General features: G+C 36.5%; 1 long non-coding RNA gene, 1 other non-coding gene and 1 pseudogene across 3 annotated transcripts; 2 read left to right on the top strand and 1 right to left on the bottom strand.

Annotated features, from left to right (window-relative positions):
* Nucleotides 1-868: 868 nt before the first annotated feature.
* On the top strand, nt 869-1,008 carry LOC132185981 (small nucleolar RNA Z247). Its single transcript, XR_009440667.1, has one exon. It is a non-coding gene; the product is annotated as a small nucleolar RNA Z247 (small nucleolar RNA).
* Nucleotides 1,009-34,196: 33,188 nt separating this feature from the next.
* Nucleotides 34,197-58,829, top strand: LOC132185690 (uncharacterized). 2 transcript variants are annotated; one of them, XR_009440626.1, is made up of 3 exons: nt 34,197-34,522; nt 43,622-43,844; nt 58,612-58,829. It is a non-coding gene; the product is annotated as an uncharacterized LOC132185690 (long non-coding RNA). The 2 variants fall into 2 exon arrangements; XR_009440625.1 differs by lacking the exon at nt 58,612-58,829 and having other exon boundaries at nt 43,622-43,876.
* LOC132185689 (major allergen Pru ar 1-like) lies at nt 45,302-46,186 on the bottom strand (annotated as a pseudogene).
* Nucleotides 58,830-72,089: the final 13,260 nt, after the last annotated feature.

The raw sequence follows: 72,089 nt of genomic DNA, 5'->3' as shown, positions 1-72,089 counted from the left end.
ATTAACATATGCGAGTTAAAGGGTTTGAATATAGTTTAGGGGTACTTTTTTTTTTTTATCAAATGGACCTTTTGAGTGTTAAATGCACTTTTAAATAATGGATCACATGAAAATAAGCATGAAGTTAGAATTTGAAATGAAGATAAAGTCTTCGATGAAGATAAAGTTACAGATCAAGATAATCAAACAATTTTATCATAATCCCTTTGTAGCAATAGAACAATAAGACTAGATTATGTATTTGTATTAGATGTAGATATCTAAATCAATTGTATATCCTATGAGATTATAAATACAGCAACTGCACTACGTATTCAGTAGGCAGCAAATACACCAAACATAAAATCGTATATGGTATCAGAGCTTCAAATCGACTAATGTCGTTCATCTACAATGTCTACATCTAGCTCCTCTTCCGCATTTCTTTCCAACCTTCATCCCTCTTCCCACTTCATACTCACCCGCGACAATTATCCATTCTGGAAAGTACAGATAGTTCCCACCATTCAAGCCCATGAACTCTTTGGTTATGTTGATGGCTCACTCGAATGCCCTACCAAAGTATTACCTGATTCCACCACAGGTATCATGAAGGCAAATCCTGCCTATGCCACCTGCTATCAAAAAGACAAGGAGGTTCTATCCATCCTCATCTCCTCTCTCACCGAAGAGACTCTTGCCCATGTTTGGTCTTCACAATGCTCATGCAGTATGGCAAACTCTGGAGCAGCACTTTGCCTCACAATCCCAAGCACGTCTCATTCAAACTCGAGTCCAGCTAGTAAACCTCAAGAAAGGTTCTTCCTCAAGAGCTGATTATTTTCAGCTGGCTCAAAGCCTCTCTCGCTCTATGGCTGCTACCGGTCACCCCATTCAAGATGAAGATCTTAGTGCATACATCCTTTCAGGACTGAGCGTGGAATATGATCCACTTGTCACATCCTTCACCACTCGAAATGACTCCATCTCTCTAGGTGATCTCTATGGGCACTTACTATCCCATGAACTGCATTTGGAACAGCACCATACTGCAATTGATCTGTCTATCTCCTCAGCCAATGTCGCTTAGTGCAATCAATCTAGCTCTTGCAAATTTGGCCGAGGCTCAACAAATTCAACTAGGGGCTATGTTTCGCAAAACACAAATCGCAACAAAGGCAAAGGATGTGGCCGTGGTGGACACTCCTCTCAGTCTTAAGGATCTAATCAAAATGGATCTTAATGCCTCATCTGCTAGTGTGTCAACGTCCAGGACACTCGGCTGCCACATGTTGGCACCGATTTGATCATGCGTACCAATGTGACATATCCCAACTTGGTGCTTTCATGGCATCTACACAACAGCCACCTAATCATCAATGGTATCCCGATACTAGTTTCACAAGCCACCTCAAAAATGACTTTCTCAATCTCAACATAAGAGTTGATGAGTACCTTGGCAGTGAACAAATCCGAGTTGGTAATGGCCAAGGTTTGTGTATTCACCATACTGGCCTTCCATCTATTAAATCTCCTCATAATACTTTTTATTTACCTTCATTACTACATGTTCCTGCTATATAGAAAAACCTCATCTCTATCCATCAATTTACATCTGATAACAATGTTTTTCTTGAGTTTCATCCTCATTTTTTCTGTGTTAGGATATCCCCACTGGTCATCTACTACTCCACGGCCCGAGTAAAGAAGGGTTGTACCCTTGGCCTTCCAAACACTCCCCTCCTACGTCTGAACTTGCTACATTCGTTGGTTGGAGAGCATCGGTAGATCAATGGCACAACCGTCTGGGTCATCCTACCTTATCCATTGTTCATCAAGTTCTTGCTTCCAATAAACTGCTCGTTTACTTCTCCTAAGCCACAACCGTGTGCTCCTCCTATCAAATGGGCAAAAGTCATCATCTACATTTTTCAAATTCGTTGTCTAGTTCTAATCGTCCATTACAACTATTATTTCTTGATGTATGGGGTCCTTCTCCGATGCCTTCAATCAATAATAATTGATAGTATCTCTGCATTGTGGATGACTACAGCAAATACACTTGGCTTTTTCCTATCAATATGAAATCTTATGTCACTCATGTATTTTTATGTTTTAAAACTATGGTTGAAAATTTGTTCTCATACAACATTGCATCGGTTCAAAGTGCCAATGATGGAGAATTTCTCCCACTTCACAACAAACTCACCTCCTTTGGAGTTTCCTATCGTTTTAGTTGACCTCACAGTTATCATAAGCATCGCCATATCGTGGCCTAGCTCTATTGGCTCATGCATCGGCACCTCTTTCTATGTGGGATGATGCATTTCAAGCATCCTGCTACTTGATAAATCGTCTCCCATCCCCTATCACCAAAAATAGAACACCATTTGACATCCTCTTTCAAAGTCCTCCTGATTATCAATTTTTGAAAATATTTGGTTGTGAGTGCTGGCCATTCCTCAGGCCTTATAATAGCAACAATTTCTCTTTTCGATCTAAGTCATGTGTGTTTATTGGTTACAACAAAAATCATCATGGTTATAAGTGTCATAACATTAAATTTGGACGTGTTTACATTGCTCGTTAAGTCATATTTAATGAATCCTCCTTCCCTTTTGCTAAATCCACTCCATCAAAATCAGCTCCATCTCCAACTGTTATCATTCCTCCTATTCCTTTAAGTAGCATTTCCGCAAATTCCACATCTACCATGTCTGATCCTGTCGTCAACTCTAATCAAGATATAGCCTCCCCACCTCCATCTCCCTCATCTGTTGCTTCCTCGGACTCTCCATCACTGCCAGTGGGTCAGCCACGTGTTCACCCAATGACTACACGCTCATAAAATCAGATTTACAAGCCCAAGTCATTCTCTGATGGAACTGTGTGGTACCCAGCCCCAACAGCCTTAACTGCATCTCTCTCTAAGTCTGAAGTTGAGCCCACCTACTTCTCAAGTGTAATAAAATATTCTGAATGGAGAACAGGCATGAATAAGGAGTTTATGCCCTCCTTCAAAATGGAACTTGGACACTAGTTCCCACTTTTCCCTCTATGAACATTGTTGGGAGCAAATGGGTGTTTCGCATCAAACGGAAAGCTAATGGTAGTATTGAGCGATACAAAGCCAGGTTTGTTGCCAAATGGTTTTATCAACAACCTGGAATAGACCTTGATGAAATGTATAGCCCGGTTGTCAAACCAATAACCATACGCACAGTGTTAACCGTTGCCTTGACTACTGGCTGGCCTATACATCAAATTGATGTTAGCAATGCCTTTTTACATGGGGTTCTTCAAGAAGATGTTTACATCTCACAGTCACCAGGGTTTGCTCATCCAAAATTTCCTAATGCTGTTTGCAAGTTACACAAAGCTTTATATGGCCTTAAACAGGCACCTCGGGCTTGGTTCTCTCATCTAAGCACACGGCTACATGAGTTGGGATTTCATGGGTTGAAGTCAGATTCATCTCTGTTTATGCTTCACAATGCTACACTAGTTATTTATGTTTTAATCTACATTGATGACATTATCATTACTAGTCCTAACAGTGGTGCTATATCTCAGCTAATACAGGATCTCAACTCTGAATTTACTCTAAAAGATTTGGGGCCTCTTCATTTCTTCTTAGGTGTTGAGGCTACATAGGAAAGTAGAGGTCTTCGGCTATCTCAACAACGTTACATCAGTGACTTGCCCAACAAAACCAATATGTCACACACCAAACAAATTGGCTCTCTAATGTCGTCATCTGCAATATTGAGCAAATTCATGGGCAACACCATGACTAATCCATCTCTATACAGAGCACTGGAGGATCCCTCTAGTACCTCTCCTTGACACAACCAAATATCAGCTTTGCTATAAATAAAGTCTCCCAGTTCATGCAAGATCCTAGGGATGTTCACTGGTCTGCTGTAAAAAGAATATTAAGCTACCTAAAGAGCTCCTTTGACCATGGTCTTTATATTCACAAGAAATCTACATCAACCCTTGTTGCATTCTCCGACTCTGACTAGGCAGGATGTCCAGGCGATAGACGATCAACCTCAAGGTATTGCATCTTCCTTGGCAGAAACTTATTGACATGGAGCTCCAAGAAACAGTCCACTATATCTCATTCAAGCATTAAATCCGAGTACAAGGCCCTTGTAAGCACAGCCGCTGAAGTCATTTGGTTGCAATCTCTCTTTGGTGAACTTGGAATGCCCCTTTCATGTGCTCCTATCCCCCATTGTGATAACATTGGTGCCACATATCTCACATCCAATCCTATGTTTCATGCTAGAACGAAGCACATAGCGATTGATTATCATTTTGTTAGGGATAGAGTTGCAGCAAAATAGTTGGAAGTTCAGTTCTTATTCAGCAAAGACCAAACAGCAGACATTCTCACCAAGCCTCTTGCAACTCTACGATTCACTTTTTTCAAAACCAAGCTCAACGTTCAACCATCCACATTGAACTTGAGGGGGCGTATTGGATCACATGAAGATAAGAATGAAGTTAGAATTTCAAATGAAGATAAAGTCTTGGATGAAGATCAAGCTACAAATCAAGATAATCAAACAATATTATCATAATCCCTTTGTAGCAATAGAACACTAAGACTAGATTATGTATTTGTATTAGATGTAGATATCTAAACCAATTGTATATCCTATGAGATTATAAATACAGCAACTGCACTATGTATTTAGTTGGCAGGAAATACACCAAACATAAAATCGTATATTAAACCCCTCAAATACACACCCAAACATGCCTAAATATCATTTCTCAAGAATCATTGGCCATAGTGCTATCCAATCCACACATGTGGTGTCATTTGATCTTTAATTAGAACCACACATGTGCTTGGGCCATAGTGCTGCCCAACCCACATGTCACCCAAAATCAAAATTTTTCAAGCCCCGGATCAATTACATGTTTGTACACTTTCTAATAATAGCAAAGAATTTTTCAAAACCGATTTGTGGGACCGAAAGATCAATCCCACAACCCCCAAACCAAATTTTTAATTCAAGCAATCAATTCCTATATATAAGTTTTAAGAATTTTGGGTTCATATGAAATTGGATTTTCGAGAAAAATCATGTACTTAGCAATTGATTTGATTCGGTTGCATAAAGTTCATAAAACTATTTTAAAAACTCATTTTTGATCCATTTAATTTATTAGATTACTGGCCCAAAAGGCATTTGTAGTTAATTGAGCTCAAACTAGTTAAGTGAGTAATTAAACCTGAGTAAGCGTTTTTTGGGCTTTAAAAATTAATAACTAATTAGGAGAAGGTCCATTTGGTCCTAGGAATAAATTTAAGAGTTTATGGATTTTCTAGAAGTTTCTAAAATAAAATATACTAAAAGCATTTGTCTAGAAGGAAAAGGTTTAAAAATCGAGAAAGTTCTAAACATAAGTTTAGCAAAAAGAATATTAATTCAAATAAAACAAATCATTTTTGGAATTATTTTCCCAAGAAATAAAAGCCGGTTTTGAGAAGAATTAAACTGTTGAATCCGGCTATTGACCATCTCATCTAAAAAACAATTGGTGTCCAATGAGGGAAGCCAAAGCCTTTTATGGCATTCGAAATCGCACCACGCAAGCCATGTTCTAAGAGCTGTCCAACAAAGCAGAGCGGTATTATTCAACCTCAACAATCCCTCCCTCAACATGATGCTCCCGCGACTCGAACCCATGACCTTGACTCTGATACCATTTGTTGGATTAGACCTTTGACCATCTCATCTAAAAACCAATTGGTGTTCAGTGACGGAAGCCAAAGCCTTTTATGGCATTCGAAATCGCATCACGCAAGGCATGTTCTAAGAGCTATCCAAGTGAGCAGAGCAGCATTATTGAACCTCAACATAAACCCTAAGCCTATTTTAGTAAAATAAACTATTTTATAAGGATGAGAAACCAAGAAAGGTCTTTTGTTAGGGCCAACTTCCAATTAGCTAGGACTAGAGTCGTAGAGTTTGACAATTACGGTTGACATGTTGGGTCTTATGACTTGGGTCCTTAGAAGCCGATCAACCTATTTGCAATGAAGAGGTAAGTAATTTTCCTTACACCTTCTATGTTATGTTTTATGATATGCTTTGATGTTATGATTCACTCAAGTTAGATTGTGATCCCTTGAATTTTCGAGAAACCATCCCAATAATTAACCATTTTTGCTTAAGCCTAGGAAGTTATTGTTAACCCCCTAAGGTATGCTTTAGCCAAAAAACAAGCCTTCACTTGAAATTAGCCCTAAAAACCCTAAAATCCCTAAAATCCAACTTTCTAGCTAAACGTTCAGTGGGAGACCACCAAACGTTCACCCCTTTCTTTAGTGCAAACGTTCAGAAGGGGTCCAAACCAAACGTTTGTTGACCAAAATTTGATCCACTGGGTATTGACCAAATGTTCCACCTGTAACCATAGAACCACTATGTAATAGTACACCGAACGTTTAGCTATAGTACCAAATGTTCGGTGACAGTTTGAAAAGCATTTTTAACCAATTCTCCACCTCTGCAGCATGAGACATGCCCCTCAACCCCATAAATGCCCCCATCTCGCCCCTCAGCCACCCTTGACAACAAAAACCCAAACCCTAAAGTGAAAGGAGAGTTATAGAGAGGAATAAGGAGGCTTTGAGAGAGATTTTTGCCATCTTCAAGGTAACCCTTGAACTTTTACTGCCATTTCATGATTTCTTGTCATTATATTTAATTCTTTCATGTTTTGAGAGATGTTATAACTTGTGAACATTTTTCCTTGGATGAAAAGAGAGGTTTTCAAAAATGTTTTAGAAACACTCACTTTATTTCTAGTATTCTCGTGTGTTATGCTTCACTATATATGCATGAACTTGCTTAGAGCCTAAGGTGTAGCTTTAGCATGGTAACCTTAGAATCGAAGCCCAAAACTTTGCATTTTTTATTTTGCCCAAACGTTCTTCAACTCTAGCCGAACGTTCTCCCCATGTCCGAACATTCGCCTCTTGAACAGAACATTCGCTCAAAACATAGAATGAGTGAAAGTAGGGCTTTTCGGCCTTTTAGCTAAGAGTGATCAAGTAGGACCTTTTTGTGCCATTAGTGAACCTACTAGCACTGCGTATAACAATGGCCATGTTTCGTTATAGTAGGGGTTCGAGATGTTGAACGACTCAAGTGGCCGTGCGAGGTAAGTAAACACTTACAACTTATTTCCTTAAAAACATTTAATATGTCAGCTAACTAAGTATGCTTATGATATAAGCATGCCAACTTTTGTATAACTGGGTAACTGTCTTAATAATTGGTTGATAAGATGCATCATATTACATGGTACACCGGTATGTGTAGTATAATGGCTATGGGCCAACTATATAAACTTGATTCTATAGTTGTTGTGCGAAATACTACCTAAATTAAAAGATAATATTTAGTACGTTTTACTCGCAAGTGCACAAGATCAAACGATAGTATAGTGCAGCAAGTACGAGATCTATCCCACGGAGATTATTGATTTTGTTTTAGAAGTAATTAAAATACCAAACTTGTCACGAGATTGATATTGATACTAAGGAAAAGAAATAAAGATAAAGATAAAGTAAAGGTAGGGCTTTGATATCCACCACTAATCATGCTCAAATAATATAACAATATGCCAATGATCCAATCATATTATGAATACCTAATGTTTACCAACCTAAGGGCATGGGTCTATACTCCTTAAGCTATTGATTTTCCTAAGCAACAGTTAGGCATGGGTGTATACTCTAACTCTTTTCTTTCTCAAAGGTTTTAGCATAGGTGTATACTAAGTTGTTCTTCAAGAAAGCATAAATCTATGGAAATCAACAAACACACGGAACCTAGGGCATAGGTTTATACTCCCGGTTTTCCATGTTGATTAACCAAAGAATCCGGTGTGAATTTCTTTTGTTACTCTTATTAAACCCAGGACTCGGTCATCCAAATTGATTTAATTAACTAATCCATACCACATGCATATAATGGCCAATCACATACATATGAGGAATTCAAGAAAACATAAATTAATCAAGTTAAGCAACACAATATGATTATCACAAAGGCGTCAATATTGAAATATTAAATAAACATAATTAGGGCTTCAATCTAGCCCTCCTTAAGAGTTAGTTACACATAATTAAAATAAAACTAAAAAGAAAAGGGAAAGAAAGAACCGAAAACCGCTCCTAGAAGTAGTCTCAAATTCCTCTCCCCAAAGTTGTCTCCTTGAAATTGTGTATTGAATTGTGAGGCTTAGAGGTATATTTATAGGGATTAGGAGAGTCCTAGCAGCCCTATTAATCCTAGGAAATTCGGATAAAGAAAACCTAAGTCCAAATTGGAATAGGATTCGTCCAGAATTGCTTTCCTATCTTGCGGGGTGATTTTAGAATAGCGACGCTCCAAATTAGGAAAATGATATTTCACAATTATTTGTTTAATTTTAAGTTATCTTTCCAATGCCACTTGAATCACCTCAATCGAATACCTGAGCTGAAAGTTATTATCAAAATACCGAGACATATGCATAATCCAATTTTCAATCCAATCCGATTTTGACTCCATTTTAAGAAATTTCGATTTAATCATTTCCTTTATTTGATTAAAGGGAAAATACAGTTTACCCCTCTGAAGTTTCAGGGATTTTTCAATTTTAACCCCAAAGTTCAAAAATCGGCAATCTACCCCCCTGAAGTTTCAAAAATTGGCAATTTCAACCTTCCGTTAAAAATTTCCGTTAAATTGGACATAAATTTTTTTAAAAAAAGCCTGAGGGTAATAATATAATTTCATAGATTTCCGTCCATTTAGACGGAAAAATTAAACGAAGGGTTTAAATTGCCAATTTTTGAAACTTCAGAGGGGTAGGTTGCCAATTTTTGAACTTTGGGGTTAAAATTGAAAAACCCCTAAAACTTCAGGGGGGGTAAACTGCATTTTCCCTTGATTAAACTTAATCAAATCTTCTAGGTCTTCCCAACTTGCCCTTTAAGCTTGGAACTTTTTCGGAAACGCTTTCTTTTGTTTCATGACCTAAAAAACAAAGGAAATACAAAAAGGAAATAAAATATCACAAACTAACAAAACTAAGGAATTAACAAATATAAATTTAGGGGCTAAAATACATATATTTTAGTACTTATCACACCCCCAAACTTACATATTGCTAGTCCCTTAGCAATACGAAACTAAAAACAAAATGAAAAATAGAAAATAAAAAGATAAATCCATCTTTCGTGGGATGTATGATTGCATTTAGCATATGCAACAAGCCTTTTAAACTCCTAGGAATTTCCTAGAGGACGAGTGAAGTCTCCTGAGGGTTTTCCAGGAATGTTACCCACAAACATAATGCAAGAGTTCATGTTACCCAAAAATTAAGATATCACTCAAAACCATGATTTTCATTCATTAGCAACCTTAGAAAGATAAACTCCATCTTCACAATGAATTGGAATTTTAAAATTTAATTACTAACAAAAGACATGCTATGGCATCACAAGTTCAAAACAATGTAAAGTGAACTAGCACATAAATATGAAGCTTCCAAGTATTTCCAATGTGCAATGTCTCCATATCTCAAAGTTAACTGAAATCCCTATTAGAATGAACAACAATGGCATATTTTTCTTTCTCTTTTTTTTTTTTTCTTTTTTTTTTTTCATCAGGTTGTGCAATGTTTGGTTCCTTTAAGCTTTATAATTGACTCATGTAACGAGTGTTAAGTCAATGAATCCCAAACCAGGTGGTTTTAGAGCATTAGTTGTAAAACACCCCCTAACGACTTACTAACTCGAGTCAAAAAGGCTACGAAACCAACTAACCATGACATTAACCAAATCAAAATTTTTCACCTTTTGACGTGAACACTCAATGCTTTGAGGCAAGAGGTCCAGTTACTTAGTGAAAAGCTTCTCAATGATCATATGTTTCTCTCTTTTTCTTTTTCTTTTTCTTTTTTTATTTTTATTTTTATTTTTTATCACATATATATATGCCAAATTATCCATCTAATAAATCATCCAATTTCACCCAAGACTTAGAAACACACACATCAGACTTCATGTCATACCTCACAAATTATATGTTAATGTGCTTGTGTAAGATCAGATTAAATATGTGAATTCTCAACTATCCTAAGCAAGTAACCAAACCGAAAAACTTAATTATCAGATTATGTGTTCAAAATTTTAAGCTCACCAATGAAATCAAATCACAATTCTTAAGATCAACCAAAATTCTAAGGCAAACATGAACATATATATATATATATATTCTTTTCACAAACAACACAAATAAAATAAAACTGGGAATTTTTTTTTTTAATAAACATTAAAAATAAAAACAAAATAGAACTGGGAAAAGTGTGTGTAAAGTGTTTACCATACCCCCAAACTTAAATTACACATTGTCCCCAATGTGTCTATAACATGGAAAGAATTTATCCGGGAGATGGATGAACTGTTTGGAATAATATGGCTCATAGCACACCCCCAAACTTGAATTGAAGCACACTTGTCCCTACAAAACACTAAAGTAACAAAGGAAAACAAAAACAAAATAAAAAATAAAAATAAAACAAAACAAAATAAAAATAAAAATAAAACAAACAAACAAAATAAAAAGGATATGCAGTGGGGTGCCTCCCATGAGTGCTAAGTTTAACGTCTTCAGCCAGACTATTGCACTTTAAACTTGAAGCACCAGTCTTTTCTTCTCTTGCACCAAAGGGAATGAATCTTTTCTATTGCAAGGTGATTCCAAATGTCTATAGATCGGGGAGGACCACTTTGAGTTTTCTCAAATAGTTTCTCATTCAGTGGGGAATCATGAACTGGAATAAAGTGGGAAGGAAACTCAGGGAGCTTCTCTATCTTGATGTCCTCAATTTGCTCATGTGGTAGCTCTAACAGACTTCTCTCTTGGGCTCTTGGTGTTTCAGGAATAAGAGCTAACGATGACAAAATCTTAGTGCTTTCTTCTCTTTCCTGATGTGGCTCCTGTGGAACTTCGGTTTGCTCCTCCTTCCCCTCTTCCACTTGATTTTCAGCCACCTCTTCACTCCTCAATGTGAGAGCTTACTCATGATAGTAGATGCACTCTTCCTCAATGTTGTGCTCATTAGGATTGGCCACCAACTGACTTTGACACTCTTCTTCTTTGAGGATGTCTGATATTTGCTTGAGATGAGCCTCCATCCTTTCAAATGATTGCATGCGGGAGTTCTCCCTCCTTTCAATTGATCGATTTCTTTCCTCCATTTGGCTAAGATAAGCTGAGATTATTTATTCTAAGCTGGCATGCGCTTCTTCTAAGGCAGGACTCACTTCTTCTCAGGCAGACCTTTTTGGAGAAGGTGGTTCTTCTTGGTATTGTTGAGGCCAATCGATTGGAGATAGCACCTCTTCATGATAATGTTGAGACCAATTGATGGGAGATGGCTCCTCTTCATGAGCTTCTATCATGAAAATGATTGCCGCAGACTAGGGCAAAGACAGGAACAGGAATGATCATAGAACTGTGAAGATGACTCTTCTTCATGATAGCATATACTCTCTTCCTCCATATAATGTCCATGAGGAGTGGGAACTGACTAACTTTGAGACTCTTCCTTTTTGAAAAAATATGTTCTTTGTGTACAGTGGGCCTCCGTCCTTTTAACTGATTTCAGATGAGAGTTCTTTATCTCTTCAATTGCTGAACTGATCATAGCTAATGTTTTCTCAGAAAACTCAAGATGAGGTGGTTCAGCTTGATATTGCTGTTGTGGAGCTAATTGAGAGGAGTATGCATGATCATAGAATTTCTGATATAAGTGATGTTACATTCCATGAGCTTGTGGAGCATGAATTCTGGGAGCTTGAGCTTGCCATGAGAGATTGGACTGTTGGCTCCATGATGGGTAACAGGAATCAAATAGCGGTCGTTCCCCAGTCTAGAGAATGATGTGTTCATGTACCCATAAGATTGGTTAGAAGTTTGTCTCATTGTAGGACATTCTCTAATATGGTGATAAGGGTCATGGCAACATGAACATGGTCTAAGGAGTGTCAGAATGCCACCCCACAAGTGTGAAAACAAAAATAAAATAATAAAAAGAAGTTAAAATTAAAGGGGAAATAAAAACAAAATTAATAATAAAAACTTACTAATATGCAAACTCGAATGACCCTGCATGAAACAAAAGAAAAAAAAAAATCAGATCTATAATTAGTGCAGTAACTGTGCTGCTCTTTGGATGTGTGATCGATCGCACCGTGAGGTGTGCTCGATCTCCCTGGTTGGGCGTTCGAGCGCACCTCCAGAGGTAGAACAGGAACTGCATAAAAAACTAGAAAAACATGAAAATTTAAAACAAAAATAAATTAAAGGAAAAAAAATTCCAAATAAAATCAAACAATCCCCTGCAACGGCGCCAAAAACTTGTTGTGCCAAATATTACCTAAATTAATAGATAATATTTAGTACGTTTTACTCGCAAGTGCACAAGATCAAACGATGGTATAGTGCAGCAAGTACGAGATCGAACCCACGGAGATTGTTGATTTTGTTTTAGAAGTAATTAAAATACCAAACTTGTCGCGAGATTGATATTGATACTAAGGAAAATAAATAAAGATAAAGATAAGGTAAAGGAAGAACTTTGATATCCACCACTAATTATGTTCAAATAATATAACAATATGCCAATGATCCAATCATATTATGAATACCTAATGTTTGTCAACCTAAGGGCATACGTGTATACTCCTTAAGCTATTGATTTCCAACGAGTTAGGCATGGGTATATACTCTAACTCTCTCAAAGGTTTTAGCAAGGGTGTATACTAAGTTGTTTTTCAAGAAAGCATAAATCTATGGAAATCGACAAACACACGGAACCTAGGGCATGGGTGTATACTCCCGGTTTTTCATGGATTAACCTAGGAATCAGGTGTGGATTTATTTTGTTACTCTTATTAAACCCAAGATTCGGTCATCCAAATTGATTTAATTAACTAATCCATTATACCACATGCATATAATGGCCAATTACATACATATGAGAAATTCAAGAAAACAGGAATCAATCAAGTTAAGCAACACAATATAATTATCACAAAGACACCAATATTGAAATATTAAATAAACATAAGTAGGGCTTCAATCTAGCTCTCCTTAAGAGTTAGTTATACATAATTAAAATAAAACTAAAAAGAAAATGGAAAGAAAGAATTGAAAACCGCTCATAGAAGTAGTCTCCAATTCCTCTCCCCAAACTTGTCTCCTTGAATCTGTGTATTGAATTGTGAGGCTTAGAGGTCTATTTATAGGTCTTAGGAGAGTCCTAGAAGCCCTAGTAATCCGTGGAAATTTGAAGATTTAAGTCCTAGTCCAATTAGGATAAAGAAAACCTAAGTCCAAATCGGAATAGGATTCGTCCAAAATTACTTTCCTATCTTGCGGGGTGATTTTGGCATAGTGGCGCTCCGAATTAGGAAAATTTTATTTCACAATGATTTGTATAATTTTAAGTTAGCTTTCCAATGTTGCTTGAATCACCTCAATTGGATATTGTAGCTGAAAGTTATGATCAAAATACCGAGACATATGCAGAATCCAATTTTGAATCCAATCTGATTTTGACTTCAATTTAAGAAATTCCGATTTAATCCTTTCCTTTATTTGATTAAACTTAACCAAATCTTCTAGGTCTTCCCAATTTGCCCTTTAAGCTTGGAACTTTTCCGAATGACCTATAGAGCAAAGAAAATACAAAAAAGGAAATAAAATATCACAAACTAACAAAACTAAGGAATTAACAAATATAAATTAAGGGGCTAAAATACATATATTTTAGCACTTATCAATAGTCAAATGCATGTGGATGTGATATATGGGCCTTGGATCCAATGTTTATTTCATGATCGGCACAATCTTAATTGGCAGGTCACTATAGGACATACATTATTAGTAGCGTAGGCCACCCAAGGTCGGACTCAGTCGGGCTGCTAGTATATAGATGGTAGCGTACAATAACCGAGGCACCGGCATTGTATTACAGGCCCCTCAGGATAGCGCCAACCCTACTCAGAATGGGTAATATCTCGGGTAAACCATACATGATAGTTATGACCTACTAAAGCATTAGTTTCCTGCATTAAAACTCTTAGGTGATTGTCGCTAGAAGTACATCCCTTATTGCAACAAAATGATACTTTTATGGTGTATTAATAGAGACAACACCTCCTTTAAAATTCTTGTCAAACTGCACGTTTATTTTCGCTGCTTAATAATTGGCTCATGTCATACTCAACTGTAAGGTTTACTTACTAAGTCTTTAGACTTATGTAGCTATTACATCTGTAGGAAACTTCTTTCTAGGAAGAGAATAGTGACGAGATTGCCACTTCGGATTTCTTAAGTTGAGACGGAGATTTACGTGTTGTTATCAGGTTTGATCAAATTATTTGTATTTCTATTTAGTTGCTCCATGTCTATACTCGAGGATAATATATGCATTTATGGTTATTAGATTCCTCAGATTTATTTCACCATCCTATGCATTTACTCTGATTATGCATAGAGGGGTGATTCCCCAGTTAGCTACTTGTTAGCTGAATTAGAGTAGTTGTCAATAACCCTACTAGACTGGTTAAGGCCGGATTTGAGGTCGTTACATATATTGCATAAAGTTATCGTGTTATATATACTACAAGAAAATAGGTCTTTATCAACAAAAAAAAATGTCGTTACTAAGAGTCCAAAAGTCGTCGCTAATGACTTTTAGCAATGATACCTCGTTGTTGATAAGTTCTTGCAAAATGTTTGACCTTGTTGCTCATTAGCGACGACTTTAGGTCATTGCTAATAACTTCTTATCAGTGACAACTTTAGGTAGTGGCTGATAACTCCTTATCAAGAACGGCAAAAGTCATTGATGATGATGTTTAGAGTAGTCGCTAATAGATTCAGAACCCAAAACGAGATGTCGTTGTCAAAAATAAGTTATCAAAGACAACATTTTATCGTTGCTAATAATTCCTTATTAGTGACAACTTTTATTGTTGATGATAATGCTTAGCATTGTTGCTAATAGCTTCAAAAAAAAAAAACAAAATGTCATTGATGACAGCTTATTAGTGACGTCATCACTAATAATATTTTTTAATATTTATATAATTGCCATTGCTAAATTTTCCATTAAACTCCTAAATCATACAAGTATTCCACACTATATTCTATTAAAAATATGAGTTACAAGTATATATGTTCAAGCCTAGTAACTAAAGTTCACATTCGACATAAATTACACTCATGACTACACCTTATTCCACACATTGTTTGATAAATACTTACTTCTTTTCTTAGATTATTGTACTTGCTTTCTCGTCCTTAAGAGTTATCTATAAAGTAGAAGAAACCACACTTTAGGCAACTAAAGTATAGATTTCTATGCATATATAAAAAATTATTATGATACCAAAAAAATCAGGCACACACACCAATCAACTCAAGTTAGAATCTCAATTGGAACCTTACAATAAACCCTGAGCAGATGTCATAAATAATCAAAATGAGATAAAACACAATATCAACACCTCTAAAAGAATTAGTTCAGAGTTCAAATAAAAATAAACTTGTTTCCTAGCATATTTCATTTAAGCCTTCCTCATTGGAGCAATTAAAATAATACTTAATGGTAAAGGAAGAACAGGCAATACCTTGATTAGAAGTGGATTCACTTTTCTTTCAAGTTGTTCAAGTGCATCATTAAGCTCCAACAGCAAACCAACTAATTATGAGGTAGAATTGTAGGATAAAAATATTGTTAACCAACCATGAAGAAGCGTATGACATAAACTTCTATTGTTGATACAAAAAATAGCATTTCCATAAAACATGTTTATTACTTGTGACTGTGTGACTATTGATATTTCTGTTTTTAATACTCATTTATTATTAATCATGTAGTTTATAGTCATTAACTAATAGGGTAGGAATTTATTAACTAATAGGGTAAAAACATGTAATTTCTACCCAATAAAAAATATAATCAAGCATGAAAATATTGAGTAACTTATGTTTATAATCATGTACTTTATGTCACTATAAAGTTACGCTTAATATGAAATGTAACTTCTACTTTAGTAGCATATACTCATTAGCTCTTAAAAACATGTTTTTTACTTGTGACTTTATAGTGATATCACATGGTACAGATTTTACATGAAGAATGTGTAATTCAATTTATGGGCATTAAAAACAATTAACAAAATTAACATTCTCATATTCATGACAATAATAAAATAAAGTAATTCAAACAAATCAGATAAGAATTGTATTTACCATCAACATCTCGATGATGGCGAGAAAAACCAAAGATCTTCCCATGCGCATCGGGTGGAGGAAATGTCTGAAGAATGGAATCAACAATAATAGATTCATTAAATGTTATTTGAAAACAATGAGGAAAAGCAAATAGCAGCAAGTGTAACAAAAAATAGTACAATCTTGAGGCATTTTTTTAAAATGAAATACCTAAGACCCCAAGACGGAACAAGGTAGAAGTTAGAAGATAAAAACATGACATAAAATCGTGACTGTGTGTGTTTTATTGAGCCACAAAAAGTGTTAGATGAAAGTACCTCTAAGTACTGCAGACAAGTAATCACCAAACTTTTAATAACCTCAAAGCATTGTTTAAGAGTGACATATATATTTTATACAACAAGGAATGTCAAATATAAATGTAAATTATGACTAATGATGCTTCTTTCTTGTTCAAATAAAACATAAAACATCTTAGTATCTTACCTTGATGCCTTGCTGAAAGATATATGCTTTGAATTGTCAACATACCTAGCCATAAAACTGGTCACACTAATCCATGTGCATTCAAAAATACCACAAAAAGGGTTATAGATGTAGGGTGATTTTGGTGTGGGTTTACTGGGTGTTGGCCTTTATGTTTTATTATTAAGTTTATCAAATGAAAAAAAGTATAGAAGACTTGAATGTATAATAATAGTAAATAACTTGTTTGAAGCGTCATATCCTCTTTTATGTATTTGGGAGAATGGTTAATAGTAAGTTTTAATTTTCTTTAGTTGTGAGAACTATGTATGATGCAACAATCCATTAATTAAGTTTTACTCATGGTAGTGGAGTGTTATCAAACCTCGTATTGGAATCATGCAAAAGAGGAATTGTCCCTAAATTTGCATCCCATGGCTGATAAGCGCCGAATGTTACACGTTCAAGCCCTTTAAACTAGCATATGTTAATTCCTTAGCGTTGTTATTTGTTTGATTTTGTTCTATTTTTGTGTTTCAGGATTTTAAATGCAAGATGCAATAAACTCAATTGAAATTGGGCTTAAAGGACATTTTGGAAGCATCTTGAAAGCCTAGAATCGAGCATGCCAGCATAAGGGCTCGAGCGCACACAGTTTCCAAAATGCGGCAGAAGTCTTTTTCCACCTTGGATTGGGTTTTTAGTCTCCGACTTGCACTAGGAGACTGACCTACTATTTTCCTAGGGTTTCTAGGGCTTCTAGGGTTCTTCTAATCCCTATAAATAGACCTCTAAACATTGAAGAAAAACACACTAGCTTGAAGAGTTGAAGGAAGTAGATCATGGCAGGAGGCCATCCTAGTAGACTCATGAGTGGCTAAACTCATCGTGGGATATTGATGTAACCCTATCCAAGCACAATGGTTTGATTGTATCTTAATTTTGAGAATTTTAGTTTATGCAAGTTGATTGTATAATTATGAGGATTGCTACAATTTGATATTGTTCTTAATGTTTAAATGCATTTGTTCTTAAATTCAAAATCAATATTGATGAATTTCTTATCTTGTAGATTATACTTAGATTATACTTATTCGTTAATCGGGTAATTTCTTGTTTATTTTTATCATGCATAAAATGAATTTCTCTGATTAAATATGATTAACCATTAATGTATGGATAACGGTGAGGCGAAGTCAATACCCTATACTCTCTCTTATATTTCAATTCTCTTTCGCATTTATTTTATGCACTTTAGTAAACAACAAAATCACAAATATTTTCTTAAGTTAATTTTAATCTTGCAAAACTTGATAACAATTGATGAGTGCCAAATATTGTATATTTGGGCCCCTTAATTTGCATTTGTTAATCCTTTAACCTTATTATTTTCTGATGTTTGTGTTAGTTTTGGTGCTATAGTGTTTTGCAGGTTGCTAAGGGAAAACTGCGGCTTTAAGGTGAAAATTGCAAGGAAGTGCAAGCAAGTGCATTTTTGGAAGTAGGATCAAGCGCACACTTCTAAGCTCAAGCGCATATGCGCTCGAGCGCATACACACCCACAGCAATCCAGCAACACGCAAGCGCTGCGCCACAGGAGGAGTGATACATGCTCAAGTGCGATTGAGCGCACCTAGTGTGCGCTTGAGCGCACTCGTTCGACCTAGCAGCACTGAAACCCTAATTAACATTATAAATATCATTCTTTTCATTGTAAATGTACCAAGGGGGCGCCATTCAGTCTGTAATTTTGACTTTTTGTCATTTTGTAGCTCTAAAACGATTTCCCTTTGTAAGTTTCTTTGTTTCTATGAATTCAATTAGTGTTTTTATGCTTTTTACAATCATAAGAGGATAGAATCTTCAACTAAGGTTGAAGATGAAGCCTCACCATTGATTAGTTTTATATTTCTCATGTATGTTCATACATTTCCAACATTTATATATTGCAATTTAGTTATTTGATTAAATCCTTTTAATTGATTGTGTGATTATTTGTTTGATTAAACATTGGATATTCATTGTGTTTCATCCAACAAATACATCAAATCTTCTAATTGAAATTGGATATCCATTGTTTTTCGTAATTTTGACGAATACATTGGATGTTTTGCTCTCAGTTGGATATTCGGTGAGATTTGTAATTAGGATGAATTCATTGAATGTTTCAATAGATTAATTTTACAAAAAAAAAAAAAAAAAAGGATTAAATGCTTGTCAGACGTATGAAAAAAAAAAAAAAAAATTGAGAACGTATGCTTTAATTTGGTGAGGCAAATTATGTTGTTCACAATTACCTAACTAAATTACTAGGCAAATAATTATGTGTTTTACCCGCAAGTGCACGAGGTCAACACAGTAGTATAGTTTACAAATACAGAATCATTCCCACGAAGATTGCTGAATCTTGCTTAAAATCAATTCCAAAAGTAAACTAAAACAAAGATTGGGTTGAGTTGATAATGATAAAAAGGTAGGGCTTTGATATCCACCACTAATTATATTAAGTTAATATATCAATATGCCAATGTTTTGATCAAATTATGGCTATCTAATTTTTGTCAACCTAAGGGCATGGGTATATACTCTTTATGCTATAGATTTTCCTAAGCAACGAGTTAGGCATGGGTGTATACTCTAACTCTTTTCTTTCCTGAAGGATTTAGCATGGTATATACTAAGTTGTTCTTTAGAAAAGCATATGTTCTATGGAAATCGACAAACACATGAGGCCTAGGGCATGGGTGTATACTCCCGGTTCCCCATGTTGATTAACCCAAGAATTTGGTGTGGATATCTTTTGTTACTTATGTTAAACCCAAGACTCGGTCATCCAAATTGATTTAACTAACTAGTCCATACCACATGCATATGTTGATCAGGCACACACGTATGAGGAATTCATGCAAGCAGGTATTAATCAAGTTAAATAGCACAACAAGATCATCACAAAGGCACCTTGTTTTTAATTTCCCTTTTTAATTTTTTGTTATTTACACATATGTAGGGAGGCGTTCCGACACCCCATGGACCATGTTCTTTATGCCACGACCCTATCACCATGTTAGAGAATGTCCTTCAATAAGACAAATTTCTAACAAAATTTTTGGGCATCAGAACACATCATTCTCTAGACCAGGGAACGGCCGCTATTTTGATTCATATAAACCAACATGGAGCCAACAGTCCAATCTCTCATGGCAAGCTCAACCTCCCAGAATTCATGCTCAACAATCTCATGGACTGCAACTTCACTCATATCAGCAATTCTATGATCATGCATATTTCTCTCAATCAGTTCCACAACAGCAATGTCAGGCTGAACCACCTTCTCTTATAGATATGGTAAATACATTGATTAAGACTACACAGCAAGCATCTGAGGAGATGAAGACCTACTTCAAACCGAAAGGCAATAGTCTCAAAGAAGAAGAAGCATATCAAGAGGAGCCATGTTCCACCTACTGGCCTCCACAATACCAAGAAGAGGTGCCATCTCCCATATATGATCATTTGAATTCTTCTCCACATCAACATTATCAAGAAGAACGACCTCCTCCCAAAAGGTCTACCTTAGAAGAAGCAGTTGCTGCTTTAGAAAAACAGTATGATGACTTTACAAAAGATGTGGCGGCTCATCTTAACCGCATGGAAGAAAGAGAGCAATCATTTGAATGGATGGAGGCCCACCTCAAGCAAAAATCAGATACACTTAAAGAAGAAGAAGAAGAAGAAGAAGAGTGTCAAAGTCAGTTGGTGGCCAATCCAAATAAGCATTACATGGAGGAAGAATGCACCTACTATCATGCGCAAGCTGTCACACTGAGGAGTGAAGAGGTGGTTGAAAATCCAGTGGAAGAGGGAAAGGAGGAGCGAACTGAAGTTCCACAGGAACCACATCAGGAAAAAGAAGAGAGCACTAAGATTTTTTCAACATTGGCTCTTATTTCTAAAACACCAAGAGGCCAAGAGAGAAGTCTGTTAGAGCTACCACATGAGCAAATTGAGGACATCAAGATAGAGAAGCTCCGTGAGTTTTCTTCTTACTTTATTCCAGTTCATGATTCCCCACCAGATGAGAAACTGTTTGAGAAAACTCAAAGTGGTCCACCCCGATCTATAGACATCGGGAATCACCTTGCAGCAGAAAAGATTCATTCCCTTTGGTGCAAGAGAAGGAAAGATTGGTGCTTCAAGTTTAAAGTATCAAAGTCTGGCTGAAGACGTTAAACTTAGCGCTCATGAGAGGCACCCTATAGTTTATCTTTTTATTTTGTTTTGTTTAGTGTGTTTTCAGTTAATTTTTTTATTTTTAGTTTTGTTCTTTTTACCTGTTTTTGTGTTCTCTTATTTTGCAGGAACAAGTGTGCTTCAATTCAAGTTTGGGGGTGTGCTATGAGCCATGCTTTCCAAGACTATGTCGTCCATCTCCCAGGTACACTTTTTCCTTTATTTAGACACATTGGGGACAATGTGTCATTTAAGTTTGGGGGTATGGGCACACATGTTGTTCACACACACTTTGCCCCAATTTCATGTTATTTGTTTTGTGTGTTTGTTTGTTTAATTAAATAAATAAATAAATTATGCATGTTCATGTTTACCCTAAAATTTCAAGTTAATCTAAAAGAATTATGGCTTGAATTCATTAGTGAGCTTAAAATTTTGAACACATCATCTGATAATAGGGCTTTTCAGTTTGGTTACTTGTTTAGGACAGTTGAAAAATCACATGTTTAATCTGATCACACAAGCACATTAGCACATAATTTGTGGGGTATGACATGAGGTCTAATGTGTGTGTTTCTGTATCTTGGATGAAATTGAATGACTTATTAGATGGGCACTTTGGCATATATATGATGAAAATAAATAAATAAATAAATATGATCATTGATAAGCTTTTCACTGAGTAACTGGACCTCTTGCTTCAAAGCATTGAGTGTTCACGTCAAAAGGTGAAAAATTTTGATTTGATCAATGTCATGGTTAGTTTGGTTTTATAGCCTCTTTGACTCGAGTTAGTAGCTCCTTAGGAGTGTCTCTACACCTAATGCCCTAAAATCATCTGGTTTGGGAGTCATTGACTTAACACTCGCTACATGAGTCAATTAGAAAGCTTAAGGGAACCAAACATTGCACAACCTGATGAAAAAAAAAAAAAAAAAGAAGACAAAGAAAAATATGCCATTGGTGTTCATTCTAATAGGGATTTCAATGAATTTTGAGAGATGGAGACATTACATGTTGGAAAGATTTGGAAGCCTCATAATTTTGTGCTAAGTTCACTTCACACTATTTTCAAACTTGTGATGTTTTAGCATGTCCTTTGTAAGTAATTGAACTTTGAAATTCCAATTCATTGCGAAGATGGAGTTCATCTTTTTAAGCTTGCTAATGAATGAAAATCATGATCTTGAAGTGATACTTAATTTTTGGGGATAACATGAACTGTGCATGATGTTTGTGGGTAACATTTCCGGAAAACTCTCACGAGACTTCACTCGTCCTCTAGAGAATTCCTAGGGGTTTAAAAGGCTTGTTGCCTATGCTAAATGCAATCGTACATCCCACGAAAGATGGATTTATCTTTTTATTTTATGTTTTTCATTGTCTTTAGTTTTGTATTGCTAAAGGACTAGCAATATGTAAGTTTAGGGGTGTGTTAAGTGCCAAAATATTCATATTTTTAGCCCTTAAGCTTATGTGTGTTAATTCCTTAATATTGTTAATCTATGTTATTTAAGTTCATTTTTTCTATTTTTCATGCTTTTGTAGGCTTTTGGAAGAAAATGAAGTAAATCTGGAAGATTTGGGCTCAAAGAGAGAAAATGGGAAAAGTTGGAGCCCCTAACAGTGCGATCGAGCGCACTACCAAAGAAGACAAAGCATGAAGCGGCCACGAGCGATCGAGGGCACAACAGAAGAGGCTCGATCACAGACGTGCAATCGAGCGCACACGGGTTGCGATCGATCGCACCCGTGCGCAGTAGACACATTAGAGCCGCGACCAGAATGCTATTATTTCCATATTAGGGTTTTTCAACTCCCAATTGTAATAGGATTAAAACCCTACGAAATTTCTAGGTTTACTAGTTTGTCAAGGACTTCTAAAGCCTTATAAATAGACCTTTAAACCTCAAGAATAATTATCCTTGGAAGAGGCACAACTTTAGGGGAAGGAATTGGAGGCTACCTTTCGGTTCTTTCTTTCCCTTCTCATTTTAGTTTTATTTTAATTATGTGTAACTAACTCTTAAGGAGGGCTAGATTGAAGCCATAATTATGTTTATTTAATATTTCAATATTGGCGCATTTGTGATAATCATATTGTGATGCTTAACTTGATTAATGCCTATTTTTTTGAATTTCTCATATGTGTATGATTGGCTATTATATGCATGTGGTATGGACTAGTTAATTAAATCAATTTGGATGACCGAGTCCAGGGTTTAATAATAGTAACAAAAGAAATCCACACCGGATTCTTGGGTTAATCAACATGGAAAACCGGGAGTATACACCCATGCCCTAGGTTCCGTGTGTTTGTCGATTTTCATAGATTTTTGCTTTCTTAAAGAACAACTTAGTATACACCCATGCTAAATCTTTTGAGAAAGAAAAGAGTTAGAGTATACACCCATGCCTAACTCGTTGCTTAGGGAAATCAATAGCTTAAGGAGTATACACCCATGCCCTTAGATTCACAAACATTAGACATTCATAATATGATTGGATCATTGGCATATTGATATATTATCTAAATGTAATTAGTGGTGGATATCAAAGCCTACCTTTTTATTATCATCAAATCAAAAATCAATTTTTGTTTTGTTTTACTTTTGGAATTTAATTTTAGACAAAATTTAGCAATTCTTATGGGAATGACCCCGTACTTGCACATTATACTACTATGTTGACCCCGAGCACTTGCGGGTAAAACATCCAATTATTTGCCTATTAATTTAGGTAGGTAATTGTGAACAACACTTATCAATGAAACCAGGAGGCTGCTCCATGTAAACTTCTTCAATTAAGTACCCTTGTAAAAAGGCATTTGAAACATCAAGCTGTTTAATTATCCTATCAAAATTAACAGCTAGAGCACGGATGACTTGAATAGTGGATGGTTTGATAACTGGATTCAATGTCTCAGTGTAGTCCACCCCACTCCTTTGATCAAACCCTTTGGCCACCAGCCTTGCTCTATATCTCGCTACACTCCCATCAGCTTTTCGTTTGATTTTGAAAACCCACTTATTTTTTACAACATTATGGTGAGAGGGTCTAGGGCATAGAGTCCAAGCGTTATTGGTCTGTAGGGCATCATATTCTTGTTGCATAGCCTCCATCCATCTAGAGTCAGTTGCAGCCTGGCGATAAGACACTGGTTCCAAACCAAGCAAATTGGTGTGATAAAGTTTGAAATCTGGAAAGGATTTGGGTTTTAAGGACCCAGTTTGGGACCTTGTGGTCATGGAGTGTGTTGGTTGGTGTATTGGTGAGGGGTAAGGGGTAAGGTAGCAGGGACAGCAAGAGTGGAAGGTTCATGAATGATGGGTGTAGGTGTGGGACTGGTAGGTAAATTGTTGGTAATAGGATTGATGTTTGCTGCAGTGGTAGGCGATGGGGAAGCTGAGGTTATAGCTATTGGGGTTTGAGTTGTAGGTTGAGTTGATCTAGGTGGTGATAAGAGTGCAAAAGATGGATTTGTGTCAAGAGGAGTAGAAGCGGTAGTAGGGTCAAAATCAGTAGGAGAATAAAAATTGAGAGGTAAAGAAACTGGAAGTAATAGAAAGGCATCACCTTGTGCATTTACCTTGGATGGAAATTGTGTAGTGGCTTGATCTTTGGCAAAGAAGGAATCTTCATTGAAGATGACATGCTTAGACAAATAAGCCTTGTTGGTCATTGGATCTAGACACTTGTAGCTAGCATAATTGTAACCTAGAAAGATGCAAGGTTTGGACCTATATTCTAACTTATGCAAGCCATAGGGTCTAAAAAGAGGATAACAAAGACAGCCAAAGACTTTGAGCTTTTGATAATCTGGATCCCGATGGTAGAGTTTGAAATAGGGTGACTGATGGTCCAACACAGGAGTAGGTAATCTATTTATTATATAAATTGCAGTGAGGAATGCATCAACCCAGTACCTATTTGAAAGTTTGGAGTGTACTAAGAGAGTGAGTCCTGTTTCAAGAATATGCCTAAGTTTCCTTTCAGCTAAGCCATTTTGTTGTAAGGTGTACGGACAAGACTTTCTGTGTTGAATTCCATTCTTGATGAAGAAAGATTGAAATTGGTTGGAGGTGAATTCTCCTCCACCATCAGATTGAAACTGTTTGATTTTAGAGGTGAATTGATTTTCAACAAGAAGCTTGAATTTGACAAAATTTTCAAAAACTTCAAACTTATGGTGAAGTGTATATATCTAGGTGAACCTAGACCAGCCATCTACAAATATAGCATGATACTTATATCCACTAACAGATTGCACAGGAGAAGTCCAAATGTCACTATGTATTAAATCTAAGGGTTGATGAAAGATGCGACTAGAGGCATGAGAGGGCTGTTTTTTGCTTTTGCCAAGTTGATAGGAAACATAAGATGCAGTTTTATTGAAATTGAAATTAGAAACAGGAAAGGAATTGTCTTTAACAATTCAATTGACAATATCCAAAGATGGATGTCCTAATCTAGAATCCCACCCTAAAGAGGTGGTCTTTATTCCTATGAAAGTTGTAAAAGTCTTGTGTCTCTTGTGAAGATTCCCTCCTAGCCAAAGTGGATACAAGCCATTTTCACTCCTCCCCTCCAAGAGTGTTGCATGGGTCAGCAGGTCCTTGATGTAATAATGAGATGAAGTTAGAATGAAGTAGCAGCAATTATCGTGGCAGAATTTTTGTATAGAAAGTAAATTGGCAGATGCTTGTGGACAATGCAAGATATTATTTGATAAGTGTCAAATATTCCATATTTGGACCCCTTTATATATATTAGTTAACCCTTTAGTTGTGTCGTTATTTAATGTTTTGTGTTAGTTTTGTATTTTTAGTATTTTGTAGGTCATTGAAGAAAACCTACAGATTTAAAGGAAAAAATGCAAAGTTTGGAAGAAAGCATACTTTGAGAAGACCTAGATGATGTGGTTAAGTTTAACCAAATCCAAGAAAATGTTAAATCGGATTAAAGATCAAATTGGATTAAAGTTCAGATTTGATAAAATTTCGGATTGGATTCAAATTCAGATTCTGTACACATCTCAGTATTTTAACCATAACTTTCCGCTCAAATATCGGATTGAAGTTATTCAAGTGTCATTGGAAAGCTAACTCAAAATACTACAGTTCATTGTGAAATAGGATTTTCCTAATTCGAATGGTTACTATGCCAAAATTGCCCCGTAATAAAAGGACACAAATCTGGACGAATCCTATTCCGATTTCAGACTTCTATTTTGACTGGGAGACAAACCTCCGAATTATCTACGTTTAATAGGGCTTCTAGGACTTCCCTAAGCGTATAAATAGACTTCTTTGCATTCAAAAAAAGATATATAATTCCATAGATTAGTTTTAGGATACAATTTGGAGACAAAATGTAATCCACAGCTTTTCTTTTAGTTCAGTTTTTCTTTAGGTTTAGGTTTAGGTTTTAGTTTCATAATCATATGGAGATAAATTCTCAACTAAGGTTGGGGATGAAGCCTCACCGATGAAGAACAACATCGCTTTATTGTAAGTTTTTATTATTTCGATTTTATTGGTTTATTATGTCAATTGATTTATTTCTTTTCAATATGTGGCATGATTCTTGGATATCTTGTTGTGATTCAAAGATACAACTGATGATTTAGGATAATTTCACATAATTGATTGCTTGGTTTTTAACTCATAAAAATTGGATATCCCTTGTAATTTGTTCTACGGATACATCTGCTGTTTCAATTAAATTTGGATTCCTTTTGTGATTTGGTCAATATACATGGGATGATTTTGATTAATTCTTTGAAGCATAGTAAAACATACATAAGATTTAAATTGTGAGAACTTCGGATTAATATTCATGAATATAAAATATGTTGTTGTGATTTGGTGAGTGTAGATTCAGCATCCTTAGCGCCTTTATCTATTGATTTACTTAGTTTATTTAGTTTATATTTAGTCTTTTAATTTTCAAAACCAAAATCAAAACCCTTTTGGAACTAAGTTAGGATTTAATTAGTTTAGATATAAATTGCTTTTTCAAGAATACAATTCTCTATGAGATCGACCTTGCACTTGTAATCCATTAACTACAATCGATTCATAGACTTGCGAGTTAAATAAATTTGCACAACATTATTCAATTTAAAAGAGGAATGAGAGGTTTGTAAAAGGGCAGAACCAGTGTTCTCAATTTGAAGTCCAGTGCCATTGCCTACTGCAACCTCCCTAGTCTGCTTGAATTTGCAAATTTTCAAGTTAGTTGGTTATGTGTGCATTGGCTCCACTATTTGCCAACCATTGCTCCTCATAGGTTGAGTTGGGATGAGCAACCATGGCTGCTAGTTGTGTAGGTGGATTTTTGCCCTGGAATGCATAGTCCACCCTGTGGAAGCAGTCAACTACCAAGTGACTTGTTCTACCACAGATTTGATAGGGTGCTCTGGAGCCATGAGAGAAAGAATTCCTTTACTGCAAGGGGCCTTGAATTCATCTGCCTGTTCCCCTGGTTGTTATGAAATTCTAGTCCTCAGGTATACTGTTGCTACTGATGGTTACCTTGAGGAGGGCCTCTATTGAATTATTGAGGTCCGCGGTTTTATTGCTAAAAGTATGGTCAGGAGGATGAAAAACCATTCCTTGGTCAAGGTGTGAAACCTCTTGGTGAAAACATGGATTGGAAAGGTGGCCTGCCTTTTGATAGTTGGGAATGTACAGGTCTCTAAGCAGTGAGGGCAAAGGTGGAGTTGTTTACTGCTTGCTGTTGCTGCTACTGTTGTTGTTTGAGAAGCATTTCATGGCTGAGGAGTTCATCTTGGAAGTCTTCAAAACTGATCTCATTTGCTCTGGTGTGAAGTGAGTGGGTTGTGATGAAATGAGTGAAGGAAGGATTCAATCCATTTAGGATTGAGGAGATGAGTTCTTCATCTGGTATGGGATTACCTGCTGCATTTAGCTAATCTGCCAGGACTTTGGCAGATTGCATATAGTCTGCACACATCTTTGGACCTTGGGAGAGACTCTGCAGTAGCTTTTTCAAGTGGGAGATTCTAGATTTGGACTTTGAGGCAAACTTGGTGGCCAAGGAAGTCCAAGCCTAGTGTGAGGTGTTCAGCCCATACACTGTGGCTAAAACCTTTTCTAAAAGAGATGCTGTAATGATACTAAGAAGGTATTGATCCCTCTTGTTCTAGGTAGGGAATTCTGGATTGGGAATTTCTTTCCTTGCTTCATCAGTGATTGTCTTTGGAGGGCATGGTTCTGACCCATCCACAAATCCCATTAGATCATGGATTTGAAGGATTGGGTTGATTTGTGTTAACCAGCTTGTATAGTTTCTAGACTCGAGTTTTATGAGTGAATTCTGTGTGGTGTTTGGTGGGGTAAACGAAGGAATACTTGAGCATGCCATTGATAAAAGAGAAAACTTGTTTGAGAGGAATATGGCATTGGCCTGTTATGGCTCTAATACCATGAAAAACTTTGAGAAGGTTTATTCAAAGTTAATAAACTTACAAGTACAATGTAGTAGTATATATACTACAGCTTGACCTAATGCAGAACATAATCAAAAAAATATTACATAGGATTCTATAAACTAAACAAATCTACTAGCATCTTTCCTTGTTGTCCAAGGTACTGCCTAATTGTCCAACTTGCCCTCTAGAATATATTAGATCACAGGCTGTATCCTTGGGGAAATCTTCTCTATGTGCTATCATAGGTGGAGACAGTGCTATCATAGGTGGATGCCAAAAATCTTTCCATATTGGTTCAGATTTACTACAGCTGCGGGATGGACTTGCGCTCCATCACATTAGGCTTGTGCTCAAGCGTAGTCGGACTTGATTCTCGACTTTCTTCTCTGTTAGTGCGCTCGATGCTGCGCTCGAGCGCACTCGACCTGCACTCAAGCTCTTGATAGCTTGATGTACTTTAACATAATCATCATCATTTCTCAAGTTTCTTTTCTTAAAATGGAAACTTTCCCAAATATAAACTTATAGTATTTAGAAAGCATTTAAAAGAAATATAAGCTTTCTAAATAATTCATTTAGAAATTTTTCATGCGTGCAACATATCTCCATGATGGTAAATAAAATAATTATTTACAGTTTAATACAAGAATATATATATATATAGCATGACATTAAGTAATTTTAGAAGGGGTAGTGAATTTACTTACCTTTAGACTGAAGCTATGAGCAGTCTTTAAACTGCTAATTAACCAACTTGAAAAAAATATCTTCTTGTTCCATTCTATTTATTCACAACTAAATTAATAACAATTCACAAAAATCAATTAACTCTCCACTGCCCAACAGTCAACTAACAAGACTTTAAACATCAAACCCCCAAAATACCACTCACTGGTTCTTCCAAAAATTGACACCCAGCAATCAAGAACAACCCATTCGGCTAAGCCTCAAGAAATCTAACCAGTAATTACCAAAATCAAATACTCCAATCTACTCCTTTAGTGAAGTTAATCCATTAAAATCCAACCCAAAATATCTTGAAACTCAGCCCAAAAATAGAGAATCAATTCCCAAAACTAATTCAAAATCCTTAAGAGTGAAACCACTCAATATCATCCTGATTAAATCAAAAGGTTCTCATCTAAGACCCATTACTCAACTTAAAATCAAATACCCATAGCTAAAGGAAGAAAAATTTACCTTTGAAGAACTCATTTTTATTATTCTGCAAATCTCTCTCTTGGCCATCTTCTCAATCTCTGTTTCTCCCCCTCAGCATATCACCCTCTTTTTCTTTTTCATGCTTCTCTGTCCATCTCTCACTCTATTGCAACATCTCTATCCCCCTGTCTCATCTTTCTTACATCTATAAGGCTCCCTCTCTCTATCTTCTCGTTTCTTGCTCTCTGTTAGGTAATAAAGCAATGAAAGTAGGTGAAGTGAAGAAAATGAAAAGAAAAGTCCAAGCTGCTTCGTAAAAGAAGGAAGGAAGAAAAATGAAAGGAGTAATGAGTGGTACTAAGTCGCGTTGGGGAAAGCGGGGGAAGAGAGGGGTTGATGTGTTGATAGAAAAATGAGAAAGGAAGAAAATAATGGGTGGGGGCTTCATAGAAAAAGAGAAGAGAGTGTGGAAATAGAGGAATAAATAAAGGAAAAGAAAAAAAATGGTGTGCATTATACATGAAGAGGTCTGGTCCTATATAATAGGATATGAGCATTATTAACAACACCTTAGGCCCAATCCTTATTAAAATTATATCTAATCTCATCTAAAAATTCTCACACCCTTCTTCTTTTGCTAACACCAAATCAGCTATTCCTCAAAGCTAACTTTCATTCAAATGTATAATATATATCATTATACCATCATATCTCTTAAAGTCACCAACTAAATTATCAAGCTATAATCTATCCTAAACCTTAGGATGTAATGATCTCAAATAAAAATTCATTCCTACAATACTCTTATAATCCATAAATTCTTCAATAACAAATCTCATTACTTAATATAAATACTAAAATAATATTATCTTCAAATTAATATCTATAAATGAGGATTTTAAATCTGAGGTGCTACAAGAGACCTCCAAAAATGGTGATTTTTGAGGCAGTCTAATGAAATGTTCATATGTTGAATTTAAATACACTCCTCTTCATGCTTTTTAATATGTCTAATAACTTATTTCGAATAATGGCGATGACTTTTGGAAACTCCTTCACGCAGTGAATCCATCGATTGAGGACTTTAAGAATCATACCTTGGATATTAATAACCCACAATCATATCAATCGTTAGTTTCAACAATGCAATCATCTAAATGGGGGTAAATATGTATTACATTTCAATGACACAAATATTATAAATTTAATTTAGTGTCAAACACTTTTCTAGTACTTGTGGTTTAATGAATTTATTTTTTACCACCTTGGTTTTATTCGTACCGTAGATGGTACTTCGCTTAAGGATATATAAAAATAGAGATGGTCCCTCCATCCATAAAACTAACGGAATCCACTTCAAACCAATCAAAAATTACCATGTGGCAATATGCATCATTAAAATTTTTTTTTAAAAAAAATAGAAAAGTAAAAAACTAAAAATATTAAAATAAAACTAAAAAAATAAAAAATTGGAAGAGGTAGCTTGAGCCACCCTCCATGGCCAGCTAGGGGGTGGCTGAACCACTCTAAAGGGCCTTGAGGGTGGCTCGAGTCAACTCCCAAATGGCCAAAAGAGAGAGAGAGAGAGAAAAAAAAAAAAACAAAACAAAAACAAAAACAAAAATTTAGAGGTTGGCCTAACCACACCCTAGGGCAATGGGGGTGGTGTGGCCACATATTGGTCATATAGGGGTAGCCGACTCACCCCCTTGGCTCGGGGTGGTTCGGCCGCCCCCAAGGAGCCAATCCTCTAAACAAATTTTTAAGGGTTGGCCTTTTAGAGCATTCCCAGCAGACTCCCTATAAGGGAGTCTGTTCCCTAAATTTAGGGAATATGTCTAAAAAATTACAAAAAACGTCTCACAGCAGATTCCTTATATGGTTCCTTAAACCATCAGCTGCTACAGTTGAACCCAATGTTTTGGGTTCAACTGTAGCGATCCAAAGGATTATTAAATTAGAAAAAAATATTCTCTCTCCTCTCTCCTCTTGTCTCACGTCTCTCTGTGACCTCTCTTTCTCTCTCGCTCGCACCACCAAACGGTAAACGAGCAGCAAAGCATTCAAATCAAAGAAACCCAAACCGATCAAACCAGAGATTTCAGACCGTTGTTTCAACTTTTAATTGATCAAACCAAAGAAACCCAAAAATCTCATAAAGTTGTGGTTAAAAAATAGCAAAAATTAGAAACCCAGAAATCAAATCAAACCAAAGAAACCCATAAATCAAATCAAAGACACAAGGCATCAAGGCATGTGCATGCCGATTGGGTCGCAGTTGGATGGGATCGCGTTGTGCGAAGGGCTGGAGTCGCTGTTGATAAAGAACTCGGCGGACTTGGACGACATGAGGTTGATAGCCACCGCGAGGGGGTGTTGGAAATTGAAGAAATTTGAGGTGGTTGGGTGCAAGAGGATCACAGGGACGGGAGTGAGGACATTAGCTTCCTTGTTGGGAGGAGAAGAAAAGGAAGAAATCACATAAAGAAGAAATGGGCTGCTGCTGGAAGGGAAAGAAAGGAAAGAACGAAGACGGAGATGAGATGAGAGAGAAAAAGAAAGGTTAAATTAAAGGAATAAAATATAAAAAAAGGTAAAGTAAAAATAATAATATTTTAATAATATAGGGAAGCATTAAGAGAAGCTATTGGGGTGCAAATTGACATAGGGAAGCAAAAAGTAGTTTGGATCCTTAAACTTAAGGAAGATGACCGGGTAGCTGCTGGGAATGCGCTTAGGGGTGACAAGAACCACTCCTTCTATTTTTTTTTTTTTTTAAAATGAGGCATAGGGCCACATGTTAGTTTATACAAATTGCCTTATTCAGTATGTCAAAACTAGTCCTAATATTCCTTTCATATCACAAAGGTTTGGTTTGAAAAAAAAAAAGAAAGGATTTTCTAAGAGTTGTAGGCGTTTTCGTCATGAAAATGTCATGGCGAATCATGACTTTATGTGTGCTTAAGTCTTTGTAAGCTTTTGTCATAAAGACGTTAGGTATCTATCATAATGACACACTTGGATTGATTTTTCCTTTTGATGTGTTCATTGGGTTTCCACTTCATAACAAAAATACTTGTGTTACGATTGTGAATCTGTGATGTTTTTCCATTGAGTATTGCTTTTTTAACTTTATGCGTATTTATAGTTGATTGCTTGCTTTGGGGTTTGAACTTGGTCCCGTGTTCTAACAACATGGATCTCCGTAAATTTATGGATAGAAGCTGGACAAATGGACTATCTTCGTTTTTAGCCTTAAGAGGTACCACCTACAATACGAATTGAAATCTACCTAGACGTTTGTAAGGTTATTAAACCAAAGGGGTACCCATTCAATCAATCTATTCCAATTTTCATTATGTGATATCAAACTTATGGAATAAATTAAGTATTCCTCTTGTGTTACTATTACACCCATTACCATTAACAATCACCGATATACCACGGCATTTACAATTGTAACACATAATTTTGTAAGCTATACCGTTCTCATTAGTTGCGCGTGTGAGCCCTTTTGCCCCTCGTCGAGAAACCTTGTATCTATTGATTTAGTTGCAAGTATACCAGATTAGCGTGAGTATTGTGCTTTGCTCTCCTTCTTATTAAGAACCCAGGCCCAAATCCCCAAAAAAAGGCCACAATATACATATACATTCGCATATATTTACAACTAATATTTTATGTTTTTGAGTAAAGTTTATTTAATCCCTTTAAATTATCACCCTAATGATAATTTACTTTTCAAACTATCAATTGCGACAATTTACCTCCCAAATTACCAAAATAATGACAATGTACCCTCTAATGCTTGAAAAAAAAGTTTAAATTTTAGTATTTTGTTTTTATTTTAGTAAGAGAATTTCGTTATTTTGTTAAAATTGAGAGTACATTGTCATTGTTTTAGTAGTTTAGAGGGTAAATTGTCGCAATTGATAGTTTAGGGGGTAAATTGTCATCGGTGTGGCAATTTGAAAGGGTTAAGTGAACTTTATCCTATCTTTTATACACTTATACATTTATGAGGTAAAAGTATCCCTACCTTCTTAAACTAACATTCAATATTTCAATTTAAATATTTCCCGAATTAAAGATTCTATTAATACTCTCTCAAACTAATAATAAAAAAAAAAAAAGAGATTGTACTTTAGTCATTTTGTTTTACAAAAAGACAAAAATATTCTTTAAATTATTTCAATAAAACAAAAAACTACCCTATAAATTAGCAAAAAAGGAAAAGGTCATGTAACCCACTGTAGTGTCCTGGGTCTCGCAAAGACCCACGCCACACCAATCTGTTACCACTTTACTTATTTATTTATTTTGTAATTTTTATTAATGATATTTTTATCATTCTGAGAGAAATTGTAAATTTTTGATAATTTGGGTGAAGGACGTTGAAGCAATTTTTAGTATTAGTTTGATGAGTATGTCTACTTTTCTTTAAATATTATAATAATAATTAAATTAGGGCAAAATAGACTTTTGGCCAAAATTTTGGTGTCGGCGCGGCTGGCGCCTATTAAAATTCACCCGCGCCTCTCCAAATTCCTCAAAATTTTGTTTCTGTTCAGTTCCCTCCCTTCATTTCTCTTCATTTCTCCTCCCTTCTCTCACGAATGCACTTCTCTGTTCGTCCAAATTTCGTTCTCGCAGAAATCACTCACCTTCCTGCTGTCAGCCCCTCTCAAAAGGCTAGGAATCTTGTCGTGGGAGCACTAATCACTGCTCCTTTGTTTTGGCTTCTGCTGCTGTATATGTAGCAGAAGAAACAGATTTTTTACATGCGATTGTGCCGAATAAGACCTTCGCGTTGCCGATTGGTGTTCGGCTTGTGTCTTGTTATGGAGGGATCTGCGTTGCTTCTACGCCGTTGCGGCCAGTCATGCTTCGTCCGCTTATGGTAAATTCTTCGTCGTAGCTTCGTTTTTGTCTCGGTTTTGGATTTGCATTGAATTGGGGATTCTGAAGTAGGGTTTTGTCTGTGGTTGATTCTTTACTTGAAATTTAATATAAGTTCTTGTGTGATTTGAATTTTTGGGGGAATTGTTACTGTTTTCGGACACAGTTCTTTTTTTTTTTTTTTTTTTTTTATAAGTACATTACAAACCCGCAAAACTACAACAAACAAACAGAAAGATTATGTTCCTCTCCGCTAACAATCGTAGAAGAATTGAAAGGGGAAGAGGAAAAGGGAATGCTGCCAGAGTGAGATTTGGCTGCGGCCCAACGTGCCAAATAGTCGGCACAGAAGTTTGCACTTCGGTGAACCTTTCTAGCTTCCCAAGAGGAAGCAAAGGGAATAGAGTCTAAAATATCAGAGATGACAGAAGAGATCCTCCAGTCTGGAGAAGAATCTAAATGACGAAGAGCTAGAATAACCACATCAGAATCTCCTTCTAGTATAAAACGATCAAGACGAAGCGAAGATGCTAAGGAAACCGCAAGACGGGCTGCCAAGGCTTCTCCCAAATTTGGAGAGCATGATGGACTGATCTGGGAGATCATTGCAATAATATGGCCTTTAGAATCACGACAAACTGCTGCCTGAATTTTCTGATCTGCTGACATCTACCATACAAATTTCTAAAGCGTTCTATGCAGATCTTTACAAGTACACTTAAAAAGAGAGGAAAGTTTTTTACAAATATATCCATTGTACATCTCCCTAAAATTCAACCCATGTTAACGTACATGGGTTTGTCATGCCTCTGTCTCTGTTGAGTTGCAAGGAAGTCTATGAGAAGTAGATATGCATTTTAGGGTAAAAGAAATAGAACAAGAAGTGCAGAAAGAAAGAAAACCTTAAGAACTACGGGCCATTTGGTTTGCGGAATAGACTTTGGTATGGAATGACTATTTCTATGGAATAGTCCATGTTTTGTTTAGTAAGTGTCTATTCCTATGACTAATTATTCTCGTGGAATCGCTAATCTCTTATACACATGAATAGTTATTCCTCTAAAAAATGAGAGGTATAGCTATTCTTTAAGGTATTGACAATTTTTTCCAAAAAAATAATATATATATATATATTTTAAGTTTCTGTTCACCTTAAATTTGTTTTTTATTAAAAAAAAAAAGAAAAAACCTAGAATTGTAGGGGTGGCCGGCCACCAGCTATAGGACCTGGGGGTGGTCGCACCACCCCCGGTGGAAAATGTCATGGGTGGTGTTTTTGGTAATTTTGGTTCAATTTCAATTAAAATACATATGTTGTTACCAAACTATGGAATATGAATAACTATTTCATTCCACTTTCGTCTATTCCTAGTAATAATTATTCATTTTTTTAATGAAATACCCAATCCACAAACCAAACAAGGCCGTAGATTGGATGTGGCTTGTCAAGGTTTGTATTATGGGAACTGTTGTGTAGATTCTTGAACATAGATTAAATGATGAGTTCCAAGGTCATCCTAAGAAACCAGTATTCACAACTCTATGGTGAGTGCTTGGTACATTGGAAATAGATGTTAGTGTATATATGTCATCATGTGTCTTTCATGTTTTGAAGGAAAAACCAGCATTTAACTTGTAGATCTTATAAATAATAGGAGAAATGGAAATTTTCTTAGTGAAGATAACAATTGATTGCACATCGAGCTTTGGATTGACAATGCTTTCACGATGAATAATGGGGGGTCAAAGTGACTCATTGATGGTCTAGTAGGGGGTCACTTTGATGCCTAAGTCAATGATTAAAAGGGAAAGTACGCTGAGAAAATAAGAGATTTTGGCTTGGATAAAAAATGAGTGTACCTGTGAAAGGTTTAGCTCATTTCCTTTTATAGTGTATCCTGCACATAGTTGTTTTAGGGGAGGTTTGGGATTTACTAGAATTTGATTTTGTGGCCCCCACTCACTTAGCTCATTCTTCTATCGTTCTCTAGTTGTAATAGAATGTCAATAATCCAAGTGGTAGGGGTTGGGATATTGTGGAAGCAGCTCTTCTTGGTCCCCCCCTCCCTCGCGCGCTTGCTTATTCTTGATAGGTTTGGTCTGGCCGTCCTAACTAATTCTAGGTTTGGCCGGCCTTAATATCATTAAACATGGCCTGCTTGATACAACAAACGTTTGGCTAGCTAGTGATTCATGTTGCCACTAGGCCTGGCTTAAGGTCATACTAAAGGTGGGTTAGTTGATTGCATATTGAGCTCCAAATCAATAATGCCTGGAAGATAAAGAACAAAGAGGAGTCAAAGTGACCTGTTGGTGGTCCAGCAGAGGGTCACTGTGAAGCCTAAGTCAATGATGGGCTTTGAAAGGGAAATTAAGCTGAAAGAACAAAAGTGTTTGGCTAGGATAAAAAATTAGCATAGCTCTCAACAGTTTAACTAATTTCCTTTTATAGTTTTCCCGTGCATAGTTGTTTTTGGAGAGTTTTGGGGTTTACCAAAATTTAATTATGTGTCCCCCACTCCCTTAGCTCATGCTTCCATCATTCTTTAGGTGTAATGGAATGTGGTAATCCAGATGGCAGTTCTAGGGTACTATGGAAGTAGCTCCTCTTGGTGTAGGTATGGTTGGCCTTAATATCATCAATTTTGGCCTAGATTCTTGTTGGCACTAGGCTTGACTTAAGGACATACGAAAGTTGGGCCGGTCCAACAACTATGAGGATGCCAGTTGATCGCACACCAAGCTCTAGATGTATAATGCTTGCAAGATGAAGAACAAAGAGGGGTCAAAGTCACCTGCTAGTGGTCCAGCGAAGGGTCACTCTGATTCCTAAGTTAGTGATTGGTTTTAAAAGGGAAAGTAAGGTGAGAAGACAAGATTGTTTGGGTATGATAAAAAATGAGCGCACCTCAACGATTTAGCCCATATCCTTTTATAGAGTGGTCATTACGCATAGTTGTTTTGAGGGGAGCTTGACAGAATTTGAGTTTGTGGCCCCTCTCGCCTTAGCTCATGCTTCTGTCATTCTCTAGATGTAACAGAATGCCAATAATCCAGGTGGTAGGGGTTGGGATACTATGGAAGTAGCTCCTCTTGGTGCCCCCTTCTGCCTGCTTTATTCTTGATAGGTTTTGTCTTGCCGTCCTAACAAATTTAGATTTGGCCAACCATAATATCATCAAAGCTTGGCCTGCTTGATACAACTGACGTTTGGTCGGCTAGTGAATCTCGTCTCCTCTCGGTCTGGCTTCAGATCATATGAAAGGTGGGCCGGTCCAATAACTATAGAAGCCTAGTTAAGAAGAGGTTTACTATATGGTACACTAGTCGTCCTCCATTCTTACATTTGGTTGAGTACAATAATTTGACATGGGAATTTGTAGCCATCAGCTAAAATGTTTTTGAACTTTTTGTCGTCTTACTCTTTAAGGAGTCGAAATGGTGTATTTATGACGCGCGTGCATGTCTGGCCATTGAAGGGACTTAAAAGGTTGCCATTTTATCCAATAGAGTGATTCGACAACAATTGTTTTCTAGATTCTTTGTTGGAGAAACTCGTTTTACTCGTAGGTGAGTCACAACCTTTAAGTTTATGTCGCGAATTCCTGAATTCCTTTTCCATTTCCTTTGTCATTTTCAAGGGCATAATTTTGTTCCTGCCCTCCTCACTGTCGCAGCTTTTATACTGTTTTACCATACTTTGTTGTTCCATTCTCCAATGGCTAATAGACGTCAAGAAGGGTATGAAGAAACAGTGCCCCTCATGATATGTAAGGAAACTGGACCCTCTAGGTTTAGTGAAGAATTAGGTCCTTCTAGGGTTTGTAAGGAAGCAGAGCCCTCTGTGATGGATTCTAATTAGGGGACTTAATCATCTTTGTTGAATCTTCATGACGATTCTAGCGATTCAAAAGAAGTTGACACTATCGCCTATGATGTGCCGATGGGCGATGATGGGTGGCAAGTCATAAAAGAAAAATTAGTAGATGATTTACAGCAGAAGTATCAATTTAATTCGGTACTTCTTGATGTGCAACCTAGGGATGAGAGGGCGTCTTCTATTACCCTTTTAAGGGCTTTATAAATGCACCACTTCGAATCCTCGATGACCAAGATACCAAAAAGTTTGAATCCAAACAAAACTAACGACTATAAATTCCCATATCAGATTATTGTATTCAATCTAATGTAGGAATGTGGGACAACTAGTGTAATATATAGTAAACCTCTTTTAAATTAGGCCTTCCATAGTTATTGGGTTGGCCCACTTTTGGTAATGACCTCAAGACAGGGCCAATGGCAACAAGAATCACTAGCCGACCAGTCGTCAATTGTATCAAGCAGGCCAAGCTTGATGATATTAAGGCTAGCCAAACGTAAATTTGTTTGGATGACTGAAGCAAACCTATCAGGAATAAGTAGACGCAAGGGGGGCACCAAGAGAGGTTGCTTCCATAGTATGTCAACTCCTTCCACTCGGATTACTAGCATACCGTTATAACTATAGAATGACGGAAGCATGAGTTAATGGAGTGGGGACCACTACTCTTTCCTTTTACTTGGTGTGGGAGACAAGAAATCCAAGTCTAACTTGGAATAGGAGACCTACTTGTAGTAAGAATATTGGAGACCTACGGTTCTCTTAATGCACCGACTTTTGGCCTTAAATAAAGGCTCATATTCAGCCTTTGGATGACACATTAAACAGAGCCTCACATCAAGGTGGGCTGCTGGAAGTCGGTGCACATTGTGCCATAGCTTCTTGTGATTTTTCAGCAACGTGGAAAATCAAAGAGAGCATTCTTCTTGGTTTTAGTCGTGTCGTACGGGGTATGGGCAGCAAAGAAAACAAGAGAGAAATAGCCGAACAATGAGAGAAAAATATAAGAGACCACCCGCCATCGTATACCAGCAAAAGAAAAGGCGTTAGTATTCCTGTCTTTTGTTTTCTCCTTTGAGAATAATCTCTATTGTGTGATAGTAAGATTTGGGTGTATTGGGGTTTTGGGTCTGAGTGATTTTTTCTCTACTAAATTTTTGTACTCCATCTTTCATAGTGAATTTCTTCGTGATCGCCTCCGCCAGTGGACGTACCTCACATTGAGGGAACCAATTAAATCTTTGTGTTATCTTGTGTGTGATTGTTCTCGCCTTATTTAATCGTAATGGTTATTGTGTTGTTTTTTGCACAACAAGTGGCATCAGAGCTCAGGTTCAAGAAATCAAATTGATGGCAAATATGGCGAGTACCAAGTTTGAAGTGGAGAAGTTTAATAGGAAGAATAATTTTTCTCTTTGGCATAGAAGGATGAAGGATTTGCTGATTCAGCAAAGAGTTTACAAGGAGTTATTGGGAAAGGCGAAGAAACCCGAGAAGATGGAGAATAATGTTTGGGAAGAGATGGATGCGAAGGCTGCCAGTGCGATCTATCTTAATTTATCAGATGAATTCATTCATAATGTGATTAATGAAGAAAAGGCAGAATCAGTTTGGCAGATATTGGAGAGTTTGTATATGGCGAAGAATTTGACAAATAAGCTATACATGAAGAAGCAGTTATATGGTTTATAGATGGAGAAAAAAATAGATATGCTGGAGCACCTCAACAAATTCAACATGTTAAATACACAGTTGTTGAATTATGGAGTGAATATTAAAGAAGAAGATAAAGCAATACTTTTGTTGGCATTGCTTCCCCTTTCTTATGATCACATGGTTACGACATTATTATATGGGAAAGAAACTGGCATTTGAAGAGGTGACGAGATCTTTCTTGTCACATGAGACACGGAGAAAACCTGTCAATGATCAGGCTGATGGGCTTGTGGTACGGTTTGAGCCAAAGCGTGGAAGAGATAAGTTTAAGGGGAAGAATGGCAGAGGTAAGTAGACTCGGTCTATGTCACGATCGGCACAGGGTGGAGAATCTCGGTCAGATGCAAAAGATGTAGAATGCTATTATTGTCATATGAAAGGGTACTATAGAAAATTTTGTAGGCTGATGAAACAAGATCTTGAAGATAAGAAAAGACAAGGTTCCTCAGATTCAGTCAGTGTGGCCGATGGTGAGTCTGATGACAGCGAGGTTAGTGTAGATGTTCATTCAGTTTCCTTAGGTAAAAATTCTCTCATACTCTTGGGTTTTGGATTTTGCTTGTTCATATCATATGTGTCAGAATAGGATGTGGTTCGACACATTTAAATCCTGTAATGCGGGTACAATGCTAATGGGCAATGATGCTAGGTGTAAGACCATTGGACTAGGTACCATAAAAGTTAGGATGTTTGATGGGATTGTCAGGATACTCTCTAATGTCAGATATGTTTCCGACCTTAAGAAAAATTTGATCTCATTAGGTACATTAGATTCTTTGGGCTATGGTTATTCAATCAAAGATGGAGTTAAGAAAATAACTAAAGGTGCTATGGTGATAATGAAGGGCAAGAAAATTAGCAATTTGTACAAATTACTCGGGGACACAGTTACAGGTGGAGCTGTGTCCACCTCAGCAAAACCAAATAATGATAACACAGCTTTGTGGCATATGCGGCTTGGTCATTTAGGCGAATGTAGTATATTTGAGCTTCACAAGAGGAATTTGTTGAAAGATGTGAAGTCATGTAAATTTGGTTTTTGCAAGTACTATCTGTATGGGAAGCAACAAAGAGTCAACTTTAAGGTAGCGTCTCATACAAGCAAAGGTGTTATCAACCATGTTCACTCAGATGTTTGGGGACCAGTGGCGGTGCCATCAAATGGAGGTGCACATTATTTTGTCAGTTTTATTGATGATTTTTCAAGAAATGTCTGTGTACTTTATGAAGCACATGTCAGAGGTTTTGACCATCTTCAAGCAGTGGAAGACGCAGGTGGAAAATCAGACTGGAAGAAGAGTATTTGAGATCCGATAATGGGTTAAGAGTACAAAAACACTGCGTTCTTGGAATTCTGCAAAACAGAAGGCATTACTCGTGACTTCACAGTAAGAGAGACTCCACAGCAGAACGGAGTTGTCGAAAGGATGAACAGAACACTGTTGGAAATTGCAAGATGTATGTGGTTGAGTACAGAATTGTCAAAGAGTTTATGGGCTGAGGCAATTAATTATGCATGCCTCGTCACCAACCGATCTCCAGCCGCTGAGATAGACTTCAAGATTCCAGAGGAAGTATGGTCAGGTAAACCGGTTGATTATTCTATGTTGAGAATATTTAGTTGTCCGACATATGTTTATGTCTAAAGTAGAGAACGATCGAAATTAGATTCAAAGTTAAGAAAATGTATTTGTCTTGGTTTGGAATCTGGTGTTAAAGGCTATAGGCTCTGGGATCTAGTCTCAAAGAAGAAGATTGTTAGTAGAGACGTGGTGTTTGATGAGGCCTATATGTTAAGGAAGGGTGAGAATGAAGCATCGACTGAGAGCTAGAAAGGGAAACAGGTTGTGGAGGTGGAGCTTGATGAACAACATTCACTTACGGACATATGTGGTGACGAAGAATCGTCAAGGGGCTCAGAGCACCTAGAAGAGCCTTATTCTTTAGCAAGAGGCAGAGAGAAACGTGATCGAAAAGCACCAGAGAGGTATGAATTTGAGGACATGGTTTTCTTTGCTCTAACAGCTGGTAGTGGAGACTTATCGTCTGTTCAAAATGGCATGCCGATAGAGGTGGAGTTACTACAGAAAGGTAAACCTTGGGAATCGACATCTCAAGAGAAAGAAGGTTAAAGGGTGCAGATGGGTCTACAGAAAGAAAGAGCCAACAAAGAGAGTTGTGTGGCCTAGAAGACTGGCAGAGAAGCATGGTAGCTTGTCTAAACCAAGTCCTATGCTCAAGTACAAGAAGTGCTTGGACTTGAGCGACACTCATGGATTGTGATAGCCCTTAGGGGCTTGGGCAAAGGCATTAGAAGGAGATTTGTATTGTTGGACTTGATGGGTTTCAAGTCAAGGTAGAGATTGTTGACGTGGGTGACTTATAACCCATCAATGTGTGGGACCATTACTCTTTCCTTATACTTGTTGGTGTGGGAGACAAGAAATCCAAGTCTAACTTGGAATAGAAGACCTACTTGTAGTAGGAATATTGGAGACCTACGGTTCTCTTAATGCACCGACTTTTGGCCTTATATAAAGCCTCATATTCAGCCTTTGGATGACACACTAAACAGAGTCGCACATCAAGGTGGGCTGCTGGAAGTCGGTGCAAATTGTGCCGCAGCTTCTTGTGATTTTTCAGCAACGTGGGAAATCAAAGAGAGCATTCTTCTTGGTTTTAGTCGTGCCGTACGGGATATGGGCAGCAAAGAAAACAAGAGAGAAATAGCTGCATAGTGAGAGAAAAATATGAGAGACCACCCGCCATCATATCCCAGTAAAAGAAGAAGAGTTAGTATTCTTGTCTTTTGTTTTCTCTTTTGAGAATAATCTCTATTGTGTGATAGTAAAATTTGAGTGTATTAGGGTTTTGGGTCTGAGTGATTTTCTCTCTACTATATTTTTGTACTCCATTTTTCATAGTGAATTTATTCGTGATCGTCTTCGCCAGTAGATGTACCTCACATTGAGGGAACTACTTAAATCTTAGTGTTATCTTGTGTGTAATTGTTCTCGCCTTATTTAACTGTAATTGTGATCGTGTTGTTTTTTGCACAACAATTTTTTTTATTGGAGCATTCAGCAATTTTGCCTTGAGTTTTTGAGAGAGAATTGGTAAATTCTTCTGGATGCATATACAGCAATAGAACGTCTTTAGATGGTTAACTTTTTTTCTAGAATGGACCACAAGATTATATGGCAGAAGATCATCTTAGGCAATATCTCTCAAATCAAGTCAAATTTTTGCATGAGTTTCTGTTGGACTTGTAACTTTCTTATAGTTGTTCCTGTAATTTCTCACTTGCCTTTATTTTCTTTGTATTTACATGTTTAGCTTCTCTACTATGTCGTTTGCACATAGTAAATCTTTCCATTTTGACATTCCTGGACCTTAATAGTAGCTTATTGAATAATGCCAACCGTGGATTTCTTGAAATTTTCAGGAAAAAATACAGTGAGCACACTTGGTCGCATTGTCTGACTTTTTGTTCTCATTATACAGAAAATAAAGGGAATTGATTCCTTTGTGAGTAGCAATGCATCTACAGGATTTCGAGTAGGATCTTTTGCTGAAAACTATTTGATTGAGGAGCTCAACACCCCTCAAGAGCAGAACTGTTGCTGCAGCTGCTGTGGTTGATGAACGGCCATATACAGATAGAGCTCTTTCTATCAGACCACTGCATGTCTCGATTAGAGGCCAAGAGTTCACCAAAAGCGGATTTGTGAGTATTTCAACATGGAGTTAGTTAAATAATTTTATTTTTCATTTCTACACCTGTTAATCTAATTAGTTGCGATCTTTCAAAAATACTTAGGCTTCGAGTAGAGATTTGAGGAAAACTTTAGCTGTGTTATTGGACTTGTCACTGGTGTTCTTGTTGAACTAAAGATTTTGCTATGTTAAAGTAATCATGTATGTCTAGGCTATTTACGCTATGAAGTTGCCTTGTGATAGAAGTCCTCTGTTCTAAGAGATGTGCTGCTTTTTTTTAAGGAAATTTAGATATAAACTCCTTAGGTCAACGTGCTTTTATTAAAAACTCCTTAGGTATTTTTTTTCGGAAATTTAGTCCCTAGGTCAATTGAAACTACAAGAAACTCCCTACTGTTAAAATTTTTTAACATCCGTTAAGGCCACTCAAAACTCTCCGTTTTACCTGATTAAAATATTGATTTTTTATTAAATTAATTTTAAAAGTTAAATCTAAAAAAAAAAATTGAAGGGTGGTGCCACCCCTGGCCACCTCCCCAACCCCTATGGGGTGGCTTGCGGCCACCCCTCCACCCATGGGGTGGCTCACGGCCACCCCATTGGGGGTTTGGGGTGGCCAAGGGTGGCACCCTTCAATTTTTTTTTAGATTTAATTTTTAAAATTAATATTTTAATCAGGTAAAACGGGGAGTTTTGAGTGGCCCTAATGGGTGTTAAAATTTTTTTGTAGTTTCGATTGACCTAGGGACTAAATTTCCGAAAAAAAATACTTAGAGAGTTTTTAATGAAAGCGCGTTGACCTAAGGAGTTTATATCTAAATTCTCTCTTTTTAATCAGAGTTGTCTATTTAATTCATAAGTTTTTATTTTATTTTTTACATTAAGAGTGGGTCATAGATTAGAAAGGGATGAATAGAATAAAATTATTTAAAAAAAAAATCATAAAAAATTAGTGGTTTTTTTTTAAAAAAAAAAAGAAAAGAAAAGAAAAGAAAAAGTGCTGATAAATAATAGAAAGTATTTTTTTAAAAAATAATTTTTTACTAAATAATAATCTTTTTACGTAAAATAGTTCTAATTTTTTTAAAAAAAAATTATAAATTTGAGGCATTTTTCACAAACACGGGCAAAATAGGAATAAAAAAATGTTAATAAATTCACGGCTTTGTTTTTCTTTGTTCACAAGCAGTTTTAATAAATGGAAAAGTACACATACTTTATTCAAACTACTACTCTATTGTTTGTGTTTCTCTTACACTATTATTTGTGTCAATGTCTTTCTTAAACTACTGGTGCTCTATTGGATCACATGTATGTATTTTCAAGTGTTGACTCATCATTCTCATAATGAAGAAATGCTTTATATATATATATATAGAGAGAGAGAGAGAGAGAGAGAGAGCATGAAACAACAACAGCAGCCATTTTTATGTTGTCCACCCTCAAAGACAGACTTGTTTTTTCTAGGAAGAAGCAAGTACATGAGTACAAACTAAGATACAATCACTATTCATTAGTGATTGAGAGTTATTATCACACCAAATTAAGGCGATTATTAAAAGACGAAGGCAAAAGCCACAACATTAAACAGTAGAAAATACAGACGGATTGGAGATAAGCATTAATTAAGCATATGCATCAGGGTTTTGTAGGAGGTAGCCTTCCACAACTTTGTACATACCCAGCACCTTTTCCTTGCCAGCCTTAATTTCCTCTTCCTTGATCACTACGTCACCCTTTGTATGGTACTTGGTTGTCATCTTATTTTTACTCCCAACTTCTGCTGTTGCCTCAGATTGAACTTCAAGAACAATAAGTTCAAGCTTGTCAGCCAAGGCATAACCTTCGATCATCGTGTACTTGTTTGCAGGAATAAGTATTTTCATTCAGCTCATCAATTCGGTTCTTGACGGTACTAGATTGGCTACCTTCGGCAAAAGTGATTTGCCTGATGCGTCCAGCCCCTCCATCGCCTTGAATGATTTCAATGCTCTTAACAGCCTGTGGGAGGAGTTTTGGGATGAGGATGTGGGCATCAATGACTAAGGCTTTGAACAATCTGGCTGGTGGGATAGGAGAGGTGTACTCGTCTGTATAAGTGATTATGCCCATGATATCTTTAATTGAGGATTGAAACTAGCTAGGCACTACTTTTGAAGGAGATGGGCTTGGAATCTAGAATTTCTTGAACTTGGGCTTTGAAAATAGAAGAGAATTAAGTGGTTTTTATAGGTTCTTGTTCCTTAATTAACTTGTTTTGATTTGGTTCTCAGGGCTGTCCTGTTGTGTATTTGATTAATAACAATTTGAAGAGGGCGTCATTGTCGAGGTTAATTTTCATAATGATGAGAGAGTTGGATATGTTAATGCACAAATGCATAGTACAAAAGTATGGATCTCAATGACGTGTTTAAACTGTCTTTTTATTTCGGAAGAGGTTTTCATCTCCACCATCACTCTAAGATCAATTAATAAATGTGCAAAGAGCAGCTAGAGCATGAGAATGAAAACTTAGGCATCACAGCTAGAGGTAAAAGCATGTTTTTCTTAATTATACAAAGTCATCTACATATAATAATAATTTGAAGCATAGTAACATGCATGCAACTCGGATTCCATTATATTGGCATTGCCAGTATCAGATTCCATAAATGTTATGATTGTTTCCCCCTCTAACTTTCACACTCATGAGTGATGGGAAGGTTTATTTATTTTAGTTCTTATCACCCATCATTTAACCGACAAAAGTATTATACTTTTATTCCATTTTCACCTTAAATTCCAATGACATCCTCATACTTTGTACGCTGAATCATTTGAAAAAATTAATAAAATTGTTCCATTTCAAGATCTAGTGTTTTTGTTTTAAAGCAAATATGGAAAACTGGTTTCAAGGAAACAGAATTAAAGAAGAGGGGTGGGTTTCCTAATAACAAGCGAGTAAATGTGCCAAAAATCTTGTTAATGTGTAGGAAGACATGGAGGTGATTAGAGCCCACGTGTGGAATGAGAGGCTTGAAAATAAAGAAGAAATCTACAAAATTTATGTTGCTACAAAAGCTAAACGCACTGAATTTTTATCGTTACTTTTCCGTTTCTTGTAGCTTACGAATTTATGTTGCTCCTATTTCTGTATCATGTGGTTTAGGGCTTTAGCTCTAATTACTGAGGACTCAAACCAGTTCAGTCACTAAAATTCACCGATTCAGGACACGAAAATGATAGTTCCCTGCAACTGAATTGAAAAACCCCATTTAAAACTTCTGCAAAGATTTTCAAGATGCCAAGACTATCTAAACAGGTAAAAAAAAGTAGCATGGTAAACATGTGCCTTGCATGCAGGGCGGACCTACCTTAGAAGTTGGGTGTTCTTTGCCAACCCCAAAAATTCGTTGTTGATGACTTTTTCACCCCTTGATAACTAGATGTTAGTTTTATCCTCTACTATTTTTTGTATTTATTTATTTACATTAGTTTGGACCCCACGCAAAAAATCATGTTTTTGTCCCAGCTTGCATGCTACCAAAACTAAAATCTAATCCCTTTATCTAGGCACACAGATATCACAATCTACAATATCAACTATCTTGCTTGATCCATGCTACTTCTTTATTGACTTGACTGGTTATAAAACTAAGGTACTAACAATCCGGACATGACAACTACATTGTGCACTTCACAAGTGAACCTTGCAAAAAACCTGAATAATTTCATAACTTAGAACAATGCCATAACTTGTTGCCATTCACATAAATAGAAAAACATTTCGATCAGGTTACGTACGAAAGAACTGAATCACTAGTACCATGACTGTGTGATATAATAATGGGAAGAAAAAGGATGCTAAGTGCTAATCATGCAGATGATCAATATTGACAGCTATAAATTTCACAATTTTTAGAAATAGATTACCTTGAGATTTCCTTCCCGAAGCTGGTTGTTGATTTGATTGTGTCCTAAAGACAACCACATGTGGAAGAGAGAAGTTGCCAACTTAGAATGGGTGATCGCAGGCAGGGAGAAGTGGGAAAGCGAGCAAGAATGGAGAGAGGATGTGGCTGCAGAGAGGAGATGAATTACAGCTTAACCAGAGCTGGGTATCCTAAAAGAAACAAAGCAAATAGAACCACACACAGCATGCATCATGTAAGGTTTCTTGCAGTGACAGGAAACAGTGGAGGAGGAGGAGGGGGAGGTGGTGATCATGAGGCAAAAGACAGTGACAAGAACAGAGAAGAGGTGCTGTTTTGGGAGTGGGAATTCTGCTTGGTCTGCTAGGTGAAATGTTCGAGGTTCTCTGGGTGTTAATCGTGATCCTTCAGTGGGGGCTAAAGGAAGGGACAAAAACGGGGTCCCTGATGCTCATGGTTTGCCAACGCTTTGAAATGCACCATGGGCTTTGATCATTGAAGAAGAGAAGTGGCTCATCCTTCTGGTTCTGAGGGCGAATCTCAGAGGACTGAAGCGATTTCTTTTATTGTCAGAGGGCAAGAACGGGTGAGGACCCCTAGTGCTTCCATTGGTACAGAAGTGTTAGAGACACCTTTCGGCGAGGGGTACAATGACATTTTTCTAGGTGTTGCAAGGCGTGAGGTCTCCCAATTTTTTGCTAGCCACCCATCCGGTGGGTGCCTTTCCCCAGCCCATTAGGAGGGAGGTACCTCTCGTGTTTGTTGGATTATCTGCACAAGGTAGGCAATCTAGTTATGCGGATCTTTGGTCCGGCTTCTCCCTTCATCTTTGGGTTCAGTAGTAGTTGATTGTGTTGCTCATCGCTTGTGTGAGACTATAGCTCACGCTGCACTTGAAGCAGTGGCGGTTCCTCCTCTCAATGTGACTATTTCTTCGGCTAATCTGTCACCATTTGTAGCTTACATCAAAATGTATGTGGTGACGGCCACCATCCCGCCAGGGTTTGTAAAGGTACATCCTGTTCAAGTATAACGGTACTCTTTTATGCGGCTAGTTAAAACAGTGTTTGGATACGCCCACCTACAAAGAATTCTCCATATCAAATAACAAGGGTGTAATCTGTCTAAATGGTACTTGTTGAAGCACATTCCTATCCGATTACTAGTAGTTTAGGTTTACCTAAACTCTAGAGATAATTATCTAATGTGTTCTGGTTACTAGTAGTTTAGGTCTATCCAAATTTTAGAGATAATTATTCAATGGATAAATATCATAGGAGTTAGGACTCTATCTAAACTCTTGAATAGTTATCCAATGTATTATAGGATAGGAATTAGGAGTTCTATGTAATCTCTTGCTCTTGTGAATCTGTATATATATATAGCATGCAAACCGTGAATTCAATTACGGTGATTTACAAATTCAATCACAGAATTGTGTGCTCTAATATGGTATCATAGCCCCTCATAGACTAACGTCTCTTGCTCTCATGTCTTTTGCTTCATCATCTTCTTTTGGATCATCATCTTCTTCCGAATCACCACGCTCAACCAATCTCACCACAAATCAGTCAGCCAACAACAACCAAGCTGTGGCCTTCACAGTTCCAAATATGAATCATTCACTTCATATTCGACTGGCCAAAGACAACTTCATGTCATGGCGTACTTAGATCTTGGCTTATCTTAAAGGTCATGATGCCTATTGCTTTGTGGATGGATCCTCTCTTCCTCCACCAAAGATGATTTCCAATACGAGCAAAGAAGAAGGTGCTCCAGACACCGTTCCCAATCCTGAGTTCCTCACATGGACTCAGAGGGATCAAATGATCCTTAGTATACTCATCTCCACCTCTCGGACGCCTATGTAGTACATGTCGTGGGGTGTGCAACAGCCTATGATTTATGGACAACTTTAGTCTCCATGTTTGCTTCCCAATCACGTGCTAGGGTGATGCAAATCCACTTTCAATTAGCCACTGCCAAGAAAGGTAACTCCACCATCACATAATATTTTTAGAAAATCAAGTACATGAGTGACATATTGGCTGCTGCTGGACAGCCACTCAACAATTTTGAAAGCCTCTCCTTCCTACTTGCTGGCCTGGGCCTCGATTATCATAACTTTGTGACCTCAGTCACCACACGGGTTGATCCCATTTCTCTTGAAGAAGTCTATGGCCATCTATTGGCACATGAAGCTCGGCTGGAACAAGAACTCTCATTCATTGATGCCTCACAACCAGCAGCTCACTTTACTGCTCGTGGCTATTTCAATCGTTGCCGTGGGCTCCGTGGGCGTGGATCCTATTCTAGAGGTCGTGGTGGCTCTCGAGGTCGTGGAACCTTCTCTCCAAACCATGCTCGGGGATCTTTCTACTCCAACAACAGTAATGCTGCCCCATGCCACATCTGTCAGATATGTGGTAAACAAGGGCACACAGCTCCTAGGTGTTATTCCAGGTTTGATTAGAATTTCCAGCAAGCTTCTTCATCATCTCCTCAAGCTTATTACTCTTCTCCATTACTGTTCTCGGATGAGGAATGGTACCCAAACACTGGTGTAACCCATCACCTCATCAATGATATAGGAAATCTGAATATTGCATCCGAGGAATACTTTGGCTTTGATCAAATCCGTATCGGGAATGGATCAGGTTTGTCTATAACTCATATAGGGTCTGCTACTTTTTCTGTCCCAAGTCGTCAATTCCTTCTCAAACAACTTTTGTTAGTTCCCGATATATGCAAAAATTTACTCTTTGTCAGGCAATTTGCTAAAGACAATTGTGTTTTATTTGAATTCCATTCTGACCACTTTGTTATAAAGGACTCCCACACAAGGATTTCTCTACATCACGGCCCACTTAACAATGGCCTCTACCAGCTCCACACGTCTCCTGCATCTTCTCCAATAAAACGCGTCATGGTTGGTGAGAAGACCTCGGTTGATCACCGGCATAAGCGCCTAGGACATCCAGCTTTTCGTGTCATCCGGAGCATTCTATCCAAATTTAGTCTTCCAATTCAGTCCAATAAAGCTCGAGTTTTCTGCTCAGCATGCCCGGTTGCCAAGGGCCATCAGTTACCTTTTAGTTCCTCTAGTTTGGATGTTTGTAATCCTCTAGATTTAATTTACTCAGATGTTTGGGGACATCCCCAGTTGTTTCACTTTCTGGCAATAAATATTATGTTTCTTTTATTGATTCTTTCTCTCGTTATACTTGGCTCTTTCCCATTCAAAATAAATCTGATGTCAAAACCGTATTTATACAATTTCAAAAAATGGTTGAACGTTTACTTAACACTAAAATTAAGCATGTTCAAACCGACTGGGAGGTGAATATCGTTCACTCACCACCTATTTTCAATCTCTTGGAATCAATCATCGTCTCTCATGTCCTCATACCCACCAACAACAAGGATGCGTTAAGAGAAAACATCGTCATCTCATTGACACCACTCTCTCACTCCTTGCTACTAGTGGAGTACCCAAGTCCTTTTGGGATGAAGCATGTCAAACCTCTTGTTACCTCATAAATAGATTACCTACCCTAGTTCTTAATCATGCTTCTCCTTTTGAAAAACTTTTTTCCAAACAACTAGATTATACCTTCTTAAAAGTGTTTGGATGTGCATGTTTTCCCCACCTCCGATCCTACAACTCCAATAAATTTGACTTTCGTTCCAAACCTTGTGTGTTCTTAGGCTATAGCACTCACCACAAGGGTTACCGCTGCTATCACCGTGAATCTGGCTGCATATATATTTCTAGGGATGTTATCTTTCATGAGTCTACATTCCCTTTCTTGGAACAACCTTCAGATCCCTCTCAAGTCTCCACTTTGTCTATCGGATCTACTCAAATTCCAGTTGTTGTCTCCTCCAGCCCAATCCCATTATGTTAGCCTCCACCTCCTCCTGTGTCACCTATAACACCTTCCCTAGTACAGCCTTCTTCTCCTTGTAGCACATCTACTTTTCCAGCAGATTCTATTGAAGTTGTGGACTCTCCTCCTCCACTTGCTGTTCCACGGACACATCACATGGTTACACGTGCTCAAAACAACATCACACAGCCACGACAGTTCACAGATGGTCGCATTCAGTACCCCATACCTCATGCTTTACATTCCCAACTGGACTCTAATTTAGATGAGCCCACATGCTACACCAAGGCTGTTCTAGTTCCAGAATGGAGAAAGGCAATGCAAGAGGAGTTCAATGCGCTTCTACGCAACCGGACATGGACTCTTGTTCCACCTCACAAGGCCAAAAACGTTGTAGGCTGCAAATGGGTATTCAAACTTAAAAGAAAGGTTGATGGCACGGTTGAGAGACATAAAGCTCGTCTTGTGGCAAACGGCTTTCACCAACAAGCCGGGATTGATTTTGGAGAAACATATAGTTCGGTCGTGAAGCCAACTACTATCCGAACAGTCCTATCCATAGCACATTCAGCTGGCTGGCCTATGAAACAAATAGATATACATAATGCATTCCTACATGGACACCTAGCCGAAGAGGTTTATATGTGCCAGCCACCAGGTTTCTCTCATTCCTCTAATCATATATGTCGGCTAGACAAAGCAATTTGTGGGTTGAAGCAAGCTCCTAGGGCCTGGTTTTCACGGCTGAGCAACAAACTCCTTGACATCGGGTTCACGGCATCAAAGGCAGATTCCTCTCTCTTCACATTCAAGTCGGTTGCCACTACCATCTACATCCTCATTTAAGTCGATGATATCATCATCACTGCTTCAAATCAGGCTGCTATTGACGAGTTATTGCAACTACTTATGGTAGACTTTGCTGTAAAAGATCTTGGGGATCTAAGTTTCTTTCTTGGGATTGAAGTCTTGTATCTAGATAGTGGACTGCTCCTCTCACAACGCAGATATATACTTGACTTGTTGAAACGCACAAAAATGGATGAAACCAAACTGGTGTCATCGCTGATGTCTTCTTCTAGCTCCCTCTCGGCGCTTAGTGGTGAAGCTATGGATGATCCTTCACTTTACTGAAGCACTGTAGGTTCTCTCCAATACCTATCATTAACACGACCAGATTTGGCTTTCGCAGTCAACAGGGTATGTCAGTTTATGCATCGTCCAACTATAGTACATTGGCAGGCAGTCAAACGAATACTACGGTACCTCAAGCACACAGTGTCCCATGGTGTCTTGCTCAAACACACCTCTTCCTCTCACCTAGAGGCATTCTCAGATGTTGATTGGGCAGGTTGCCCGGATGATCGCAAGTCTACAGGTGCCTATTGTGTTTTTCTTTGAGCTAATCTTATCTCATGGGGTTCACGGAAACAACCAACTGTATCTCATTCTAGCACTGAAGCCGAATACAAAGCTGTAGCAAATGCCACTGCAGAGGTTCTATGGGTACAAGCCCTTATTCGAGATTTAGGAATCACTCTCTCTTCTCCACCAAGACTATGGTGTGACAATATTGGAGCCACATACTTATTAGTTAATCCGGTTTTCCATGCTAGAACCAAGCACGTGGAAATAAACTTCCACTTTGTTCGTGATCGAGTGGCAGATAAATCTATCCAAATTTTGTTTATATCCAGCAAGGACCAAATTGCAGATGTGATGACTAAACCGATTGTAGCTAAGAGATTTCAAACCCTCAGTGCCAAGCTCAACGTGTGTTCTCCCCCGTTAAGCTTGCAGGGGGCTGTTGAAGTACATTCCTATCCGATTACTAGTAGTTTAGGTTTACCTAAACTCTAGAGATAATTATCTAATGTGTTATGGTTACTAGTAGTTTAGGTCTATCCAAACTCTAGAGATAATTATCCAATGGATAAATATCATAGGAGTTAGGACTCTATCTAAACTCTTGAATAGTTATCCAATGTATTATAGGATAGGAATTAGGAGTTCTATGTAATCTCTTGCTCTTGTAAATCTGTATATATATATATATATATATAGCATGCAAACCGTGAATTCAATTATGGTGATTTACAAATTCAATCACAGAATTGTGTGCTCTAATAGTACTCATCGGACACATGCACATCATGAACAAGCCGCTCCTAATCAAAATCCCGCCGGCGTGAAGGAACTGTGCCATCATCCAAACGTCCCAGAACAGACCCAAGAAAAAAAGAGTTAAGAGTTCTGAGCAAACCTAATCTCCTGTGCCCTCCAATCTTCTGCAGACGGGGTTGAAAGACCTATATACCCCAAGGATTCCTCCATATCCTCATTGCTAGCAATCGATCTTCTTGGGCCCAAAAGTTATTCATCGTAATAGCACTTCTTTCCCAATCCAAAGCTCTTTACACTCGACGCAAGGCAGGACGGGACAAAATAGGATTCTTCAAAGCCAAAGGCAGCAAAATTCCCCATTGAGCCCTCAAAGGGAAAGCTTAGTCTTCGCCACGAAAGAACTCATAGCCTCGGGTTACAAAAAATAACTGTTCTTGCCAGCGCTTGATCCGCAAGACTCTGTGAAGAATCTCCACCACTTGACCTGTCTTCCTGGAATGGATCTTCCACACATCATCAACGTCTTGATTTGCAGGTCTGTATATAAATATAAAAATTTGGCTGCTCTAAGTTGAGGCCTCCCTTCATCCTTGAATAACTCGGGCCAATTGGCCAAATGACAAACATACCCATCAAGATCCTCCATCCATTAGGAGTCACTTGGGAAAGGGCTAGATAAAGAATGTCTAGGATCTCCCAAACTACGCGTAGGACAGGCAACCAAAACCCTGGATGAAGAATAGGGATGGTCAAACAAAATTTGTTCCCCCTTTCAACGCCGTCTGCTCCTTCGCCGGAAGAAGGCAATCTCAGTCGAGCACCATCGGGAAGGAAATGAGCCGCCTTAAGACGATCAAGCACTGAAGCCCTCACAATTGACCGCAAGGCTGCCCCACTAATCTCCATTACTAAGAAGAAATACAACTTAAAGAAGATTGAAAAAATTTCCCCAACCTTACTCTTTGTTGCAAAGACAAAAAGAATAAGAGAATGCTGATGATAAACGGGAGTTAATCCAAATTTTACCAAAAACTTAAACATAGAGGACACCATGTGTTGCCAAAGGAATGAATCAAACAGGTCTTAAGTAACCCAACAACCCCGTCTCAAAAACAACACCTTTGAAAAACCTAATCGTCGCATCAAAGCGCCACTAGCAATTTTCCAGGCAACCTTGTGGTGATGTGTGTTATTCCCCATTTAAAGCAAAACGTGCACCGTGCAAATAATAATGATAAACGTCACGTCCAAAGAAAGGCACACTGCAATATCAACAACGGCTCCCTTGGTCCTCCTCATGAAGCGGGAAATAACACCAGTCCTTGTTACTAGAATGGGCTTCACATATTTATTTAATACTCGTTGGGCCACTACTGTGACCAAGGGGATTGCGGACTACTAGAATGGGCTTCACAAATTTACTTAATTCCCGTTAGGTCACTACCGTGACCCAAGAGAATGGTAGACTACTGAAATAGGCTTTAGGAAAGCCCACTATGATTACCCAGGCCTAGCATTTAAGCTCAGACCTTCCTATGAAAAAGTAAGGCCTAAATCCCGAAAGCCCGCAACATGAAGAGCTATGAAGGTACGAAGGTTCCAGCCCAGCAACCTATGAAAGTATGCACTCAATCAACACGTGGAAATACATGTGATCCATGCTCCAATAGATAAAGTGTCCCAACTCAATTCTCTAACTCAACAAACTTGATCCCACCAAACAAACTCCAAATAAAATACTGCCAGGGGTCGTTCAAAAGACAGTTACAAAGATCCACAAGATCAACATCAAAACAGATCAATATTCTAGGAAAGTCAAGTATGAGTCCCTTTGTGACTCTCATTCCCTGCTGTATCTATAAAAGGAGCAGCCCACTACAACACAAAACATAGTAAAATCTCTCGGCTATTCTCATTTACTCAACACAAGGTACACATACTTACCATGAACCGTGCCATGTAGTTTTTCACTGATTCTTTTTTCTTCCTGTTTCATGGTTAGCAAATAGGTTGCTGACCTACGTCGTCGACTGTTCCCAATAAAGTGCGACAGGAAGCCCTTACCCAAATCAGCAAAGGTCCTTATTGAACGAAGAGGTAGGCTACTAAACCAACGCCTTATTGCTCATTTCAGAGTGAGTAGGATAGCGCGACATAGGACCGTGTCTGATGTGGTCTGCAAAGCCATGTGGGCTCAGTACATTTCCAAATGATTCGCTGGGTCTTTGTTTCCATCGTACAAGTTGAATTGTGGCAACTGGAATCTAGAGGGGAGTCTAGCTTCCGCTACTTTCTCTGTAAAGGGTAGGTCTATTCCACGAAAGCCATCGTTGGAGAATGATTGCGAGCCATTCAGCCATTGCGCCATGTCCTCCAATTTGGCCTAGAATTCATCCATTATTGCGTTGGTCAATCTGCTTTCTTCGTTGGGGTTTAGCGTCTCACCTGGCCCGCATGGCTACTCTTGTTTGGGATGAATATGGTTTTCTACATCTGATGGATTTTTTTTGCTTGTTTTGATTCTCGAAGCTTCGCTGCAGTAGGAGCACCATTGTTTCTAATATGTGTCCAAGTTGAGATTCTAAGGTCCCAAGGCAGACACTAGTCGGCAAATGCGGCCTAAACTCAGGTAAGATCACAAGAGGTTCTTTTGTATCGCGATTGTTGGTGTTATGTTGGTTAGAATCTTCTGGCTGGTGTGGAGTGATGGTTCGAGCGTTTGTGGTGTTGTGAATATTTTTGAGTTGGCCTTGGGATCTCGTTCTTCCTGCCATTTGTGATTTTGTCTTGTTTTGAACTTTTGGATCGTTTGTTTCATCCTCGATTCTCACAAATGGCCCTAACTGTTGAAATAGTTGTCACTCCTGGCAGCAATCCGGATCCAAAACCTTGCTAAGATAAAAGAGAGATCAGTGATGGAAGGCCGCAAAGTGGGGGGGTGTGGCGGCCGTTCCACCTCCGATGCCTAAGTCAGAAATTGTATGGTTATGAAAGTAAATAATAGAGTAAGGCCAATATCAAAATGAGAGTAGATCTTTTATCCATATCGAATTAAATTTTGATTTTTGATTCGAGAAATAATTCGTTTACTTTCTTTATCATTCTTTTCCATTCTTTCTTTTCTATAACCTACGTCCCTCCTTGTACAATTATCTAATGAAATATCATATGACTGCCTTTGCACTTACTTACATTGGTTATAAAAAAACCCCAATAAAATAACCAATAGAAGCTAAAGTCGAGAGATTTCACTGTGTTTTGTGTTGTAGTGGGCTGCTCCTTTTGTAGACTCAGCTGAGAATGAGAGTCACAGAGGGACTTATATTTTATTTGACTTTCCAAGAATATTGGTATGCTTTGATGTTGATCTTGTGGATCTTCTTTGTAACTATCTTTTGAATGGCTGTATGACCGATGACCGTATTTTATTTGATGGAGTTTGTTTGGTGGGATCGAGTTTGTTGAGTTGGAGAATTGAGTTGGGACTCTTTTATCTGTTAGAGCATGGATCACATATATTTTCACGTGTTGATTGAGTGCATGCTTTCATGGGTTGCTGGGCTGGAATCCGTGTACGTTAGTAGCTCTTCATGTTGCGGCCTTTGGGGTTTAGGCCTTATTTTTTCATGAGAAGGTCTGGGCTTAAATGCTAGGCCTGGATAATCATAGAGAGCTTTCTTAAAGCCCATTCCTTCATTCAAACAAAAGACCTACTATTACTTCTCTTATATATCTTTTTTTTTTTTTTTTTTTTTTTTTTTTTGGAATTCATTATTGGATCTGTACGACCCAAGAGGGGATTTGAAAAAAAATATATATATGGATGGAGATGGATGGTAGATGAAAGAGAAATAGAAGAAAAAAATATGCTCACGGGTTAAATATTTTTTCTTTTCGCGACATTGAAACGATCTTCTAACAATGTACTCAAGATTGAAAATAGAGTAAAGCCGTAGAGGTCCATAGCCATGGAGTGAGCATAGGTCCATAGTCGTGGAGTTTTTCTCCACATCAATGGAGGTCTCTATGGTAGTGCAACAATGGAGATCCAGGGTTGTGTATAGACCCTCTTAGCCATGGACCTCCATGACTGGAGCGTCTCGCCATAACCATGGAGCCCTTCATGCTCGAGAGATTATTCTGTTTGGAGCATAAATATAATTTTATAAAACTTTAAATAGAATTTATAAGGAATTGGATGAAATGATGTATTTGATAATGTCCAAAGAGAATGCAGGAACAAGATTAAATTGAAGTCACAAAGAGTGATTTGAAAATAGCTTAAAATGTAGGGACGATTGGAGTAAATGAAATAGAATTAAAAAATATGTAACAATGGATTTAATACCCTAATATGCTTTTTCCAATCATTGTTTAATTAAGTAGAAGTAGAAAAAGTATGCATAAATGCATCCACTACATAGAAATTCAAAGATCTCTTGAATATTTGAGGGAGAATTTCATAGCTCAGCCATACGAATGATCCCACATTTCTTCTGACACGTCGGATCCATCTATAAAAGTTGAAAATCTTTTAATCGAAAATGATATCTTTGGCGTATACTCCATAAAACGACAATCTTGACAGCAGAAATTGGACTATTACCGATGATGACTCGACAGGCTATATTTGTTGTCTTTAGTGGTCTTTGTTTTGGTTATTTGTATTTTCTAGTTGGGTGAATTTTGGTTGAGTGGAGGAAATGGTGGTGCTGGGGGCACCATATTCCAACAACTTTGACTCACCAGCACCACCAATACATTCCATATGCATTCACATTTTAGTTTGAAGATTCCATTTCAACGACGAGCAAGTTTCCTATAAATTAGTTAACTTGTCACTAATTTGTAGGAAGAAGTAAGCAAGAAGGTGGAAATATGGTGAAAAACCTGGCAATATTGTGGAATCAAGGGGTTTGCTGCAACTATATATGTTTGGCATCTTTGATCAGATGAAAATTAGGCGATTTACTCGAATTTAAGGTTGCTCCGATGGTCCAACCTCATTTGAAGTAGGAATTTCTAAGAGTTGAGACACCTTGGACTTCGGAGATAGTTGTTGAACTTGAGAAGTTTTGCCCACACCACTTTGTCCTATCTTTCTTTTCTTTTTATTTTTTTTAATTAACTATTGGATTTGTAGGACTCACATAGTTTGTAGAACCCACGTGTGAGTCTTACAGATCTAACAGTTGATTAGAAAAATAGATTTTTGGAATTGTACCAAAAATTTACAGAAGATCATTTCTCATTTCTCTTGCTTTTTTTCTTTCTCTAAGTTTGTTAATAGTTTGTTCTCTTTTCTTACATATTGTCGTCTACGATTTGAGAATTGCTAAAGATCCCAATACTTTTTCTTAAATTTCATTTTCCAAATGATCTGGACCCCATGTTAATTTAAGAAAAAAAAAAAAAAAAATCTAAACCTAGTTGTTTCTTGAATGGACCAGATCATTTAGAAAAGGAAATTAGTGTTGGGTCTTTAACATTTCTCCTAGGATTTTGCTCTTCCTTTGTAATAAATGTAATATCATCCCTTGGGCTGAAAGCTAGCTCTTGGGCTGTAATATACATTGTCAAGCTTTGTAATAAGTGTTGCTGGTCTAGCATGGCCAATTATATTGTTTCTTTGTTTGAGGGGTTCTTGAAGCTTGATTGTGATGTCATTGTATGCTGATTCACTCAAGTTGCTGATGGAGAATTTAATCATAATACCAAACCCACAAATAAATTTAGAAAACATGGTATCAACCTGCACTTTTAAAATCAAGTGATGGGAGATTCTTTGTGTGTAACCGTATCGGCACGTGGCACCCCTCGATTGGGAGGTGCTTTGATAGTACAAAATGCTCATACGTGTGTGCGTGTATAGTGTGCAAGCAAAAAATATTCAATTTTTCTAATTTTTATAATTTCTTGACTTGTTATATTTTAAGGATATTTAAGTGAATTTAGTTTCTAAACTAAAAATATTTCGTTATTTCACTTTAAAAAAGAATATGTGGGTGTCAAATATGGATTTTTCTGTTTGGTTTAACAATCTGGGAGGTTTTGCCGATGATTTGTAGTTGGAAAGAATTGAGTGTGATAGATGGTAGCTTGTGGGGGCAAATGTAAAGGAGTACTGCTAGTCGAGGGAGGTTAAAGGTAATTAACCTATACATAATATATTTTAATATAAATTTCAACAGATTTTCTTAATATATATATAACTAAATTAATGAAATAAAGCAGTAAAACCTTCCATGCAGGCAGTATAACCGTCCATGTAGGAGGTATATGCAGTTAAAATAAACATGATGCAAGATTTTCCAGAGTAAGCGCGAAATTGGAGCGTATAAAAGAGTAATGGAATAAATAGATAATGAAAGGATATCAAAAGATTTGATTAATGATTAACAAGAGAACTTACAGATTGAAATGTAAATTGGTAGTTGTGAAGTTACAAGTTGAAAACGGAAAGGAATACAAGTTGAAAGCAGCAGGCAAATGGCAGATGGATTTCAGGTGTTTGGGCTGAAAGCTTCTGTCTTACAATGAAAGGGGCTCGTCCTTTTATAGACAGAGTCCAGTAGGTAAAGTAAAATTACATTAGAAAATAAAACAGTAAAAATAGGTCCTGTAGCAGATACTGTAGTGTCGGCAGGTACTGTGCCAGGATGATGTCTTCAATAGATTTTAATGATGTCTGGTGCCACGGAGGGCAAATGAGCTGTCAATAGTGCCACGAAGGGCAAATAAGCTGTCACTGGTGCCACGAAGGGCAAATAAGCTGTTCAAATAGTGCCACGGAGGGCAAGTGATCTGTCAATGGTGCCACGGAGGGCAAATAAGTTATAAATCTCAAGTCCAGGGTAATAATTTTCACTGTCTCCAGGAAAACCAGAATTCCCAAACCATTGTCGAATGGGATTGAAGGTTGCTTCAGAAGATGCATCGGATATTTTGTCATTGTCATTGGGTTTTTTATCTTCATCGGAACTGGAGCTATCATCTAAAGAAATGAGTAATGCTTTTAAAATTTCCTTCTTCTCTTTTTTGTTCGAAGATTTTTTCTTAGAAAAACTGGAAGAAGAAGTAGTAGGGGTAACAACCTCTTTGGGAGGAGAAAGGAAAGCACTGGGGGTTATCAATTGGGCAGATTTGCCAATGGTTAATGGTTTAGAAGGAAGAGGAGCTTGGATTTTTGGTAACTAGGATAATGCCTTGACATTGTCAATCAATTGATCAATTCGTGGGTAGTTATCCCACCATTTACAATACCAATGCCGTTCCAATTTGTCATCAAGAATAACATATTGCCACTTAATGATCCAAGGTACTTTGAATTTTTTAGCAAAATGGAGAGTGGGGGGAAATTCGGCCCCATATTCATCAGTGTGGTAAAGATTTTTGAATGATTTAAATGCTTCAACAATTTTTAATGGAAGAATATCAGGAATAAGACCGAATTTTTTCCACCAATTGGAGAACCAGAGAGGGAGAATGCCTCCAAATTCTTTATCAAAGCTCAAGAACTAGGAGTGGTCAAATTTGGAATTTTGAAAAATGAAGAATTTATTGAAGGCATTGACGTAATCATAATAACAAAAAGGAATTGCAAAATTATCTAATTTCATGAGCTGCGAGGGATGCTCTCCCCATTCTTTTTCAGAAATAATTTTGTCAAAATAGACACTGTGGTAAATGAGTTTTTGGGGATCAATTTTGCAGAAAATTGGTTTGAAATGGACAGAATTTGTTTGGAGCAAGATATTAGTATAGTAAGAAAGAGTCTTCTGAGGGTGTTCAGGGACCCAATGAAAATTTGGGGGAAAGTAAGAAGTAGCAATTTGAGCAGGAAATTTTAGGTGGGATCTGTTTAATTCAATGTGGAACAAATGTTCAGAGTGAGGAAGAATAACATAGGCTGAGGATTTGTCATATTTAATAAAAGGAGCCGCAGTCCTTTGGGAAGCAACAACAAAAGGGTCATAGTCTGAAACAAGAGCACTGAAATAAGTAGCCGGGGAGCCGGGATTAAAAGCAGAGAAACGATTGGTTAATGCAATGGCTGAGTTAGTAGTTGGAGGGGCAATAGGAGTTTCTGGCATAAAGGCCAAAGGCTTGAATTCAATCTTCTCCTTGTCCTTTTTGCTGGCCATTTTGGCACTGTAAAAATTCACGAGTGAGAAAATCTGGGATTGAATTATTGGAACCTTTAATGTATTCAATATCAAAATCAAAAACACTTAAAAGAGCTTGCCATCGGGCAAAAATTTGTTTTGATGCAATATTTTCAACATCTTTTTGCAGAATGTACTTGGCAGATTTACAATCAATGCGTAATAAAAACTTTTGACTTAATAAAGCAGATTGGAATTTAGTGATGCATAACACAACAGAGAGAATTTCTTTTTTAATAGTACTATAATTTATTTGAGCTTTATTCTAGGATCCAGAATGGAATCGAACAATTTGTTCGGGAGATCCTGGGGAAACAATTTGTTTCAGAATACCTCCAAAGCCGATTTCAGAGACATCAGTTTCAACAATTTTGAAAGCATTGTCTGACGAAATTCCTAGACAGGGTAAAGCTTTGACATGGGTTTTAATTTCTCTGACAAGGGAAGTATGTATGTCAATCCAGGGAGGAGGATTGTTTAATAAACGATCGAACAAAGGTTTGCAGTGTTTTCTAAGATCTTTGTAGAAATCTGCAATATAATTTAAAGAACCTAGGAACCTTTGGAGCTGATTTTTATCAATGATAACATCAGGGAATTTATCAGCAAATTGAATGGCTCTATCAATGGGTCTTATTTGTCCTTCAGAAATATCAAAACCAAGGAATCTAATTTTAGTTTGGAAAAGCTTGATTTTTTTAGCAGAAACAACAAGTCCATTGTGTTTGACTGTTTCTAGAAATGAATTCAAATGTTTCCAGTGTTCATCAATAGATTTAGAATAAATCAAAACATCATCAATGTAGGCAATAGTAAAGTGACTGAAGGCATTGAAGATGTCATTCATGATATTTTGGAATTCACTAGGAGCATTTTTGAGACCAAAAGGCATAACATTCCATTCATAATGTCCAAATGGGGTGGTAAAAGCAGTCTTATACATATCTTTGTCATCAATTTGGATTTGCCAAAATCCTGACTTCATATCGAACTTAGAAAAAACTATAGCCTCACTGATGCGACTAACCAAATCCTTTCTATTAGGAATGGGGTATCTAATCCATTCTAAAACATCATTGAGTGGTTTGTAGTTGATTACAAGCCTAGGGGTTCCTCTCTCAACTTCAGCATTTTTCATAACATAAAAGGCAGCACAGGACCAAGGAGATTTACTCTTCCTAATAATTCCTTTAGCAAGTAGGTCAGCAATCTCTTTTTGGCAAAAATCTAAAGTTTCAGCATTCATTTGGATGGGCCTAGCTTTAGTGGGGATTTTCTTTTCAGAATTTTTTTTAATGTAAGGTAAAGAAACAATGTGTTTTTTCCTATGCCAAAAAGCATTAGGAAGATCAGAACAAACAAGATCAATGATACAAGTATTAAAAGAGACAATTTTAGATTGCAATAATTTATCAAAAAGTTGTTCAGCAATTTTTTTGTATTTAACTTCTTGTTTTAGAAAATTTAAATGTTTAGTTTTGGCAGTGATAATATTAAAATGGCAAATGTCAATTTCAAATTTGTTAGCAAAATAAAATTTTACTCCAACATCCATTTTAATAGTTGAAACACCAGTTTCATCAACAGAAAAAAGGATAAAACATGCAAATAAAAGGAAGACCAAGAATAACCTTTTCAGTCATATTTTTAACAAGAACAGCAGGAGTATCAAAACAGACATCTCCCTGACAAACATGTATACTGTTTAATTCATATTTGATTTGCAAACGGCTTCCACTGGCAGAGTTCAATCTTTTAGTGGATTTTTCAAAATATTTGCTGGGAACTATACCTTCTTGAATACAATTCAAATCAGCGCCAGAATCAATCAAAGCAATAGTATCAAACGCATTTCAGGAGCAATGACAATATGAACTTTAGAATACCACTTGGGTGGAACAATTTTGTTAATAAGACTGATAATCTTGATGTCATTATTAACTTCATTGGAAACCACTTTATAGCTGGATTCCGCTTCATCAGAATGCTCAGATTGCTTATCATTTTCATTATCAGAATTGTGATCTTGAAAACAATTTTGGATTTTTAGTATTAATAATTGTTGTTTTAAATCATTATTATCAGTTTTAACAGTAAAAAGGTCATTTTTCAAATCGGCAATTTCTTTCTTGATGCTACTAATCTCATGCTGCAAATCTGAGATAGTAATTTCTTTGAATTTTTGTTTAGAAAATCGTTCCAAAGTTTCATCAAGAGAGATTTTTGTATTGCTGGGTTTATTAACATTTTTAACCATGGTATTCTTGAGTTTTTTAAGGTAGTCTTCTTTTAATTCAGGATTTTCAATTTTTTAAATTAAAGTGATTAGCAAATTTTCTTGTTCTTCAGTTTTTGAAATAACATTGCAAGCTTTCACATTTTTGCAGCAGGAATCATTACAACCAATTTTGAAATCATTATCAGAGAATTCACTAGCAGAATGGTAATCAGAGTCACTTGAAGTTGTTAAAATTTCACAATCAGAAGAGTCAGAAGAACTTACTGATTATAGGAGTCTAAAAAGATTCTCTTTTTCATTGTCATCAATTTTCAAAGCATTAATTTCTTTTTTTTTTTTTAATTTTTTGGGTGGTTCAGGACACTTGTCAGCAAAATGTCCCGTTTTCCCACAATTAAAACATTTTCCTTTAGAAAAATATTTGTTAAATTTTGAGTTATTTTTTTTGGATTTGTTAGGTGATGAAAATTTTTTAAATGGTTTATTAAATTTTCTTTTCTTGTAACTATTGTAATATGGAACAGGTCTTTTCTTAAAAATTTTATTGAGTTTCTTTCTGTTTCTCCGAGAGAGAGCCATAGGAGGTAACCCAAATTGTTTGCAGAAATTTCCCATTTCATATTTGGCTTTGTTTTTGTTTTTTAGTTGTCTTATCATTTTTTGATGAATGCACATTTTTATTCCAAGTTTTTTAACTGTAGAAAATAAATCACCATAAGTTAATTTTTCATATTCAATTAATACAGTGTTGGAATTAATGAGTTCATCTTTAACTTTATGAGCAAATAATGAAGGTAATCCATCAATAAATTTTTCTTTCCAATAAGGCTTTTGGCTATCAGATCTAACCATAACACGAGAAAGAAAAACATCATGGTACCATCTATAATCAGACATAGTACGACAACGAAGATTATTCAAGAAATCAGAAATGCGAGAAGTAATGTTAGAAGGTGTTCGAATCAAATGTTTAATGGTAGTGTAAATCAATGTGTTAACACTGTCAGGTTCACCAGTGCCACGTTGCTCATCAAAAATTGGTAAGCCATCTTCATCTTTTTTGACAGTTTTTCTAATTATTTCTTGAGACTCTTCAGTAAGATGTTTATCCCACCAATTTCGAAGAATTCCAGAGAAACTAGTAGAAAGCAAATCAACAATTTCTAATTGGCTTAAATTGTGATTAGTAACATAGGCATTAGTAACCATTGACATGTGATTCATTTTATTCAATATTTCTTGTTCAGACAAACTATCAATGTTCCATTCATAAAGTTTATCAGCAGAAACAGAAAACTGGGATTGAAAAAATCTTTCTTCAAACTATAAATCAGGAGGAGTGGGTCTTGAATACCAGTTTTTTGTAAGATTAACAGGTTTTGATTTATCAAAAATTCTTTGGAGTCTTTGGTCAGGATTAAAATTTTCAATCATTGGAATGTTGGAATCAGAAGAATACTGAGAAAGTTCAGAGTCATCGGAATCAGATTTTTAGTGTTTTTTTGGACAACACAGGCTTGTCCAGATCCAGAAGCTTGACTAGCTTTTAGATCTTTCAACATTTTGTCAATTCTGTCAACATTTTTTTGATTAGTGGTTTTCAATCCAAGATTTTTTCTTTCTTCAGGAAGAGAAATGATGGGTTTTTCAATTTTACAACTGGAAGTAATAGGAAAATCAATTTTGTCTTCAATCCGATCCAATTGTTGGCCAATAATATGAAGAGATTGGTTTACGAAATTGTTTTGTTCAATTATTTTTTTGGTTTCACTATGAATAGTGGCAGAGTCAGGAGCTTTAAAAGGGGAAGCTGTAACAGTTGTGTTAGTGCCATAAGTCTTGATCAATAAATTTTCAAGAGGAGGATGAGAGCTTTAATAGAGGTTCTATCTTCTTTAACAAAATATTTTTTAACAACATTTAAAACATTATTGCTGGGGTAATGATTTTGAAGAAAATAAAAAAATAGAATATGTTTTTGTTCTTCAATCATTTTTTCAGTCCAATGGATTTTTATAGTGGATCTTTCTTTTTTAGAAAAAGTAGATCTATAGGAATGTCGTAGTGCTTGGTTTTCTTTTGAAGAAAAATCTTTTTGTAAAGCAGGCCAATCAATTTGGGAAAAGAAGTCTTTAAGAGGAGCATGAAGGACATTTAACTGATGAGGAGGAGGGAGATGAGCATTAAAATCTGAAGCGGATGGAGATAGTGATCCTCCATCATCATCAGCTTAAGTAGTGGGAGGAGTTTGCTTAGCAGTGTAAAAAGCAGAAGAAACTTGAGAATCATTAGAAACACCTTTTAATTTTAAATCAGGTTGAGCAAGAAATTTATCAATATCTTGGTCTTTTCGTCGGAGACCTTTTGAAGTGGTTGAGCAAGCAAAAGAATTTCTTTTTCCATTGGTTAAAAGTGGCCTTTCAATTCTGTTAGTAAGATTCAAATAAAAAAAAAAAACTAATTTTTACAGATCCATCTAAATACTGCTGGATATAATCAAGATTACTGGTATCATTTACTACTCGGGCAGGCTTAGATACGTTTTCCAAGAGCCAGTCGTTGGGAAGATTAATTTCATCCCATCGAATCATTCTAGGAGTTCGTATATTAGCGTCTTGAGTAGAGCTTTGGATCAAAACAGTAGAGCTACCAGAATTCTTAATAATAGCCTGAGGATTAAGATTGGTTTTTAACAACTTATAATAAATACGGTAGATGATAGCAAGAGGTCTACTATCTTCTTCCATATTATAACCAGAAGTTAATACATTTAGAGTTAGTGCTTTAAGAATATGAATATCATTCAAAGCAAGAGTTAAATTAGGGAAAATATCAAAATGAATAGGACCATTAAACAAAGAAGATTGAATCATACCAAGAATACTAGTCTGAAAATCAACAAATCTAGCATCACGAAGGCATAATAAAACAGAAGCATTGATGCCTAATCTAGTCAAAGGTTTAACAGCAACTTGAACAGATCCGACATGCAGAAATTTATATCTTTTAGCAAGAGAATCATTAACAAATTTTTTTATTAAACAATTGAAAATTTTCATTGTTGCTAGAAATAACAAATGTTTGTTCAACAGTTTTAATAGAGTATTCAGCTCTAAAAATAGATTTAGTCCAAGAGGTAGTGTAAACTTCATTAGGAGAAAGTTTAGGAATATTCCATTTATCAAAACTAAAATAATTATCATCTTCAATAGAGAAATGTTCAGAATTAACAACATCTGGTGGTAACGAAGACCTATAGCTAACGGAAGAACTGGATCTCCACATTTTCAAAAGCTAAAATCTAAAACTTTCTTCTAATCATAGGTTCTTATAATGCAGATGTAGTCTTCATATCAGAAGTTTAGTCCTCTTTACTAATCTCCCAAACCTCAAACCTTTTTTCCATTTCTTTAATTTTTTCTTTTAAGTAAATTTTCTTCCATTTTAGGTTTGCGCGCACACACATATATATAATGCATTCCAACTCACACAAGCTTGTCGGTGTTATGATGGTTATTGGAGCACTAGAGATATGTTGGAGTTGTCTTCATCTCCTAACCAATTAAATCCAGAGGGTTGTTTGCCACCAACCGTTTATTTTTTCTATTTTTGTTGATCATGGAAAAGGTCACTATTGTTTTTAAATGGCAAAAAAAATTTGTTAGTCAATGAAGGACATCTTTTGTCGCTTCTTGCATTTTTGATTGCATGCGTTGAATTTAATTTATATGTATCATTTTTTTTATTTCACAAAAATTGACATTCATGTCCTTTTTACGTAGGGTTGACAATTTTTAATACGACTCGTCGATTTGGTATGAATCTAACACAAAATTAAAGGGTTAGGGTTAATGAGTATGATTCATTTAATTAAATAGGCCAGGTTATGATTGACCTATTATATTATGCCCCAACATGACCTGAACCCGATATGCCACAAATCAACACAAACCCAATACAAAATTATAGAATTATAGTTGAGAGGTTTGAACGGTTTAATTAAATGGACCGGGTTAGAGTTAATATATATAGTCTTATACTCATGCCTTGACATGACCCAAATCCACACTCAATCACGAGTTGCCACTTGTATTTGTATGACTCAACGAGGAAAAGGAAAAAAGTAAAATCAAATCACAATTTTAATTTTAATTTTCTTTTTCCCTTTTCCTTTTCTTTGATTTTCTTTTCATCTCAGTCAAAAACGAAACGATATACAATGGGTTAATTTAAACTTCACTTAAAATTTCACTTTTTTTTTTTTTTTTATTTAGATATACAATGGGCTAATTTTAAACTTCGATTCAGTTTATTTCAACGTAAAATATATTTTTATTTTTATTTTTTTGTATCTTTTGGTGATTGGTGCTACCAAAAGAGCTTTTTTAGCTTCAAAAAATGGTTTTCGTATTCAAATTTCATAAAACCATTTTAACATTTTTCATGTTTGAGTTTATCATTCTTAAACTGCTGGACAATCGCTGGACCTTCACAAAGCCCACTGTCGGACCACCACTGAAGTTCGTTGGACCTTCGTCGGAAGTCACCAATAATTTCCCCGCCAAAAAATATTTTATGTTTATTAAACGGACCGTTCATTTAAAATTTCAAATGGAAAATTAAGTCTAGGTCCACAAGCTTCAAGTAATTCAGTTCAAGAAGAAACCAATTTCAAGCTTCAAGTAATATTTTGTTTAATTAGAAAAAAAAGTAATATTTTGTTTTAATATTTTTAAAACAAAATATTAATTTGGGTGTTATTACCTACTATTTTTTTTTTTTTTTTTTCAAGTCCTCTTTTTAAAGATATTTGGAGGGGGCCATTGCCTACATGGTCCACTCTTGTCTTCGCTGTTGACTCGAACAATGCTACCCTTATCTGTTGGACATGAATAAAACATAAACAAGTGTTTTGATCGACAACATTCATTAATACGCAAAATACAAAATAAATAAATAAATAACGAGATTCTCCAATTACAACCGTGGATATGTTCTTTCCAAAGGTGTGGGAAAAAAAAGATAAAAAGAAGAAAAAGAAAAATGGACCATCTTACAATAAAACGTACCGACAATGCTCACACCATCCAAAAGTTGAGGCCAACACTTCTAGATGGGACAGTTTGGCAGGATTGAGATCTTTAGCAATTTATTATTTAAATGGTTAGATTGTAGGTGATTCGACTTACTTTTTATATTATGGTTTTATTTAATTGATAAATTTACAATATAAATGGTCTATATTTATAAGGAGATGAAAAAAAAATACTAAAAAGTATGAGAGATCAAATCAAATCATATTTAAATGTATCCAAATCTGATTTGATTTGATTACAATGAATGCTGAAAATTACATCCTAAAGCTTATTTTATTACAATGTGGTGTAAAATTTCCTTTTAGATTTTTCTATTCGTCCTAACCCATCATTGACCATCGAACCTCCTGTCCAACTCCAAACCCTCAATACTGGAATCTCAAAAACTATTTTGATTGTATGATATTTTGTCAAGAAAAGGAAAATTATTTAGTGTGAAGTGTTATATTATTTTTTTATTTTCAAACTGAGGTGTATGCTTCTTATTGGAGCATGCAAAACACCAAATTTACACCACGGCCTGTTAAAGATAGTTATTCTTTATTCTAACATATATAAGACTTACTTGTCTAAATAAATTTTGAACTGTTTAACTACTTATTGGACATATAAATCTCATATATATATATGCAGAGGAGGGGGGTTGAGAGGGGTCAAATGTCCCCCTCATCTCCCAAAAATTCTTCCTATTCTTGATAAAATTTTTTGAATGCCCAATGTTGCCCACCATCAATTATTTATCAAGGAGCAAATCTTTTCTAAGAAGAGCTGATTTCACAACTCGTTGGCGTGAGTTCTTTATGTTTCAGTCGTCTGGATAATTAGGTCAGAGCCCAGACCAATGTTGAAGAAGACAAGGTTGAAGACCAACCTTTTACTTTTGTGCCAAAACACATCGATTAAGCTTGTCTTTTCTTTTCTTTTCTTGTTTTTTAACCAAAACGAGCTGTTTTACTTATCAAGAAACACTCGTTTAACTGTTGAAGACTTTAGCCTTTACTCTTTAGCAAATAGCAATGAAAAAAGTATGTTTTAAGGCTTTAAGCTTAACGCGACACCTGTGAGCCATTTTGACAAAAGTACAAAAATCTGAAAGCGTAAAATAAACAAAGACTTTGCTTCACAATTGTTTTTTCCTTTCTTTTCTTTTTAAAAGATATAAAAGACACACACAAGAAGGCCTCATCTTTCCACCACTTTAGACTTAAAGGAATCATGACTTGTATTAATTCTCCGCTGCTAAATAAAACAACTTGCAATAATTCTTAGGAAAATTTATCTCCAATAAACTGATCAATTAAATTATTGGATCTATTTTAGATACCATGAGTGCTACAAATCAGAATTAGAAGCTGTTCAACGATTCAACAATTTGCGATCTGCGATTTTTTCCTAGTATGTAATCAAACTTTTATATTGATTAAGCTTTAATATTTAGATTGCATGCTCTTTTAAATTAATTGTTTATGAATATATATAATTTTTGTTACATATTTTAGTTATATGAAATATATAATTGTAATTAGTTGAGATTATGGAAAACAACAATGATTCTATTGAGCTCCAATCAAATTCTAAATGAGCACTTATCGAGGTAGATTTAACAAATATGCCAATAGACCCTTACTTAAGAAAAAAAAAAAAAAAAAAAAACCATGATTACTATCATAGTTATTGAGACCAAATCCGAAAAGCATGAAAGAGCACTTTTAGCAATGAATGTTTTAAACGAGTTCATGTCAAGTCAAGGGAGATTTAGCAAATCTGTGATTGATTATGTTAGTTGCGACAACTACTATTGAAAGAACATTTTCATTTTTCAACAATGAATATAATAAAAAATTGTTTACGTTACTAAATGGGAGATTAATGGATGAATGATTATTTGGTTAAATATATTGAGAATAATATAGTTAAAACTATCAATAATAAAGAAATCATGCAGGGATTTCAAAATACGAAAACTCGTTGAGGACAATTGAATAAATGAACATCAAGTGTGACAAAATAAAATGATAAAATGTAAGTTAAATTTATATGTACGTTTTAAACAATAATTAAATTTTGTTTAATTTGTTTATTTATTTCGTTAGTTATATTATTTAATATTTTTAATTTAATTAAAAAAAAATCACCCCTCTGAACTAAAATTCTGGATATATATGTTCACTCACATGTAATGATCTAAGCACGTGATTTTAAAAGTTATATTACATTTTGAAAGATTGCTCCTTATATTATTACTTCACATGCTCAAATTATTTACAATTTGGATAACAAATTACTATAATCCTTATCCACGCACCAAAAAAATGGAGCTTTCATTATCCATTCTTTCTTACTTGTTCGCAAATGGGATGGATCATGATCTGGGTGGAACCCATGTATTATGAAAACAGATAAAAAGATGTTGAGGGTTCAGTTTAGTTAAATCAATACAACATGTCATGAGTTATGTCTGACAAACCACTTTTCTGAGAGGAAATTTAACAGATTGTAAAGTTTTATTGAATTTGGTAAAAAATTAAAAATTAAAAATTACATCCAATAATTCCTTCTTTATAATGTGTGTGAATTGACTGAAGACAAATACATATCAGCTTTAAGCACAGTAGTATAAAGTAAAATTAAAGCAGCTAAATCTTCTTTAATATGAAGCAATATAATAGGTGGATACTAACTTTAATGGAAGATATACCCATTTAATCGTTAAAAGGAATAATTAAAAGTTCTTGGGGGCCATCACCCTACCTCTCCTTCCCTCCACTCATGGTGAAATGCTGTACTAAAACAGAATGTTTGTTTGATTTTTTTCCTTCTTTTTTTTTTC

This window comes from Corylus avellana, chromosome ca6 (assembly GCF_901000735.1).
Source record: "Corylus avellana chromosome ca6, CavTom2PMs-1.0".
NCBI lineage: Eukaryota > Viridiplantae > Streptophyta > Magnoliopsida > Fagales > Betulaceae > Corylus > Corylus avellana.
The sequence above is the reverse complement of the archived record's forward strand: the minus strand, read 5'-3'. Positions and strand labels throughout refer to the sequence as shown.